General features: G+C 42.5%; 1 long non-coding RNA gene and 1 pseudogene across 2 annotated transcripts; one reads left to right on the top strand and one right to left on the bottom strand.

The window, feature by feature from the left end:
• Positions 1–29,218: 29,218 nt before the first annotated feature.
• LOC309653596 lies at positions 29,219–35,940 on the bottom strand. The gene is made up of 3 exons (XR_014259263.1): positions 35,752–35,940; positions 33,041–33,111; positions 29,219–31,120 (listed from the first exon to the last, which is right to left on the bottom strand). It is a non-coding gene; the product is annotated as an uncharacterized lncRNA (long non-coding RNA).
• Positions 35,941–43,844: 7,904 nt separating this feature from the next.
• On the top strand, positions 43,845–66,412 carry LOC309653598 (myosin-8-like; annotated as a pseudogene). Its single transcript has 28 exons — positions 43,845–44,042; positions 44,120–44,269; positions 45,396–45,566; positions 46,469–46,787; positions 46,887–46,954; positions 48,590–48,676; positions 48,762–48,879; positions 49,239–49,362; positions 49,454–49,590; positions 51,071–51,326; positions 53,339–53,586; positions 53,679–53,855; positions 53,931–54,076; positions 54,161–54,251; positions 54,337–54,725; positions 55,161–55,287; positions 55,622–55,740; positions 55,868–56,064; positions 57,201–57,384; positions 57,469–57,629; positions 57,698–57,854; positions 58,791–59,099; positions 60,063–60,266; positions 61,242–61,367; positions 61,451–61,621; positions 61,806–61,910; positions 63,572–63,706; positions 66,398–66,412. The product of its transcript is annotated as a myosin-8-like (transcript).
• Positions 66,413–72,089: the final 5,677 nt, after the last annotated feature.

Genomic DNA, 72,089 nt, shown 5'->3' with positions numbered 1-72,089 from the left:
CCTGACATGGACCCTAACCCTAAACTCTGATCCTGACCCTAAGCCCTGACCTAACCCTAGCCTAACCCGTACCCTAAACCTGTACCTTACCCTAACCCATGCTCTACCCGCATCCTACCTGTACCCCAATTCTCACCCATACCCTAACACCCACTCTAACACAGAACCCTAACACCCTGAGACCAAAACCATAAACCTTAACCAATAAGCCAAACCATAACCATAAGCAAACCATAAACTATATTCATTAACCATACCCATAAATAACTCATTAAGCATAAAACTTAAACCATCACAGCAACCATAAACCATACACAGCCCCAACCCTCACACCAGCCCCAGCCCTAATGCTAACCCTCCAAACCACTTACACCAAGCCAAGTCTAATCAGATTATACAAATACATCTTGAAAAAGAAAACTGGGGAATTCTCTGGTGGCCCAGTGGTTAGGACTCTGTGCTTTCACTGCCAAGGGCTCGGCTTCGATCCCTGACTGGGGAACTAAGATCCCACAAGCCATGGGACGTGGCCAAAATAAATAAATAATTAGAATGAAATAAAACCACTATTTTAAAAAAGATTTTAAAAATAGAGGAAAAAAACAAGAAAACTACCCCAGTACAACTTACAAATATGAATGTAAAAATCTATCACACAATAATAGCAACATGAAACCAACAGAACTTTAAATGGATAATGCCATAAGCAAGTATCTCTACACCAGGAATTTCAGGTTGCTCAACATATTAAAAGTAAGCAATGTATTCAACCACAATAATGGTGTGAAGTAAAAACACATAACCATATCAATTCATGCAAAAAATCTACAATGAAAATCCAGTGTTATTTCATGAAAAACACTCAAGAAAGCAGGAATAAAAGGAAATTGGTTCAATATGGAAAAGAGTAGTACAAAAAGCCACAGCAAACATCGTGCTCAATGTTAAAGACTGAAAGATTTACTCCTGAAATCAGGAACAAGGCCAGGAAGCTGGCCTTCATCACCGTTACTCAATAGTGTACTGGAAGTTCTACCCAGAATCTTGAGGAAAGAAATAAAAGGCATCCATGGGTGAATGGAAAAATTAAAACCGTGTCTCTTCACAGAACATAGGTCACATCATCTCATATATAAAACTACCTATAATCAGCAAAGAAATTATTTGAGCTAATCAACTAATTAATAAGCAAAGTTATAGAACAAAATATCAATTCATGAAAATCTATCTTATATGCATACGCTGGCAAAAAATAATCTGAAAAAGAATTTATGAGAACAATTCCATTTGTAATAATGTCAACATCAATATTTAGGAGTATATTTAATCAAGGTACAAGACTTGTTTTTATGTATGTAAAGTTGTATGTTTGAAATTACTGGAAAGTCAATTACTTTTCAAAACATCATGTATGTCAATAGCATGCCAGAAAAGCAGAGAAAACATCAAACTTCCAGATAGAAGCCAAGCCTTACCCAGATCCAGTTCACCCAAAGTCCACATGTCATTTAGAGGCACCGTGGGAAGGTTATATTAGGAGCCGCTGTCCTCCGTGTTGTGGACGACCTGGATATGGTAGAAAGAGTGGGATTTTTGAATTCCAATTTTCCACTTCATGCCACAAAAACACTATTAGAACTAATAAATAAATTCAGTAAAGTTGCAAAATCAATACACAGAAATCAGTTGCATTTCTAAACACTAATAACGAACCATCAGAAAGAGAAAGAAAGCAACCCTATTTACAACTGCATCAAAAAGAACAAAATACCTGGGAATAAAGTCAACCAAGGAGGTGAAAGACCTGCACACTGAAAACTTTAAGACATTGATGAAGACATTGAAAAACACACCAATAAATGGAAAGATATCCTGTTCTCATGGAATGGAACAATTAATGTTGTTAAAATATCCATGCTACCCAAAGCAGTGGACACAGTGAATGCAATCCCTCCCAAAATTCCATGGTATTTTCCCCCCAAATAGAGCAAATCCTCCTAATATCTGTGGGGAACCACAAAGGACCCCAAATAGCCAACGAAACCCTGAAAAAAGAGAACGGGCTGGAGGCATCTCCCTCCCTGACGTCACACTCTGCTGAGAAGCTACAGTCACCAAAACAGTGTGGAACTGGCTCAAAACGGGCACAGGGACCAGAGGAACAGGACAGAGAGACCAGAATTCAACCCCCACGGACGGGGTCGGTGAATTTATGACACAGGGACCAAGGACACACCAAGGAGCACGACACTCCCCACCATAAATGGTGCTGGGAAAACTGGACGCCCCATAACTCATGCTGGCTACCCTGCACACAAACCTGAACAAAAACCCAGCTTTCCACGCCAAGCCCTCCCTCGCTCACACGAAGACGGACCCCCTCAACGGTCAGTCGCCCACAGGAAGCTTCTCCCCACTTTTCCTCACCGTCTCTTCACCTTTTCCTCAGGCATCACCTGGGTCCTCAGGAAACCTAGTTCCCTAGTCAGCGTGGACGCAGCCCCACTTTGTCCTGAAGCCGAAACCCCAGCGAGTCCTAAGGAGACGGAGACCGAGCTCCTCTCAGCAGAGACACTGAGCCGGGCGTCCTACCGGAAGGCCTCCGCCCCCGCCCCCGCGCCTGAGGAGGCTCAACTGCTCTCAGCTGACCTCACAATGGAGTTCGCAGGGAACGAGCATGCGCTGTGGGTCAGAGAGGCGAACTCGGCGCCACCCTGTGGTCAGTGCAGGAAGTGCAGGCCGCGCCTCCCTCACAGGTCACTGGAGGCAGCGTGCCCTACTGACAGGACTGCTGAATCCATTAAACTGGACATTCAAACTAAAATGGAGTCTCTATCCCAAAAGCTTTCTAAAAGTAGTTAAGGAACAATTAATTGGAAACCATTTGGAATGAAGTGAATGTAGATGCAAACTTTACAACTTATACCAAATTCACTCAAAGTTATTCAGAGGCAAATTTGATTGTAGTTTCTAATTTATGTTTGGCTGCGTTGGGTCTTCGTTGCTGCATGTGGGCTTTCTCTAGTTGCGTCGAGCGGGGCTACTCTTCGTTGCGGTGCACGGGCTTCTCATGGCGGTGGCTTCTCTTGTGGGCGAGCATGGGCTCTAGGCGCGCAGGCTTCAGTAGTTGTGCCGCGCAGGCTTGGTTGCTCTGCGGCATGTGGGATCTTCCCGGACCAGGGCTCGAGCCCGTGTCCCCTGCATTGGCAGGCGGACTCTTAACCACTGCGTCACCAGGGAAGTCCCCACAGACAAATTTTAAATACAAACCTATTCAAGGGGCTTCCCTGGTGGCGCAGTGGTTGAGAATCTGCCTGCTAATGCAGGGGACACGGGTTCGAGCCCTGACCTGGGAAGATCCCACATGCCGCGGAGCAACTAGGCCCGTGAGCCACAACTATTGAGCCTGCACGTCTGGAGCCTGTGCTCCGCAACAAGAGAGGCCGCGGTAGTGAGAGGCCCGCGCACCGCGATGAAGAGTGGCCCCCGCTTGCCACAACTAGAGAAAGCCTTCACACAGAAAAGAAGACCCAACACAGCCAAAAATAAATTAATTAATTAATCAATTAAACAAAAAAAGCTGTCTCTCAAATTTAACTTCCAGAATATATTCAGGAAAAACGCATACGGCCTTTTTGGCCAACCAAAGAAGCGGGCAATGCAAATCATCACTACAAAGAGGTATCACTTCGAATCAGAAAAAAGGACCATCCTCACAAAGGGTAAAAACCAGATATGCAGGACAAGGAGAGGAGAAAAGGGAGCCTTGTTACGCTGAAGGGGGGAATGTAAATTGCCAACGGCCACTCTGGAGAAGTGTGCTGTGTTTCCTAAAACATCTAAAAAACAGAGCTACAAAGCATAGGGCGCTTCCACTCATGGGCCTATATGTTGGAAAAACCAAAAATCCACAGGACGCAGGTACCCCGTTTACTGCTGCTATGTTTACAACAGCCTCGACTTGGGTACAACTTAATAGTCCTTGGAAGGAAAAAATGGTGAAAGAAAATTTGGTACTTAAGCACAACGGAATATTACTCAGCCCTGAAATCAATGAAATGAGGCCAGTTGCAGCAACTCAGGGGGACTTGTGTTTGGTCATTGAGAGTGAAATAAGTTAGACAGCAAGAGAAACTTATCATAAGATATCACTTATAAAGGGAATCTAAAAATCGCCAACCATGAACTCAATTACAAACCGAATACCATCACACATTTACAAAACACACTGATGGCTGCTTAAGGGGAAAAGTGTGGTGCGGTGATGCATAAACCAGGAGGTTGAAATTGGCACAGATACCGTTCCATACGCCAATAATGTAATCGCCAAGACATACTCATTGTTCAAGGAACTGGACTCAGCACACACTATTCACAGAAAAAACATCTATCTGACTACTAGAAACTAGAAAAGAATTTATTGATGTCTCTCTGTAAGTGACTCAGGTGGATGTACAGCACCAAGAAACACAACATTGCAAATCAGCTACACCCCACTATAAAAATTAATTATAAAAAAAGAAAGACAGTGAGAGAGAGAGGAATTCTTACAAAATTCAATCAGGGGCTGTGATGCAACTGGACTGACCACATCTACACTCACAGCTGAATGGGACGTAAGGCTGGACACCCTAACCCTAAACCCTAACCATAACCCTAACCCTAACCCAACCCTAACCCTACCTTAACCCTAACCCTAACCCAACAGTAACCCTAACCCTAAACCTAAACCCTAACCCTAACCCCAGCTGTCTCGCTATCACAGGTATGTGACAGGCACTAGGTGTCTCCGCATTCCAGGTATGTGACAGGCGCCAGTTCTCTCGGAATCACAGGTGTTTGACAGTCCCAATTTGTCTCCCCATCACAGGTGTGTGAAAACCCCCAAGTCTCTCCCCATCACAAGTAAGTGACAGCCCCCAGCTTTCTCCCATTAACAGGTATGTGACAGCCCACACCTGTCTCCGCATCATAGATGCCTGACAGCCCCCAACTCTCTCCCCATCACAGGTATGTGACAGCCCCCAGCTCTCTCCCAATCACAGATGAGTGACAGCCCCAGCTCTCTCCCCATCGCAGGTGTGTGACAGCCCCCAGCACTCTCCCCATCACAGGTGTGTGACAGCCACCAGCTCTCTCCCCATCACAGGTGAGTGACAGCCCCCAGCACTCTCCCCATCACAGGTATGTGACAGCCCCCAGCTGTCTCTGCATCACAAGTGCTTAACAGCCCCCAACTCTCTCCCCATCACAGGTGAGTGACAGCCCCAAGCTCTCTCCACATCACTTTTGTGTGACAGCCCCCAGCACTCTCCCCATCACAGTTGTGTGACAGCCCCCAGCTCTCCCCCCATCACAGGTGAGTGACAGCCCCCAGCTCTCTCCCCATCTCAGGTACGTGACAGCCCCCAGCTGTCTCGCTATCACAGGTATGTGACAGCCACTAGCTGTCTGCGCATCCCAGGTATGTGACAGCCCACAGCTCTCTCCCCATCACAGGTGTTTGAAAGTCCCCATCTCTCTCCCAAATACAGGTGTGTGACAGCCCCAAGCTCTCCCCCCATCACAGGTGTGTGACAGCCCCCAGCTCTCTCCCCATCACAAGTAAGTGACAGCCCCCAGCTCTCTACCCATCACAGGTGTGTGAAGCCCCCAGCTCTCTCCCCATCACAGGTGAGTGACAGCCCCCAACTCTCTCCCCATCTCAGGTATGTGACAGCCCCCAGCTCTATCCTCATCACAGGTGTGTGAGAGCCCCTAGCTGTCTCAGCATTAGAGGTATGTGACAGTCCCCATCTCTCTCCCCTTCACAGTTGTGTGACAGCCCCCACCTCTCTCCCCATCACAGGTATGTGACAGCCCACACCTGTCTCTGCATCACAAGTGCCTGATAGCCCCCAACTCTATCCCCATCACAGGTATATGACAGCCCCCAACTCTGTCCCCATCACAGGTATGTGACAGCCCCCAGCTGTCTCCGGATCACAGGTGCCTTAAAGCCCCCAAGTCTCTCCCCATCACAAGTAAGTGACAGCCCCCAGCTGTCTCCCCATCACAGGTATGTGACAGCCCACACCTGTCTCCGCATCATAGGTATGTGACAGGCCCCAGCTCTCTCCCCATCACAGGTGTTTGAAAGTCCCCATCTCTCTCCCAATCACAGGTGGGTGACAGCCCCCAGCTCTCCCCCCATCACAGGTGAGTAACCGCCCTCTGCTCTCTCCCCATCACAGGTATGTGACATCCCCCTGCAGTCTCCACATCACAGGTATTTGACAGCCACTAGCTGTCTCCGCATCACAGGTATGTGACAGTCCCCATCTCTCTCCCCATCACAGGTGAGTGACAGCCCCCAACTCTCTCCCCATCACAAGTATGTGACAGCCCCCAGCTGTCTCCACATCACAGGTATGTGACAGCCACTAGATATCTCCGCATCACACGTATCTGTGAGTCCCCAGCTCTCTCCCCATCACAGATGTTTGAGAGTCCCCATCTCTCTCCCAATCACAGATGTGTGACAGCCACCAGCTCTCTCCCCATCACAGGTGAGTGACAGCCCCCAGCACTCTCCCCATCACAGGTATGTGACAGCCCCCATCTGTCTCCACATCACAGGTATGTGTGAGCCCCAGCTCTCTCCCCATCACAGGTGTTTGACAGCCACCAGCTCACTACCCATCACAGGTGTGTGAAGCCCCCAGCTCTCTCCCCATCACAGGTGAGTGACAGCCCCCAGCTGTCTCCACATCACAGGTATGTGACAGCCACCAGCTCTCTCCGCATTATAGGTATGTGATAGCCCCCAGCGCTCTCCCCATCACAGGTGTTTGAAAGTCCCCATCTCTCTCCCAATCACAGGTGTGTGACAGCCCCCAGCTCTCCCCTCATCACAGGTGAGTGACAGCCCTCAGCTTTCTCCCCATCACAGGTGTGTGACAGCCCCCAGCTGTCTCGCTATCACAGGTATGTGAAAGCCACTAGCTATCTGCGCATCCCAAGTATGTGACAGCCGCCAGCTCTCTCCCCATCACAGGTGTTTGACAGTCCCCATCTCTATCCCCATCACAAGTGTGTGAAAGCCCCCAGCTCTCTCCCCATCACAGGTGAGTGACAGCCCCCAGCTGACTCCCCATCACAGGTATGTGACAGCCCACCCCTGTCTCCGCATCACAAGTGCTTGACAGCCCCCAACTCTCTCCCCATCACAGGTGAGTGACAGCCCCAAGCTCTCTCCACATCACTTTTGTGTGACAGCCCCCAGCTCTCTCCGCATCACAGGTGAGTGACAGCCCCCAACTCTCTCCCCATCACAGGTACGTGACAGCCCCCAGCTGTCTCCGCATCACAGGTGTCTGACAGCCCCCAACTCTCTCCCCATCACAGGTACGTGACAGCCCCCAGCTGTCTCGCTATCACAGGTATGTGACAGCCACTAGCTGTCTGCGCATCCCAGGTATGTGACAGCCCCCAGCTCTCCCCCCATCACAGGTGAGTGACAGCCCTCAGCTCTCCCCCCATCACAGGTGTGTGACAGCCCCCAGCTCTCTCCCCATCACAGGTGTGTGACAGCCCCCAGCACTCTCCACATGACAGGTATGTGACAGCACCCACCTCTCTCCCCATCACAGGTGTTTGACAGTCCCCATCTCTCTCCCCATCACAGGTGAGTGACAGCCCCCAGCTGTCTCCCCATCACAGTTGCGTGTCAGCCCCCATCACTCTCCCCATCTCATGTATGTGACAGCCCCCATCTCTCTTCCCATCACAGGTGAGTAACTGATAAATTGTTGATGAAAATAATCAATAAACAATCTACAATAGGAACAGAGAAGCATCTTATTTGAGCCAAACTGTGGACTATAGCCTGGAAGACAACCCCGCAGATAGCTCTGAGGAACTGTCCCATGGAAGCATGGTTTTCACTACAGTTTTATATATTGTCAGAGCAAAGAACATTAAACAACTCAGGGATACATTCCTTTAAGGCTTCAGGGGAGAAAACAAAAACAAAAACAAAACAAACAAACAAAACACAGATCAGCCCATACACAGCAAGTCAGCATGGCCTTGGCACCTGGGAAGTGAGGCTTATTATTGAAGGAGCTTCAGCACTGGCGTCCCAGGAAGGGAGGCATTTCATCTTTATTTTTAACATGCACATTCTTTACTTCTGGTCAATGCACTCTTTTCTTTAACAATTAAAGCAGAAGCACAATGTATGTTTGATAGGCCACACGCAGGTTGTTCTAGTTTGCGTAACATTCAAGTTAACTCATGTATAAGCCAGACGACTTCCCCATATCTCAATATGTGAAAATATCTTTTATCGAAATCCTGGGTCTGGGTGGGGGGTTCAGCTTTCTCTGCTTTCTTTCTACCCGGAAGCTCCTCTGCTGGCTTCGATGGTGACTAGCAATTACCACCCTCTCCCCTGTGAGAGTTTGCACACCTGGACCGTCAGCTCTTTCAGACACTATGGGTGCGCCACCTAGCCCGTGGAGGGTCCTTGTGACTGCCTCAATGCGGAGCAGTCTAGCTCCCAAATACTTCTCGTCATTGCTTTCCCCCCGTCACAAGTCAGTTTCTCTGGAAGGGAATGTTAAGATCGATTTTGGCAAGCAGGGTGCAAGTTAGGTGTCAACCTCTGTGACAGGGCACAGAGGGAGCAGGTATGGGCAGATGACATAGTTTCAGGTGTCCAGCCCTGAGGAAGCCTTGGCTCAACCCATTCGGGCTCTGAAGCATATGTGGCCATCACAGGTGTTGTAAGTGCCCCTCTGCACTTGACCATTGGGTGTGGCAGCCCTGAGAGGGACCCGTGCATGGGTGAGGCTGCCTGAGGGGATCTTGGCTGGAAGATACCTGTTGATGGCACTCCAGCAGTTGAGTAGTGAGTGTTTTCTGGGCCAGAGGTGTGGGTGGCACATCCGTGTGCACCCTGAGTGGTGCCCCATATTTTAGAGATGAGTAAGTGGGGAACATGTTAGAGATATTTGGCTTGTCATCTTCACCTTGCTGCACCACCTAACATGCTACACTACCTGATTCTGGTGGTAAACAGTCATGATGATTAAGTTTCTTTAACTGCATTTTGAATTATTCCTGTAAAATAGATTGTTTCCTAATATTTACTACATATTCTGGAGCAAAGTCTCACTATTATCAGTAAAATTAGTTTAGGTTCATTGTGAGTTGTTACCTTGAGGGCTATTGAAATAATGAGGATTCTGTTTTCTCACATTGTATAATCTAAGTAGATACACGCTGTTGATGCAGGCACACAGAGGGGCAGATCTGGGGTAATATATTAAACAAACGTAGCATTAAACACACGAGGTAAAGGCATCTTGGGGCCTTGCGCCAAATACCACTAAGGAATGGAGGACTTTGAGTCCGATCTGCACAGAAGGATCCAAAAATAGCCTGAAGCTACTACACAATGAAAGCCTATTCTTTAGTTTGTCATAATTCCATCACTGGGCAAGTCTTGGTGAGTCATTTGTTGTTGTTGTTTTTGTAGCTGTTGTTTTGGTTTTCCTTGCAATCTACTGGTGCCACTTGAGAAAAAATTTTCAGCTGGGGCAATTTTTCCCCAATCCCCCATCCCCAGAGGACAAGTGGCTACATCCGGGGACACTTTGGGTTGTCACGCTTGAGGAGATGCTAGTGGGTAGAGGCCAGGGGTGCTGCTCAACATCCCAGAACACACAGGACAGCTCCCACAGCAAAAAGTCATCCAGCTCAGAATGTCTGTAATCCCCAGGTTGAGAAATCTTGCCCTAGAGCAAGAGCAACGGGCTTAAACATCACACAATGTGCATTCTGCACTTTTTGAGCAGAGTATTGGACTAAAACCTTTATACAAAAAGTGAATAAGCTTGTTGAGGTTAGTGGCACTGTGACAACTCTTGTTGAAAGTCACCCCCACGTGATACTGTACCTCTCATGAGCTTTCAGTGTAGTTGAGCTTTAACAGCCTGACACAAGACTGGAACAACTTTGGTCCTTCCCACTCGGTCTATGCAAACCTCTAGGAGGAGAAGCTAAAAGGGTCATATTATCAGGGGGAAAAGAACACGCAGATGAAACAAGCTGTGAGAGCTTTAGCGCCCATCACAGGCAGTGAGGTCTCTGGAGCTCAGCTGCAGTCACAAGCTGTGTGAATCAGCTTAGGAGTAGAAGCTTGTGTAGCTTAGCCTCCTTGTCCCCAATAAATGTTCATGCACTGCCTGCTACATGCTAGACACAGAAATGTCACAGCCCAGTCTCAAGCAGAGCCACTGTAAGCCTGGACACTCAGGACGTGGTATAGGTGCTGTGATAGACACCAGAAGAAGCCTCAGTTGAGGAGAGCACAGAGCACAGACTAGTGACTGCAGAGGCTCTAATTTGTAAACCTTGCAGCTACAAGGGTCCTGCTCACGTGTGAAGCCAAAGAAGTGCCTGATGAATGGCTGATATCATGACACTGAGTTTACCAAGAAAAGCTGCCCGTCTAGGGGGCTCAGAGACCAGCCCCATGGAGAACGTGGTAGAGCTGCCGCCACAGCTGCCTGCATAAGGTCTCAACTTCCTGGTCCTACCACCCACACTGGGCCAGCTTCCTCACCTCACCTCTCACTGTCATCTTTTTGACTGAACGAAAACACATCTATATTTGACTTTTCTCTGGCATTTCTCATTTGTCTGGATGGTTAAACAATAACATTGTAAAAGTAGTCGGACAATTTTGACCATGTTAGGTATTTTGCAGGTGTTTCTACCTTTAGTCCCTGTTTACTCTGCCATCTGGAAAACAATGAGAGCTAATAAATTTCCCAGTGACCAATCTTTACAAATCTGAGTAGAAGTTAGAAACCTCTAAAGCTGTAATAAATTGAGTGTATGAGAATAGGCTCAATGAAGTTCTGAATATATTTAGTCATGCCAATCTTATCAGGGGAGATTTTTTCTTATTGCATTTTTGGGTTATGTCTTAAACCAACGCACAGCCTGTGCTTAGGTGGCAAGCCTTAGCAACCTCCAGTCGGTGCTAGCATGCACACCCGGGGAAAGTCAGAGGGGTCTTTAGTTGTCCTGCACATCCGAGCACCTGGCGGGGGGAGACTAACAGCAGGGAAAGTCTCCAGTGACAGCAGGTACCCAGTTATCCCAGCTCTGAAAGGAGGAAGATGGGGCAAGGACAGCACGCTGGCTGCAATGAAGGGCCCCAGCCTGGCTGATAGCAGGCCTGAGAGGCTCAAGGAGGGGAAAGAAAACAGAGACAGGAGGGAGGAGAACAGTGGCGGAGGGGTAAATTCACCTCCATGTGGCAAAACACAAGTGTCACAGCAGAGACTGGGGAGGAGAGTGGGTCCGGTGGAAGGAGCCGGAGAAGAAATGCCTGGAGGACACTTCCTCCCCACCCCCACTCCAGACGGGGTGCACGGGGCAGGAAAAGGTGTTTGCATCCACTCCCCTCACTAAGAGTGTGCGCTTCAAGCTGGTCTTGAGAACACACCTCATTCTTCACTGTGACTGCAGGTTGGGTCTTCTCTGCCTGCCTCCCCCTCACATTTCACTTTGCCCTGAAGTCTTCATTTTTTCAGGCACACAGTGTGGCTCAGTGGGCAGAGTTGAGCACCCAGGCGGTAAATCCTGACTCGCAGGTGTAATATATATTCATATTAATAGTTTATTTATATTTATTAATTTAATTTATTATAATAAAAGAATACTACATAAATATATGTACATACAATGTAAATAAAATGTTAAATATTATTTTGATATAATAATATTGATTAATATATCAATAATATATGTTCATATTAATCATACATAGGCTGATTTAGTTAGTGACATCCTTGGCAAGAAGAAAAGCGAAGATTATACAAATCAGAAGAACTGAGAACTTAGAAGATCTTTGAGGGAACTCCATGCCCACGATGTAAATGGAGAGAAGTACGTGAAGGGATCCTGGCCAGGGCTGCTCACAGAGCTTTTCTAGGCCTCCTGTTTACTGGGTCAAGAGTGAATCAGGGCGCCCCAGATGTCTGGATAAAAGCAGGAGCCTAGGGGCCAGGGCCCAGCTCCCCTGGACAATGCCTGCCCTTCTTTCACCACATTACAGTGGACCAGCCCGCCCGCGCATCACCTCCTCACTTACACTCCTGTGAACAAACGTTACCACTTCTCCTACACAATGAAGTGTGCATGTTACAGAAGCATTGGCACCTACCAAATAGTGACAAACATCTTAAAACTATGGAGAGAGGGAGAAGGAGAGATAGGTGGACAAATAGTTAAGCATGCCACAGTTTTAGACTATCATGTAAAAATTATGAAAATAGAAAGTAATGTTAACACTGTTCAACTCTCAGCTTTTATTTTTACCAATGGTTTCATTAAACAATTTATCAGTCATCTAAGTACAGTAGATTCTAAATCATAAAATAGGATTTTAATTTTGAAGTACTTTAGTTTTCTACATTTCCAAAATGTACCTTCAAATCATCCAATGTCTTCTTAACCAAAGCACACATTTGTTGCATATTCAAAGACCCTGTCAGAATGTTCCCAGGAGGTTAGGGAGGAGTTTCCTGGAACATCGTCTGCCCTTCCCCTGTTGCCAGAAGAGTGTTTATAAATGGATGTTAGTTTTGAGAGAGCTTGGTGAACTGGTTCAGCTCCTACACATGCAGAAACTGTTTGTTGACCAACATTCTCCAGTAGGTTCATCCTCCGCTTGAATGTGCCCTAAATCCCGAGCCACCAAGCAGGCCAAGAGCCTCGCTGTCTCATTACACCCTCTGCTTCCACCCACCAGGGTCATGGGCCCACAGGATGCAGAATGGACTGGACTCTCTAGGCCACTCGTCCACTCCTACCCTTCCCCACTCACAGGCCCAGAGAAACCAAGCTCCTTGCCCTGATATAAGGAGGAAGGAGATGCAGCAACAGTGCCAGAAGAGGTACATGGGAGGGGCCCCTGCACTCCCAGCGGACCGTGGACTCATCGTGTAGCGTTGGGTGGAACATGGTGGCTGGAAGAGACTCGGGACCTGACACCTATGGGACCTCGCCTGCTGAACACACTCAGAAACCGTCTGTGAGCTGTGCGAGCTGAGGAACAGGGGACGACTTGGATGGACTGGAGGTAGAGGGGAGGGTTTTCCCTGTTGCAAAGCACAGGCTGTGGACTTTCTGGGCTGGAAATATTGACAGCTCCGCATCTAATGGAGGGTGTTGGTTGGAGCTGTCCTGGTAGTTGACTTTCTTAGGGAGGTGAGAGGAGATTCTGGGAGGATGCAAAACATCTCCGAGAGCCTTGGACCACACACCCAGCCTTCTGACCCCAGCGGTAGAAGGTAGCAGTTTCTTATATTTCAAGCTGTCCCAGGTCAGGACAGCCGATTTCCCAGGGCCTGAACAGTGAGGAATACAGGTGGGTGTTGCTAAAGATGAGCAGTGTCCCTGAGCAGAGGACAGACAAGGGATTCCCGAGCAGCCAGAGCACAGGCTATTGAGTCAGCAAGACAGTCATGAAGGGAGTGAGGCAGACATCATGCTGGAACTCACAGCAATCTTTGCCCTTGCCTAAGCCCCTACAGGGGAGTGAAGTGTTGGAAGAGGGAAGGGAAGATGGAGGACTGTGTGGGGCAGGCACACAGGTGAGCGTGCATGGAACACGTAGCACATCTTAGTTGCTTAGAGGGTTTTTATGGAGAAAATAAGGACAGGTGCATGAGGCAACCCTGAAATATGTATGGTCTAGAGAGTCATTTAGTTTTTTCTTGTCAAGCTTTACCTCTTCCAGGTGGAAAGAGAAAAAGAGAAAGAAAGGAAGGAAGGGAGAAAAGAATGACAAGAGATGTCCCCAAATGTTCACTGGTTCTCCTCCATAGGGGCCTGGCGGGGACCTCAGCATAATACGCCCTCAGGAGACCAGCACTGTACCTAATTGGGCCCCTGGGTGACTACAGGTCCCAGGGCACTGCTTCCTTGTCCCAAGCACAACAACTTGCCTGGGGGCAGCTGCCCTCTTCACTAGAGTCTCTCCGTGTCCGGAGTTCTCTTTGCTACAATGAGGGACACTAATAGTGGGGTCATGGTCAGTTTGGATGACGTTGGGAGTTCCAAGGAAGGGCAGCATGGCTGGGCTTGTGTCCTCTGGGCCTACTGACAGCTCCAGGTGAGTCGGGTAAGTTGGGGTCAGGCAGGGAAGTGGTACTTAATGTTAGTCAACTGTAGACTTTAAATGGTTAAAATTGAAAATATATTTTTTAGAAAAACAAATCCAGATGGCATGTGAATGTACGTAAAATCTTATCACTTAAAAAGAAAAATTCTTAGGCCAAACGAAGGAGTACATTACTGATACATTCTAAAACATGAGCCTCAAAAGCATGATATTCAGTAAAAGAAGCCAGACATAAAGGGCACATATTTTATGATTCCAGTCACATGAAATATTGAGAGTAGGCATATCTGTAGAGACAGAAAGCAGATTTGTGGTAGCCACAGCCTGAGCATAGGTGGAATAGAATGGACTAATGGGGATGGGGTTTCTTTTTGAGGTGATGAAATGTTCTGGTATTAGTGCCGATGGTTGCACAACTTTGTGAATAGATTATAAATCACTAAATTCTACACTTTTCAAAGGGTGAATTTTATGGTACGTGAATTGTGTCTCAACTTAAAAAATAGTGATTAATAAATGTGATTTTTAAAATAACATGGGGATCATTATCATGAGTTGTATTTGCTTCCTGCCCTACTAAGCTCTGGGATATGAAAAAAGAAACACACAGCACCCCCTCCCCCAAATGAGAACAATCACTATTTACTCAGAACTTGTCTATAGAGCATGGGAATCAGCCAACACCCCTCACATCAGGCTGAGACTCAGGCACACATAAGAGTGGGGACACTTTCTGGTGGCAAAAAAAGGAAGGCATGTCCTGCCCAGAGCTTGTGATGGGGGAGGCTGGAGACAAGCTGATAGGAAGAGGGGCGTCCTAAGTGATTACTTAGGGGAATATATTTGGCTTTCCCCGCATTTGGTTCTACATGGAAAAGACTGAAAATGACGAAGCTGTGAGTCACTGACCAAGTCCTGACCCTTGGGGCCTATTGTTGCAGAGGTTGAAGTCTGTTTTTCCAGATTGGTTGTTGCAGGGTGTGGGGCAGGGCCTTGTGGCTGGAGGGAGAGGTTCCCAGACTTCCAGGTGGATTTAGAAAATTCTGCATCCCAAAACGCTCCTTCACCATCTTCAATCAATCAGATCCTCTGTGGATAGATAAACTTGAATCAATGTTTTTAAAATTAACTGCAAACAGAATTAGAAATGACTAATGTACAATATAATGACATATTAAAAGGCAAATATCAATAGAAGAATCTAACGGAATTTTATAAATTCCTTCCAAGCAATGAATATGCTCAATTAAAATCATATGCTCATGAACTGCAGTATTTGGTAGTATATATATGTGTGAAAAGAATTTTCAAATATGAAATATGTAAACCATGCAAAATCTCCTTATAAGTCAGGATTAACAACTTAAATTTTGATGATAGGAATCTCTAATAAGCTAAATGGCATCCCCCTTGCAAAAGAATTCCAGTTTTCTCATTAGCAGACTTGTATCACAAAAAATTGTACTAAATATATTTTAAATTTCATAAATCAGCATTTTGTGAAAAAATTGCAAATGATAGTAGTTATTACAGTAATGTCGATTTACTGTAAACATCAGGATTTCTCATTTCACTAATGTTCACATTGTAGTGAATCTCACAACAAAAAAAAATTTAATTCATTAAATTTTCTTCTTACCCTAATACCGAAATCCGGCCATCTGGTCGACCTTGCGCTGCAGACTCCAAGTCACGTGTAACTGGTGTGAACCTCAACAGGAAGGATCCAGATCGCACACCGGCGAAGGCGCACCGCCACGCCCCTGACACCCGTCCTCGACCCATGCCACCATCGGTCCCATTTCTCGCCCTGGGGGATCCTCCCGTCCGCCCGTGAATCTGTACGCCTTTCCCTGTCTGCAGAGCTTCTTCAGAGAAGCTACCGACAACCACGCCCACCCAGGACCGCGGCCAGGCTCGTGTCTGCTCACGACCATCACCGGAGGCCCGGGGCGGTCCCTGTTTCCCAAAGAGAAACGACTACGACCTATGACCACCGAAGCCTAGGAGGGACTGCCGGCCCTCCACGAGCACCCTTCCCGCTTGCCCACGACAGTCCGCGGCGAGGAGACCTGCACAAACGCAAACGCCACGCTGACGAGGTGACCAAGGAGTGGGGACGGGAGCTCCCCGCGTAGAAGCCGGTTCAATCTGCCGGGTGGATCACGTCTCTTGACAAGCATCCCGTGCCCCTGCCTCGGGGCAAGATTCGCCCCCGTGACCGCCTCGCGTGGAACACGGAGAAACTGAAGTGGCCCACGGTGAGCAGCCCCACCGCCTCGACTGCACCGGGATGGACCCGGGTCCCCAAGCCGGCGAGGACGCACCGACGGATCGTGACACACGGACGACGACGTCGTGCACGGACATCCTCTCCTGGTCACGCATAGCAGGACGGGAAGTCTCAGCGGGCCAAGGGGCACCAGGGAGTGCTGGTCGACCGGCGCAGACCTCCCCACAACCATCCGAGGGAGCTCAGCGCCGGCCCCACAACACACTGCTCTCCACATTCAGTCTCCGGTGAGAGCAGGACGCGCTCACCACTCTGCATCACCGGGATGGTCGCCGCCAACGTCAGCGGCCTCCCGGAACTCTGCCCCGCGCCTGGCGGGCGAGTCACATCCCTCGCGAAGGTCACCGAAGCTCAGGAGGGAAGGGACAATATAAAAGCGGCCGCCTGGTGGCTCCCGACAACGGGCTCGAACGTCAGCGGGATGGATTCTGATCGCTGGGCGGCGAGGGATCAGCTCCGACCGCCCAAACGCTCGAGTTCGTCTCGGGGCGTCCGCCTCGTAGCTACCTGCCGGTTCGGCTCGGCATGGCACGACGGGACCCCAGCAGCCGACAAGGCTGGGAAGATTTGGGCAGGAGGCTGCCGCGAAGGAGACGCGCTCCTCACGCTAATGTGGAGAATTCTGCAGTCGGAACCCTGACTCTGCAGACCTGGGTTCCCTTAGTGCCCAGCCTCTTACCTCCTTATCAGGAGACCTTAGCAATTCACTTGCTTGCTCCAATTATCTCTGCCCACCCTACACGTGTGCCGCTCTTCTCTCCATGAGCCTAGAGCTGCTTTCCCAAGGAAAAGACATCCCCATGCCATTGCAGGTAGGAGCCAAGGAGACAGCTGAACATTTGCATCTGGACCTAATAGAGAAATTTTATGTATCCAACGCAGGAGGATACAAGACTGAGAGGGTCTTATAACTTTAGCACCACATGGCCATGGCTTTCATGAAATACTGATGCACACTCGGCAAGTCCAGGGGTGCCAGGAGAAGAAAGACACACACACAGCACATACACACACATCCCCCGGGTCTAATAAGAACACTTACCAGGGCTGGCAATGGTGGGATCAGAAAGCCCATTATTGCCACTTCTGGGGTTCCCTGGGCTAGAACCCCAGCTCATTCAGGCAGATCCTGGTTGTTTTATTCATGTCACTCTGGCGAAGTGAGGTCTTGGAGCTCCCCAGACTGTCATTTGCTGTCCAGTGCTCTACATTTTGTTCTCTGTACTGTGCCCCTTCTCCTCCACACACAGTCCAAATTAAGAAAATAAGAATCTGCAGACATTGCATTCAACTTTCTAATTTGAATGAAGGTTAAGAACACAAAGGAAAAGGGTTATGTGAACAACTTTGTTAAGGAGCTTACGTTTATCTTTTTGAAGCTATCAAAATGTTTATGAGTACTCTGTAGAAAGTTAATCTTTTTAAAATTAGGAAAAATAAATGATTCTTTATTGCTATCTCTCACCAAACCCCCACTCACACCAGCACCTATGACACAGGACTCACCTGATGAAACGCCTGCTCCCCACTGGCCTAGAGATTTCTGCTCTGAGTCATTCTCTAGCCCCTGTGTTCACCACATTCCTAAGTCCACTGCAGCCAGTAACATGATGAAGGAGGTCGCTGTGCCCAAGGGATGACCTTTAAAAAAAGAGAAGGAAAAAACCTCTCCCGTCTTCTGTGAGGTCACAGCTTAATGGAGGCTGGAACAAGTAAAAGTAAATGTTGGGAAAGAGAGTATTTCTTCATTGGTCCCTGACCTGCCATATCCCTAACAGGGTGGTGAACATAACTGGCGTTAATATTTCCTGGGTGCACTTAGAAAATCCGGACCCAAAGTAGAAACCTGACCATTTGGCAAAAGATGGATCAATTCAGGAATCAAAGTAAGTTTGTTTTCTCACCTGTTGTTTCATTATCAGGAACTCTGCCACCACCTGCCCTCCTCTGCACCCTTATGCAGGGACAATCCGAAAATCAAGCAGATAAATCTGAGGAAAAAGAAAGCAGCCTTCAGAACCCAGCCTTTCAAAGTATTGTTAGATACACCAGGCATGAATCCCCAACCACTCAGCTGGGAGTGACCCCTCCCACCTAACCCACAGTCATGTGCAGACAGAAGGAACACTTTTTCCTCCCATGGTCAAAAACAAGGCTGCATTGACTACTCGGCATGTAAGGAGGATATAATATCCCCATTTTTCAGAAAACAATGCAAATTATGGGGTGTTATACTTTGACTTGACTTACTGTTCAAAGTTATTATTTTATTAATATTCAGTTCCTAGGATTAACACTAATTCCCAGGTAACCCTTACCATGGTCTCCTGGAGAGTCTTGTCTCCACAGCAAGGACACCTCTCGCAAAATTCTCATTTAATAATACTTGGTGAAAGGCACCAACATTTGTTCTCCAACACCCATTCCAGGCCTTTAGCACCCCACCTTCCCTGTTGCACCCCCTGCCCCACCAGATACCCTTGCCCTCAGTCACCTTGGTTCCTCCCCATGTGGGAATCAGCGACATCAGAGCCTCAACCCTAGCTCTGCCCTCCGTGGCTTTGGACATGTGGCCAGGAGGTTTTCTATCCATGTAACGGAGGATGGAGCAATCTGAGGACCCATGTCATTTGACATTACATGTCAAACTCTAACCTGGGCTTCAGTGAAAAGGTGAGTGATTAAACATAGCTCATGGATATAGTGTTTGAAACATAAAGAAGACCTAAAACTTAATCAGAAAGCTAGGACCAGTGAGGGTTTACCAGATAGAAAATCTGTGTGAATTCAGCAAAGTAACACGACCTGTGAATGTGAGTAACATGGGCAGATTTTCAATGAAGACCATCACTGAAGGAGACGCCTAGAATTCACATGTAGAGAAATGACTGAATAAATATTATGTGAGTAATTTTTAACAGCCTCCTTTTCCTTGTCAATAGCAGGGATTTCATGCTGGAGAAGAGCCCACTGAATGCAATGAATATGAGGACATTTCACATACAACAACCGTAAATCCACATGTGTTATACTTTCAGCCCAAACGGGAGAGACTTCAGCCATTATTCATCACTGAATTGGCATAAGCTAATTATACTAGAGAGAAACCATACAGATCTCAGAATGTGGAAGGTTTTTAGTCACCCTCCAACCTTAGACAACATGAGAGAGTGCACCCTGGAGTCACTCTTGCAAATGTCCTGAACGTGGGAAATAATTCATCTGAAGCCTCGCATTTATACACCAACAGCTCACACTGGAGAAGACGAACCTTATAAAGGTAATACAGCAGAGAGCTGACTTTTATTCACTCCAATAAACTCACGCGGGCGAGAAGCCCTATGTTTGGAATGACTGTGGAAGAGCTTTCAGTGACCATCCAACACTTCGATGTCATGAGCACATTCACACAGGAGAGAAACCACAATGAATATCATTTATGTGAGAAAGCATTTAGTCAAAGCCATAACCTTAGTCATCGGGGAGAATTCACACTGATGAGAAACCCTACAAATGCGATGAATGTGGAAGAGCCTTTAAACGCAGCTCTCACGTTTACACGCACTAGAAAACTGACAGGAGAGACACCCTATGTCTGGAATCCATGTGGTGCAGCCTTTACCCAGAGCTCCCACTTTTATAAACACCAGAGAATTTATACAGAGTAGAAACCCTGTGTCTGTAATCAATGATATGGAGCTTTCAGCCAGAAATGATCCCTTTTAAACCACCAGGAAAGTCATGTGGAGAGAAACCCTGACCCTGGAATCGTGGTGGAAGAGCCTTCAGGTGAAGCTCCAGCCTCAGAAAGCACAGAGAACTCAGAGTGGGCTTCATCCCTGACACAGTAGAGAAGACAGCCCAAGGTTTACTACGAGGAGAGCCCTCTAGGGGTACACCATCTAATCACTGCTGTAGAAGAAATCCGATGAAATGAATGCTAGAGTCACATTCGTCATTGGACATGAGAGGGTTCACACTGAAAAAATAGTCTCAGTGTAATGAAGGAAGGACATTCTTCACTGATTCCTTATTCCTGAGTGAACAAGAAAGTGCTCACACTGAGGAGATGCCAATTCTAAAGACAATGTGGAAAATCTTTCACTTGCTAGTCACATCAGAAAACTCATACTGGGGAAACAGTCTATAAAGAATGTGTTAGCATGCAATTGAGACAATAATTAAGTCCTTCAGCAATTGTCTTTTTATTAAATATACAATATAAAGATGTAGATGGTGAAGGGTTTTGAGAAGTGCTGAAAGCAATATTCAGTATCAAGTAAGAAGAAACGAAGCAAACCTGCTTCAGTAGATCAGTATTTGCAAATATGTAAGCACTACTGAGTGGGTATGTGTCATTCAAAATCATGAAATATTGGGATGAGTAAGAATGGGCCCATTTTCTGTTAATACTCTGTCACTGTTGATCAGTTAGACACTTTCTGTCTTTATAAAATTATAATCATAATTACAAAGACTGGGATCAATCAGGAAACAACGTTGAACGTTAACTGAAAATGTAAAACATAGTATGATGTGTGTTAACTCTTACATTAGTGTCCAAATATGTGTATACACGTTCAGGATGAATGGCTTCAAGGATAAATACACACATACTTTGTGATTAACCTCTGCTGTTTCAATTAATTCTATTACTTAACTTTCATTTACTATTTCCCACATGACTTTAAAAAAGAATTATATATTAATTATATTTAAACAAAGGTGAATAATTGTGGGTACACGGACAGGAAGAACTCAAGAATTCAGAGTCAGACGGTGGTTTAATCCCTACTTAGCATTTTGTAGCCAAGGGTTTCTTTGTTTGTTTTGTCCAAGAAGAACAGATAGATATCTTCAGGACTGAGAAGGTGAATGATCTTTGCAGACATAAAAAGAGTTGTACTTTAAGAATGTATTCGAACAATAAGGGGTGCATATACTAAATCATTTAAACACAAAGGAGATCCCTCAGAGAGCCATTGGTAAGTCTACGTTTAAAGCTTTACTCTTTCATCTAGAAAAATGGTACTAAAAAAAGTTCCGAGGCTTCCCTGGTGGCGCAGTGGTTGAGAATCCGCCTGCCAATGCAGGGGACACGGGTTCGAGCCCTAGTCTGGGAAGATGCCACATGCCGCAGAGCAGCTAGGCCCGTAAGCCACAATTACTGAGCCTGCACGTTTGGAGCCTGTGCTCCGCAACAAGAGAGGCCGCGAAAATGAGAGGCCCGCGCACCGCGATGAAGAGTGGCCCCCACTTGCCGCAACTAGAGAAAGCCTTCGCACAGAAACGAAGACCCAACACAGTCGTAAATAAATAAAGAAAGAATCCTGGTCACAAAAGGTGATGATTAAAAAAAAAAAAAAAAAAATTCCGGGAGAAAGATCAGCATAGAGACAATGTCTATTTTGTCAATTAAACCTTCAAGAAGGCTAGCTAGGGAGAGCATACAGGCTGCATGATGAGTTCTGGCCCTTTTTCAGTTCAATTTCTCTTTCTTTGTTGGCCAAAACATTCGTTATAGCCCTGAGGTCCATTGAAGTCTAATGGGTTGAGAAATGGTATTCTAGGGCCTATAAAGCCCATCATGGGGACTTTCCTAGCATTCCAGAGGTTAAGACTTCACCTTCCAATGCAGGGAGTGTGGGTTCGATCCCTGGTCGGGGAGCTAAGATCTCACATGGCTCGCAGCTCAAAAACCAAAATATAAAACAGTAACAATATTGTAACAAATTCAATAAAATACTTTAAAAATGGTCCACTTCAAAAAAAAAAAAATCTTTAAAAACAAAATTTTTTTAAAGCCCAAGATGATAGCTGCAACATTACTGTGTGTACGTGCATCTGAGTGCACACACACACACCCATGCAAGGGAGGGACACTGTAGCAACTATCTGATCATAAAGGGAAAATGCGACTCAGGAATTATTGGCATAAAGGATTCATGCAGGAGAGAAATAAGCTAAATCACCTTGTTCATTCATTTATCAACTTTTCCGTTATTAAATATTTAATGAGAACTTCCAACATTTCAGAACTTGGATTGTTATGATGATTAAACTATAAATAACACAACGCATTTCTCTTCCTAGAACTCTGTATTCTAATGCAGGCAATAAGAATAAATTGCAAAATAAAATTTCTGACATTTAAAAAAAAGACATGTTCATACATTGTATAGTTACAAAATATCACTACCAGTCTACAATAAAAAGTTGGCACTTCATAAAATAAAATTGACATTTAAAACAGTCTCAATTCTGGAACTTTGAAAGGTTATATATTTTTAGAAAGACAGGTTAGTAAAAATATTTTACAAAATTCTCAATTTTGGAAAAGCTAGTCTGCATGAATTGGGGAGAGCAAAGCTAGATTTCCTGTCTTAAGATCCAGGTTTGCTGTTCTCTATATTCCAAAATACGTACTTTTAAAATTGTTAGAATTCAAAACTATACGTTTGAAAATCAGTAACGATTCTTACAATGATAAAAATTCTGCTGCACGTGCCTCTTAAAATTCCTTCCATCATCCATTTTATTCAAAATTCAACCGGTTACCATTTTAAAGGATAACAGACAAGAGGATTGCTATCTTGCTCTTTATATTGGACTCTTAATTTCTTTCTATTTTTTTTTTGATAATCTAAAACAATCCAGAATAACACATTATTATCATAAAATCCAGAATTTCCCAGTGTGTTCTGTAGTGTATATAGTGTCAATGCGATTATATACACTATTGGTAAATTTGAACTTAAGTGTTTTCCTAAATACAAAATAAAAATCTAAAAATGCATTTACCTATGTGTTTCATTATGCAATAATGCCCTTTTAAGAAAGAAATGGCTTACCACATGCAAGAATACCTGGAAGATGCATATGTTTTTATATTTAATAACAGAAAATAAGGTAATAAGTGATTTTTTTGTTGTTACATCTTTTTATATTCTTATGTAAATTACATATTCATTGCTTCATCAGTGTGATTGTTTTCTAGTTTATTTTACTCTAGTGTGAATTATAGTGCATTAACTCTTGATAGTTTTCTACTAGAAAATGATTCTTGATGAAATTCTCCATGATCAATTAACTTTAGTAAACAACACTGCCATAGTCAAGAGATGTCACCAAAGCAAAATGTAAAGTAAATACTTTTATGGCTTACAATGTCCTATTTTGAGGCTCAGAAATATCTAGCAGTTTTTGCAGTTGATGCTAATTCAGATGGGTGCTAGGTTTTAGTTACACTAATTTGTGATTATTTCTTAGATGAAAATGAAAAAATCTGCAGGCGGATTCCCTTCCTCAGTGCAGGAATAATTGTGAATTAGTGTTTGTTATAACTGAGATTACTGAGAGTAATGTAACATATTTACTTCTACCTAAGTTTGTTTCCAGGGACAAAAGTCGCTAAAAGTTTAACTGTTTTAAAAGTATAAATCCCAGCATACGTGTTTCAAAAAAATTTTTTTCCCCCACTTTTCTAGAACAGGGGTTGGCAAACTTGTGTAAAGGACCAGAGAGTAAATATTTTAAATTCGCCATATGATGTCTGTCGTTTCTACTTAGCTCAGTCATTGTAGCCAAAAAGCAGCTACAGTAAAATGTAAATAAAGGAGTATAACTGTGATTCAATAAAACATTATTTATAGACAAGGAAATTTGAATGCTATATAATTTTCGTGTGTTGCAAATAGTCTTTTTATGAATTATTTTCAACCATTTAAAAATATAAAAACCATACTTAGCTTGCAGTTCCTACCAGCACAAGCTGGGTGTGGAATTTGGTAGATGGGATGTAGGAGGCAATGGCCTGTTCTCTCGAGTTACAGTGCAAACATCCCTCCTTAGAGAACAGCATTCCAAAACGAATTGATTGTACTAGCCCTGCGCCAGAAAATATGAAAACTAAAATCAAAACAAAAAACAAATTACCAAAATCTGCCCAAGATGTGAGGGGATAAATTCCTCCCCCAGGGTGCCCGCCTGTGCTCATGTATGGTCCCCTCGTGCTGGCGTCCCCAGCCACCAGCAGTGAGTGACACTGTCCTGTCCCTGTGCTCCCTGTCCGGCCGCGTGCAGGGGCCCAAAGAGTTCTGAGCAATAGTTACTCGCTGGGCACAGTTCCTCATCCATCAATTCACCACTAACTTCTGTGGCTCCCAGAAGGACAGAAAGCCGCCTTTCCAGCCCCACCCCTGGCTTGGAGTCCAGCCACTAAGGGTCCAGCTTCTCTGAGGGCTAATGGCCAGCGGAGTCTGGCAGCTGTTGTGGGTTCTGTGCACCCAAAGGGGGTTGGGGCCGTGACCTGTTCTTCAGCCTCACGGCCAACACCAGCGGATGACTCCCTGCCTCCGCCTGCAGCTCGGCCGGCAGGTCCGGGAAGGAGCGACCGCGGGGTGGGCGGAGCACACGGCAGGGCTCCTGGGTGGGGCGGCGATCGCGGCTGGGCCCAACCCCCCATCCCCGCACGAGCTCCTGGCCCACTCGCTGACGTCGCAGGTGCTGGATGCGTGGCGGGAGCCCTGGAGGCGGCGAGGAGAGGAGCGGGGCGGCCTACAGGACCAGGAGACGGTCCCGCTCCTCCGGGCTCAGGGGAAGCGGCAGTCATGGGAGCACCACGGGCGGTACAGCAGCTCCTCGGCCCGGCAGAGGGCTTCCCGCCGGCCGGGCTCAGCCCAGCGGGGCCGGAACCGCACCCGCTTCCCTCCCTCGGCGCACACCCCGGCCCGGGGTCTCAGCCGCCGCCGCGGGAACTTGGGGTCGGAGGACGGAGAGAAGGGGCGCGATCCCAGCATCTCCTCTGGCCCCTGGAGGCTACCTCTTCCGCCGCAGACAGGGGCCTGTCCCTGAGCTTGGCGGCGGGGCCCAGGGCCTCAGAGGCGCCAGTGCCCTGGCCCCTCCCCATGCAGAGGACCCGGTGCTCCTTTTGAAATGTATAGAAATTCCAAATTACTCTGTTGTGTAACAAGAAATAACATAGTGTTGTAGATCAGTTGTATTTCAACAGCCAACCAACAAGCAAACAAACTCATCCAATAACAGTCTGATTTGTGGTCGCCAGAGGCAGGGCGTGGGAAGAGGTGGGACTGGATAAAGGTGGCCCAAACTGCAAGCGTCCAGCCATAAGAGAGATGAAGTACTAGGGATGCAACATAGCACATGATAAAGATAATTAACACTGCTGTCTCCTATACATAAAAGTGGTTAAGAGAATAAATTCTAAGGGTTCCCATCACAAGAAAAACACCTTTTTCTATTTCTCTAATTTTGTGTCTATATGAGATGTTGAATGTTCGCTAAATTTAGTGTGATAATCATTTCATAACATATGTAAGTCAAATCATTATACACTGTAAAGTTACACTGTGCTCTATGTCAGTTATATCTCAGTAAAACTAGAAGAAGATAAATGAATAAATAAAATGTTGCCCCACTGAATCTCGAATAAAATGGATGCTAAATGTATTTTAATAGGCATGTGCAGCAGTTTTTGTATTCTAATAAAAAACATTATTGATTTTCAAAAGTGTATTTTGTAATTGAACAATTAATTTAAAAATACTCATTTCATAATATTTTGAACAATTATCTTGGCTGTTAGAAATGGAAATCTATCTTTATTCTTCCCAAATCTTGCTTGCAGAATAGCTTTTCAAAGGTTCAGAATTTTGTAAAACATTTTTTAATAACCCAGTCTTTTTGACAATTTTTGGCCTTCCTAAGTTCTATAATGACACTGTTATAAATCTCAATTTTATTTTATCAAGTGGCAACTTTTCTTTGTAAATTAGTAGCAAACATTTTGTACTTACACGATTTGTAAACCCTTATGTATAGTTGATTTTTAATATCAGAAATTTTATTTTGCAGTATATTTGAATTGACTGCGTTATTATGTAGAGTTCTATGAAGATAGGAACATTGTAATATTTACAACTTAGTCCTCATAACAAGCCAAGTTCTGAAATCCTGGAAGCTTTCAGTAAATATTTGTTAGTAATTGAAAATTTGATACATTAATGAATAAGGTAACTTAGATGCTCTTTCTCCTGATGACACATTTATGCCATTGATTCCAGACTCATATTTTCTCTTTAGGATCAGATGGATGCTATATGCTCTCTCCCTTGCTTGCATGTTTGTGTGTGTGCGTGTGCATGTACACAGACAGGAACACAGACACACAAAGGTTGCAGGCAACATCCCATGCTTTAGAGACCCCTACAATACCATGCTTTCACCCATTAGACGTCAGTGGACTTTAGGGTTATAATGAATGTTTTTAGGCCAACAAAGTAAAAGCAATTTATCTGAAGAGGAGAGCCAGACCGTATCATGCAGCCCCTACCCTCTCCAAATCTGAAAATGGAACGCTCCATGTCTGCAATGATTTATTTTATTTTATCTTACCTTATTTTATTTATTGGGGTATAGTTGTTTTACATTTTTGTGTTTATGGAATGATCTTCCAACTTCTCGGTCCTGACATATCTATCTGTTCTTGGTGGGGAAAAAAACATTTTGGCTAAAAAATACTGATGAAGGAATAAACCCCGGCCTGATTGAGCTCTTGGGATTTTCATGGCAGGGTCCACAAATTCTCCAGGACTAGGACTCTTGTGAAAAATTAAATTTATTTATAATTCAATTTTAAGTTATGAGGGGCACATTAAGTGAAAACATAAAAGGAATAAAATAATTGAAGCCCCAGATTTTACAGTGTTTCGAGAGAGAGGGCTTCTCACCTTGTGAGTTCATCAGTGTGAATAAAAGTTAAGGCTCTGCTGAAGTGTGTCCCACATTTATCACATTAAGGTTTCTCTCCAGTGTGAGTTTCCGGTGTATTTAAATGTGAGGCTCCAGCTAAACTATCTTCCACATTTATAACCTATATAGGGGTTCACTTCAGGGTGAGTTTTCTCATGTCATCTAAGGTTACAGCATTGCCTGAACGCCTTCCCACATTGATGAGACCTGCATGGTTTCACTCCAGTATAAATTAGCTTATGTGAATTCCATGATGAATAAAGGCTGAAGGCTCTTCCGAATTGATTGCAAGCATAGGGTTTCTGTCCTGTGAGAAGCCACTCATGTGGCGTGAAAGTTCAGTTCTATGTGAATCGCCTCATATTTGTTACATTCAGTGGGCTCTTCTCCAGTGTGAAGTCTCTGCTACTGATAAGGAAAGGAAAGACTGTTAAAAGTTTGCTCACATAAAATTCATTTCTTTAGTTCTCTACACATGAATTCTAGGATGCTCCCTCAGTGATGGTCTCCACTAACTACCCCCCATGTTACTGACATTCACAGAGTCTCACTTTGCTGAATTCACATAGATTTTTCTATTTCGTAGCCTCTCACTGCCATTGTTTTCTGATTAACTTTTAGGTCTTCTTTGTTTTTCAAACACTATATACATGAGTTACATTTAAGCAACTGCCCTTTTGAAACTCAAGGTACAGTTTGCCTTTGGGACAATATGGTTCCAAATGCAAAGTATTCAAAAACCTCTGTGGGGCCAGCGTTTAAGTCCACTTTCAGTCAGGTGGTTGTGCTGAATTCCTCTTACCCTAAGATCATGTCTCTAATGTGGACAGCGGGGTTCATCCCCATAAACTTACTGTTGACCTTCAGCTAAATGGGTTCTTCTTGAAGCTACCGTCTGTGAACATGTTTAAAATATTGATCTTTAACACAGAGAAAAGGTATGAAATGGAGGAATATACCAGTAATTGGAAACATATTATAGGATATTGACAATTAGAATATATCTTTAAGGGTAAAACAAACGAAAAATAAAATGGGTGGGATGTTGGCGAGATCAAGATGAGGAAAAGCGCCGAAAGGGAGGGACTGAAACAGTGGGTGCTGTGTTGAAGTTTAGCACCAGTAACAACAGAGCCATCGTTTCCTCTAAGGCCAAGGAATATGCAGAAGGTTAGATTAATAAGATTGATACGTTCACAGAATTGTGGCACTATTGGAGGGATTGTTCTACATTGACTTCAACAAGATTCCAGAGACATTTCACTCAAAGAAACCTGCAATTGACATTACCCCAATTCTGGATGAAGTTCACAGTCACCTGACTTGAAAGTCACTGATTCCTAAAAACATGCTGGACATTCTGGTTCAGGCTGCCCCATGTCCCCAAATGTCCAGAGGTGATGGTTGAGGGCGACAGTACTGAGAAAAGGCAGCTGTGTGTATCGAAAGCTCAAACCCTGTTTGATGTCAAGTCCAATGTTCTTCTGGGCTGACTTGGCGTATGTTTTTCAGATGCATCACAGAACTGGGCACACTCTGAATACAGAGTGACTTTCATGATAAAGGAGCATCACATGCAGGGTGGTGTGAAATAACCTGCACAGTCCACAACAGAATGTTAATTGTGAGCTGACTGGCAATTCAAAAATGTGTACTTGGGAATTCATAAATATCCCTTCTCCCCAATGCTTTCAGTTAAATCTACAGACTTAGCACAAGGCAGGCAATATACATGTTCCTCCACTTATCAGCAGTGACTACAGGCAAAGTATTCCCCAATAAAAAACTCCCTGTTCTCATGTGGAAAATACTTTAATAACCTCTCAAGAGAGTTGAGTGATTAAATGAGTTGACATGACATGTCTGAACATAACAAAACCCAATAAATAAAAGCTACACGTGAATTAGTCATTAAAAAGTCAGACAGCCTTGATGCAATGTCCACCATTTTGTGTGCGTGAACAGAGTGTATATCAAACTTGGGGTCCGCAGTTGCTGCCTCCTTAACCTCGACACATACCATGCATTCATGACCAGATATGAGGACAGACGGGCTCAACTTCACAAGCCAGTGGTCTCGGGGCTGCCAAACGATAAGATGATCCCCGACTGACCTTTCCTGTGGGTTGAGGTCCCTCTTTCCCTCCTCGTTTCCTGGGACCTCACCACTTTGACTATCATTGTGTCTCCTGTAGCTTCCTCCTGTCTTCCCTGCTCACAGACTAATAGGAGACTCTCGATGGTTCAGGCCTCTCCAGAGCTTCAAATATGGCCTTAGTATCCTAAGTTTTCCTCTACCTACTATATCCTCCTCAATGCACCAATTAAGGGAAAAATGCTTTCTGTAAAGTGCTTCCAGTTTCTGAACAAAGTTACCTATACAGGGGGAAAATGGCTGGTTTGGAACAAGAATGAAGGGGAGTATTTTGTTTTGACTTTTTAGAGTTTTCAAAATTGTCAATTGTATTCTGAGAAAACAGATTAAAAATTGGATTAAAAAAAAAAAAAAAAAGCAAAATTGGCTCCACTCTGCCCTCTGGGCCAGTCCTGCTGAAGGGTTTCTTCTCTTTCTCCTGCCCCCTCAGCCCTGCACAGCCCTCTAGCCAGCACCTCTGACCCTGGACGTATTGAACTTACCCGTCCACACACCTCCTCCCCTACCAGGCCTTGAACTTCTGCTCTTGCTCATCCCTCCACTTGTGTCCATCACATGACAGAGCTCACTGCATCGCAGACTCGCTTATGGAGTGAGTCACAGCCTCGTCAAGACCATGGCTGAGGGGAGAGAAATATAACCTCTCATGTGCCCTCTTTACCATCACTGCCTTCATGGAGTCTGGAGCACGTCGGTGTAAATGTTGGAAAGGAGAAGGTTGCTGTATTAGCGCTTGCCCTACTCCACGATCCTCACAGAGATGCCAGATGACAGGACTAGTGCTCAGAGCCTTGACTCCCTCCTGGATACACTTAGAGCACTCACTTCAAGTGGTGGAAACAGAGTTACCGTTTCAGGAGAAAAAGCAAGTCCCCACTCACTTGGGGACAAATTGCCAAGAACTCAGCTGCTAGTATTCTCTCTCAGAGACACTGTTTACTCTAAGCAGGCAAATCGAAGGAAAGAGAAGAAAACCATGAGACTTGAATCCTACCTAGAGTTTTCAGACTTTCTGAGGTGATGAAATGTTCTGGTATTAGTGCCGATGGTTGCACAATTTTGTGAATAGACTATAAAGCACTAAATTCTACACTTTTCAAAGGGTGAATTTTATGGTACGTGAATTATGTCTCAACTTAAAAAATGGTGATTAATAAATGTGTTTTTTAAATAATATGGGAAACATTATCATGAGTTTTATTTGCTTCCTGTCATACTAAGCTCTGTATATATGAAAAAAGACACCCCCCCAAATGAGAACAGACACTATTTACTCAGAACTTGTCTATAGAGCACGGGAGTCAGCCAACACCCCTCACATCAGGCTGAGACTCAGGCACACATAAGAGTGGGGACACTTTCTGGTGGCAAAAAAAGGAAGGCATGTCCTGCCCAGAGCTTGTGATGGGGGAGGCTGGAGACAAGCTGATAGGAAGAGGGGCGTCCTAAGTGATTACTTAGGGGAATATATTTGGCTTTCCCCGCATTTGGTTCTACATGGAAAAGACTGAAAATGACGAAGCTGTGAGTCACTGGCCAAGTCCTGACCCTTGGGGCCTATTGTTGCAGAGGTTGAAGTCTGGTTTTCCAGATTGGTTGTTGCAGGGTGTGGGGCAGGGCCTTGTGGCTGGAGGGAGACGTTGCCAGACTTCCAGGAGGATTTAGAAAATTCTGCATCCCAAAACCGTCCTTCATCATCTTCAGTCAATCAGATCCTCTGTGGATAGATAAACTTGAATCAATGTTTTCAAAATTAACTGCAAACAGAATTGGAAATGACTAATGTACAATATAATGACATATTAAAAGGCAAATATCAATAGAAGAATCTAACACACACACACACACATACGATAAAAAGAACTATCAGCTAAAAGAGAATCCTCTCACCAAAGCCCAAATTTATACATCTGGAAATTAAAAAAAAAAAAAAAAAACTTTAGATAATTTGGGAGTTGGAATGGAAATAGAAGCTTTAAAATAACTATAATTGAAGGACAATCATACAAGGGTACTACATATCAACCCATGGGATTTAGCCAAAGTAGTAACCAAAGAAAAATTTATAACCATAAATAAACATGCAAGATCATAAGAAAGAATGAAAATAAATGAAGTTAGCTTTCAGTTCAAGATGCTAGATTAAAGACCGATATAATAAACCTAAGAAATAAAGGAATGAATAAGATTAAAAGCAGAAAATAATAAAAGAGAAAAAACCTTATTTGCTAAATCTAAATTAAAAAGACCAACACAAAAGACAAAACTTTGGCAAATACGGTTTAAAATAAAAAGAACAAAATTAAAATATGTTAAAAAAATTAAAAGGAATAGATGCCTACACAGGAGTTTTTTTAACTATAAAAAGATAGGCACAAAAAAATCTAAAAACCCACATGAAATGGGCAATTTTCTAGGAAAATATAAATTCTCCAAATGGGCAAAAAAAAAAAAAAAAAAAAAAAAGGTAGAAACTCTGAACAAACTAATCAATAGTCATGAAAAACCTTAAATTAAGAGTGAAAGATTTCTCCTCCAAAGAGGCTACAGGCAGAAAGAGTTTCCTGAAGGAACTGTTCCAAGCCTTCATAGAACAGATTATTCACATCCTAAACACACTGTTGAAGAAAATAGAAACAAATGGGAGGCACTCATTTTACAAAACTAGCATGATTCTATATCAAAACCAGAAAAGGATAGCACAAGAAAAGACAACTATGGCCTAGTCCCACATGAACTCAGATGCAGAAATCCCATTTAAAAAAAAAATGCGTAAACTTAAAGCAGCAGAATATTAAACATTAAATCAATAGGTTTTATTTCATGAATTGCAGAACAGTAAAAGTGAGGAAATCTAACACAGTTCATTATATTAACAAGTGAGAGGAGAAAAAAATATAATTTCAATAGATACAGAAAAAACACTGGTAAAATCCAATGCATTTTTTTAGATATAATTCACATACTATAAAATTCACCATTTGAATGAACAATTCAGTGGTTTTAGTAGATTCACAAAGTTATGCAACCATAACCACTATCTAATTCCAGAACATTTTCATCACCTCAAAAAGAAACCCCATTAGCGGTCATTCCCCAATCTCTCCTCTCCAGACCATTGTCTGGCAACCACTAATCTACTTTTTGTCTCTGTGGATTTGCCTGTTCTTGTTATTCAAATATGAACACATTGCATCCAGCTTCGTTTACTTAGCATTAGTGTTTTCAAGGTTCTTCCATGTTGTATCATGTATCAGTACTTCATTCCTTTTCATGGCTGAATAATATACCACTGTATGGATATACCACTTTTATTTATCCATTTGTCTGTTGATGGACATGTGGGTTGTTTCCACTTAGCTATTATGGATAATGCTGTTATGAACATTTATGTGCAAGTCTTTGTATAAGCGTATGCTTTCAATTCTCTTGGCATTATATCTACAAATGGAACAGTTTAATTCACATTTATGATTACAATGATTAGAAAACCAGATATAAAGTATACATCAAATATCATATTTGATGAGACATTAGATGCAATCCAATTAATTTTAGTCTAATCTATAAGGCTTTAATTTTTCATATAAATAGAACGCAAGAGGTTGCACAACAGCACATGTTTATCGAAACTCACAGAAATGAAGTTCTGCATCCTGTCTATGCCAGTGGTTACAAGAAAGAGTGCACATGCAAAAACTCATAGAACTATAAAACAAAAGAAGTGAATTTTATTGTAAATTAAAAATTTTTTTTAAATAGCAGCAGAAAAACTTTCATATAACTGTCAGCAAAAAAGAGTCAATTTTGCTGTATATAAATTATACCTCAATATCCCTAGCCATTAAAAAAAGAAAAGATTCTAATTTTAAAAGAATGATCATAATATAATTTGTCTAAAGAATAAGGGTGTAGGGACTTCCCTGGTGGCGCAGTGGTTGAGAGTCTACCTGCCAATGCAGGGGACGCGGGTTCGAGCCCTGGTCTGGGAGGATCCCACATGCCGCGGAGCAACTGGGCCCGTGAGCCACAATTACTGAGCTTGCGCGTCTGGAGCCTGTGCTCGGCAACGAGAGGCCGCGATGGTGAGAGGCCCGCGCACCGCGATGAAGAGTGGCCCCCACTCGCCGCAACTAGAGAAAGCCCTTGCACAGAAACGAAGACCCAACACAGCCATACATACATACATACAAAAAAAAAAAGAATGTAAGCAGACAAGAATAGCATTAAAAAAAAATTTTTTTTTTAAATAGCAGCAGAAAAACTTTCATATAACCGTCAGCTAAAAAGAGTCAATTTTGCTGTATATAAATTATACCTCAGTATCCCTAGCCATTAAAAAAAGAAAAGATTCTAATTTTAAAAGAATGATCATAATATAATTTGTCTAAAGAATAAGGGTGTAGGGACTTCCCTGGTGGCGCAGTGGTTAAGAGTACACCTGCTAATGCAGGGCACACAGGCTCGAGCCCTGGTCCGGGAAGATCCCACAAGCCACGGAGCAGCTAAGCCTGTGCACCACAGCTACAGAGCCTGCGCTCTACAGCCCGCAAGCCACAGCTACTGAGCCCACATGCCACAGCTAGTGAGGCTCGCGCACCTAGAGCCCGTGCTCCGCAACGAAGAGTAGCCCCCACTCGCCGCAACTAGAGAAAGCCTGCGCGCAGCAACGAAGACCCAACGCAGCCAAAATTAATTAATTAATTAATTAATTTAAGAAAGAAAGAATAAGGGAGTAAATTTCATTAGTGGTATGAAAATTACCTGTGATATAATTTTTAAAGTAGGCTGTAAGACATATATGTACTTATATGTCTATATCTTATCTCTGCATATTGGGATTATAGAGCTTTTTTCTCTTTGTTTATCTGTATTTTTTCCTACAATGAATACATATAATTTTGTAACAAATAATCATTTTTTTCAGTGTTGGGTGGATGGGCACTGACCCGACGGTAGAGACTCAGGATAGCATCTCCTCTCACCTTGGCCCTGCTGCCCGAGCCCAGACTCCAAGGGGGAGCCTTGGCAGCAGCCCAAGGGTGTGCAGGAGGTGGGGGTTCCTGTGGTACCAAAGAAGGAAAAGTGGTTATAGGGTCCTGAAAGCAATGTGTCGCTGAGTATGTGATCACTGGGTCACCACAGGCATGTGTGAGAGAGTTTGCCAAAATGAATATAGCTCTTAGGAGGCCCCACCAGGCACTGTCAAAGATTACCTTCCCAGCACACTAGAAAGCAATCTCTGCCAGCAAATTGGTCGCTGTCAAATTATTTATAGGAGATTGGTTCACATACTCAAAATGATATGAATACTTCTAATTATATCCATATATGACAAACGTCAGTACAAGTTATTCTGAAGGTTCATGCTGCCGAATGTCTTGCTCTAACAAAGAGGAGGTAGCTGCAGCATCAGCACATCAGCCCCTATATAAGCACGAAGGAGCCCTCCTGCTTCATCTCCACCAAGAACCCAGAGGTAAGTGATGGGGGCCTTGGGACCTGAAGGACTCCGGGGGCAGAAACAGCTTACCCCGTGGCCCATCTCTGAGCATGAGACTGTTCCTCCCAACTTTGACTTTTATTTTCATACAGCCAAGTTTCAGACCAGGGAAATACTTTAATTCTGTAACTACCTTACTGGAATTTCAGAGCTTCACTAATAAGAAACTTGTTGTTTTACAGTGTTAGACGCTTCTGAACCTGCATCTTCATTTGGAAGCCAGAGGTAAGAATCTGCTTTATTCATTCATTGATGACAGAGGGGATTCATTTAGGCTAACGAAGCTGGGGGCAGCTCTTCACTGTACACCATTTCCATATTTTTGCAGTTATGTAAATAGATTGTGCTTCTAAACGTCTGCTTATAAATGCTGGGAAATCATTTTTTCAGAATGTCTTATTCTCAGAGACCACCCTCACCTGAATTCCAGGATTAAAGGACCATTTAGGAAAGAATGAATTTTGACAGTGAGTTCTCAGCTGCACTTAGAACTGTCCAGGGGCAATGGACTATTCCATGCCAACCTCCCCCTCCTGACAAGCATTGAATACTTATACATTTTACCAATAATTTTTAAATACCCAGAAAAATTCTTAATCTAAAAATGTAAACAAAAACAAACATCTTGTTAAAACCATAGTATTTTAGCTACCTTTTCATGATTCACTGTAGTTTTTAGAAAGGTTTGTTATTGTTCGTTTAAAAAATCACAAGTATTACACCCACAGAGGGCTAAATATCATACCTAATTTAGAAGAGATCCTGGCCCTCCCCCCAAGTAATTCACTGCCTGAGAGCAAAGGGAAGACCCAACCGAAGTAACACACCAACACTGAGAGACATACCTATCGACGGAGGACAATGGCTCACATACATGCGATGAACTCTTAAATTTTTGTCTCTTTTCTTTTTCTGGACGGAAAGAAAAGAAGCCTGTGGAATTTATGTGGGATGAAGAAACTTCTTCGTGCTGAAGCTCTCATTTCTCTGTGGTTAGATCTGTTAACTGACAGTTGAAATCTCTCATGCCAAAAGAAGAATGTTAAAAGAGATTTTGGAATTAAGGCAATGCTAAGTCTCTTGGTAACAAGCCAAATGACAAAAAAAACCAAAAAACCTAGAATGATAAGAATTTATTATGGGTTTTTTTAATGACCCACCAAGAGATATAACACCAAATATTAACATTAAGTAGACATTAAAAATAATTATTTGGCTTGTGAGAGAAAAAATGGCCATCTAAAAGGCAAAGATGTTTTCAATAGCTTGGAAGATATCAATCTCCATTTGCACAAAACAAACCTTCCCTCCTAACTCTATGACTGTCCTAGCAAATGGCAGATGCAAACATTATGCAGAAGGAAAAGTGGGGATTAAAGAATGACAGTTGCTATAAAACAATCCATCAACAACAGTCTTAGCTATAGATATTGTTACAGTTTAGAGAATAAAACATGCAAGGATTCCGTTCTCACTCAGTTGTAGATGCCCTAGCCCTGAAGATCAAGATACACCATCTGGGAAGGAAATTTTCAAAGCCCTAAAAATGAAGCCTCAAACTGCAGTCTCATGCCAAACCAGCCCTGTGCTAGGGTTACTGTATGAGAACACTGGTGAGCAACAGCTTGGAAGAATAGTTACAGCCCAGGCAGGCGATGGAGCCTCAACATTTCTTTCATTTCAAATCCTAGCTCACATGCATAACTTCCGGTTTCTATTTCTCCTCTTCTTCATTTTTTCCCCAAGGCAAAATTCTCTCTAAATAAATCGCAGCCATGAGTGCGAGTTTGGACGGTGAGATGGCTGCTTTTGGCGAAGCTGCTCCCTACCTTCGAAAATCGGAAAAGGAGCGGATTGAAGCCCAAAACAGGCCCTTCAATGCTAAATCATCAGTCTTTGTGGCGGAGCCCAAGGAATCCTATGTGAAGAGCATCATACAAAGCAAAGAAGGAGGGAAAGTAACTGTAAAGACAGAACGTGGAGCAGTAAGTAAAAACGTAAGGAGAAAATACTCCCCGCTTTATTCCTCCACCTCTTCGCTTCAAGTTGAAGCCTTCGTTGCTCAGAATCTCTAAGCCTACTGCCAATACAGACACCCTTCTGGTCCATTAACAGACATCAGATTTGGAAGGTAGAAGAAATTCTCAGCAGTAACCTCATTTCTCCCTTTCCCAACTACCCAAAGGACTTTAAAGCCACTAGGCTTGGCCTCCAGCATTTCCCTTCAATTTCTCACTTCCCAGTCTAAATCCCCAAACTTCGGAGAAACAAAAACTAGCTTCTCCTATCAAAACAATTACTATCTACTTAGATAAACAATGTATTAATATCCCCATTACTGTCCCCCAAATTGAAGTTTCTTGTAATAAATGGCCAGGAAAATGAAAAATTAAACCCATTTAAGTAAAATGAAATAAACTGATAAATAAACCTGGGACAAGGAAATGTGGGAGGAAAAAAGTACTTTTTAAAGAGTAGTACGTATTCTAGCTCATCAGAGGAAACAGATTTTCTTACCATCAAACGCTAAGATGAATGTATTTTCATGCCTTTATTTAAAAGACACCGAATAATATAATGGAAAGTGTCCACAACTGTAGTCTTATAATTAAAGCAGATAAACATAAATCCTACCTCCAACCATTAATACAAACTTGTCTCTTACTTTACTTGCCAGACTCTGTCAGAGAAGACCAAGTCTTCCCCATGAACCCTCCCAAATACGACAAGGTTGAGGACATGGTCGTGATGACCCACCTGCACGAGCCAGCAGTGCTGTACAACCTCAAAGAGCGTTACGCAGCCTGGATGATCTGTGTGAGCGCCCTTCAACCTCTCTTTATTCCACCTATCTCTCCAAGTAAAAACAAATCCCACGCGTTGAATATTCTGATTTTCTCAGACCTGCTCGGGCCTCTTCTGTGTCACCGTCAACCCCTACAAGTGGCTGCCGGTGTACAACCCCGAGGTGGGGGCTGCCTACCGAGGCAAAAAGCGCCAGGAGGCCCCGCCCCGCATCTTCTCCGTCTCTGACAACACCTATCAGTTCATGATGACTGGTGAGTGAGTGATGCATCTATTTACAGAAATGTGGAAATAGAATCTTTAACGAACAAACAGACTTTGGGCTTTGATTACAATAATACATTGCAGCCACATGGGGCTTCATTGCTTTCAAGAAACTTTCAGAGCTGTAATATCACATATTCTTCCCTGCAGCCATTCTATAGATGAGTAAAGTGAAGCTCACTGAATTCATTGACCTACCCAAGCTAACCCAGCTGGTAGCCAGAAGCCTAGTTGAAATAATTAGTAGACCTCTGTAAACATATTTGTTGTTGCTTTCTCACATTTTTTACTTTCTGATTTGGACAGAAAAAAAGTTCAAGTAGATTTTTAAAAAATATCCACATCCACAGCAATCAAGGAAAATAGTTACCAGCCATAGCGGGAAAGCTTTGTGAATTCTTTATCTTTAAAAGACACAGCTAATATCACTAGCCTTTGGGGTAGAACAGGAGTAAAGAAAGAGCTATGACTTTCCTCTCAAAGATTTTGAAGCATTTTCCTACAAGAATAGAAGAAAATAGAAATCCCTCTTTCTTTGAAAATACTTTTTTTTAAGATTTTTTTTTTTTGACGTGGACCATTTTTTTTAAGTCTTTATTGAATTTGTCACAATATTGCTTCTGTTTTCTGTTTTGGTTTTTTGGCTGCGAGGCACATGGGATCTTAGCTCCCTGACCAGGGATCAAATCTGCAACCCCTGCGTTGGAAGGCAAAGTCTTAACTACTGGACCACCAGGGAAGTCCCGAAAATATTTTTTAAAAATTATATCAAAGTCTGTTATTCCTGTCTTATCAAAGCATAAACAAATGGCTTTGATGCGAACTGTAGGCCCAAATACAGCATGGAAACCTTTTATTGGCACACACCAAATGTGTTGCCTTTGGAAATATTCTAAATTCCTGAGTTTCCTGTTCTTCCATGAGATATTAGAAACTGGAGAAGATTTTGTTCCTTTTTGTTTTTTTTATTTGATTGTTTGTTTTTTTGCACTGTTTTTAAATTGTCTTTTAAAGGAGAAGAGGGAAGAGAAAGGGATAAAATAGGAATCTTCCATTATAAATTGGCCAGCAGTTCTACAAGGATATCATGCCAGGAAACTGTTGTTTAGTTGTCAGCAGAAGCTAGCTACCTTCCAGAAATTATCCAAATGTGGGCTCATTCCAGAGGTTTTAACACTTAGCAGTTGCATTTACACTGCTCTGTACACCACCACCCCTACAGAGGTCCCCACTCCCCCAAGTTTTGGGGCTGCTCCAAATTCAAGATTACTTATCTCCAAACATGATTTTTGTATAAAAACCACCCCAAACTGTGGCATTTGACGAGGTTAGAGACTAGAACATTGTTTTCTTATCTATGCTCCCACTAGATGTGATATGATCTTTCTTGTATTTTCTTCTATTGGAAAAAGAAATCAAGCTGAATATGTTCCAAAATCTGTCTCTACTTCTCTGAATAGAGCTTTGAAGTTCTCTAAAGTCTATATCCACATCTAAATGGCACCCAAATTAGCATCTATTTCTCTGAATAGATTTTTTTAGATTTGAGAATGCTCTAAAATCTGTATCAGTATAGAATTAAAGATTTAACAAATCAGAAAATTGGTATATATCCAACATATCAGTCATATAACTAGTGACAATTTTAATTTTTATTACTTAGAAACGTGTATAAAATAAAAAGGAAAATAAAAGTAAATGAACACCAACATTTACAGTTCCAGATCCCTTCTTTTTTTAGTATTACCAGCTGTCAAATTCATATGAAAAACCAGGAGGAGGCCAGGTAGCAGAAAAATATATAAACTGGAAGTCAAATAGACCTAAACATCTTGATAAGCTATGTAACTATTGGAAAAGTCACTTATTTCTCTCTGGGTTTGTTTCTTCATCTGTTAAATGAAACTTCAGAATTGTAGGATTCTTACTGAAGTAGTTACAGATGAAATTATATGATGCCTGGAATTTTCTTTAAAAGAACCAAGTGAGTTTAGGATGGGTGTACAGGTTATACAAAGTTGGCCAAATAATAACTGTTGAAACTGTATGATGGGTACATAGGAGCTCTTTATACATTATTGCCTCTACCTCTGTATACGTTTGAAACTTCCCATAGGTTTTAAAATTAATAATATTTTAAGAAGAAACAGATGATTCTTTGCCTCTCATTTTCATAAGTTTTACTCCAAGAGGCAAGTACTATCTGGGAGCTACACACAAAACCAAGATCACAGGCAACATCTTCAAAAGTTAAAAAGGATAAACTGATTAATCTTTACAGAGTCAATAATCTTTGTACTGAATGTGTACTATCTTTAAAAACTGATGGTCTTGATTTCTTTTTTACAGAACGTGAGAACCAGTCCATCCTGATCACGTATGTAATTTTTTTCTTCTTCTCTGGTTTGTGATGATCGTCTTAGATGTCGACAATGTGAGCTGTAGTTCTGATCTCTTCTCTGGTTTCTCTTTGACAGTGGAGAATCTGGGGCAGGAAAGACTGTGAACACGAAGCGTGTGATCCAGTACTTTGCAACAATTGCAGTTACTGGAGAGAAGAAGAAGGAGGAAACTGGCAAAATGCAAGTGGGTCTGACTGGCGTGTCAGAATCAAGACTGGCAGGGCGTGCAGGAAGCCCCAGATGTGAGGACTGTTCTTGCCTCTGCAGGGGACTCTGGAAGATCAAATCATCAGTGCCAACCCCCTGCTGGAGGCTTTTGGCAACGCCAAGACTGTGAGGAATGACAACTCCTCTCGCTTTGTGAGTCTCTGGGTCACAGAAGGGTGTTCTCAGGTCTTAAATGCCCAAAAAGGCATGTCTGAGTTATTAACTCAACCTCTTGTTACTCGTGTGCTAACAGTTTTGTATATAACATCATCTTTTTCACTTGCAAGGGTAAATTCATCAGGATCCACTTCGGTATCACAGGGAAACTGGCTTCTGCTGATATTGAAACATGTGAGTAACAGGACCATTGAAAATCAAACAGAGAAACAAGTGATGTCATTTGCAGGGATATTTTGCAACACTTGTTGAGCACTGAGCCTGCTGGCGGTGTTGCCCGTGAGCTAATGCCAAACTTATTCATAATCGCTGCGTGCTCTATTTACCTCAGTCTCAGACTGATGGCTCTATAACACATTCTGCAATTCCTGCCTCAGAAGCAACTATGACATTTTCTCCAGGAAAAACAGTAGGACTATCTATGGACTCCTATGAGTTATCTATAGGCTTACAATACATTTCTGTGATTTGCTCTTTTTTTTTTTTTTTTTTAAATTTATTTATTTATTTATTTATGGCTGTGTTGGGTCTTCGTTTCCGTGCGAGGGCTTTCTCTAGTTGCGGCAAGCGGGGGCCACTCTTCATCGCGGTGCGCGGGCCTCTCACTATCGCGGCCTCTCTTGTTGCGGAGCAAAGGCTCCAGATGCGCAGGCTCAGTAATTGTGGCTCAAGGGCCTAGTTCCTCCGCGGCATGTGGGATCTTCCCAGACCAGGGCTCGAACCCGTGTCTCCTGCACTGGCGGGCGGATTCTTAACCACTGCACCACCAGGGAAGCCCCCTGTGATTTGCTCTTGATCTGAACTTTTTTTTTTTTTTTTTTAATAAATTTATTTATTTATTTATTTATTTTTGGCTGTGTTGGGCCTTCGTTTCTGTGCAAGGGCTTTCTCTAGATGCGGCGAGCGGGGGCCACTCTTCATCGTGGTGCGCAGGCCTCTCACTGTCGCGGCCTCTCTTGTTGCGGAGCACAGGCTCCAGACGCGCAGGCTCAGTAGTTGTGGCTCACGGGCCCAGTTGCTCCACGGCATGTGGGATCTTCCCAGACCAGGGCTCGAACCCGTGTCCCCTGCATTGGCAGGCGGATTCTCAACCACTGCACCACCAGGGAAGCCCAATCTGAGCTTTGGTAGGTGTTTCCAAGGTAAGTCCCTCACCAAAGAATCTAAGGTGATCTGAGGAAGGAGGGGATACTAAGGATCAACTATAATACAGAGGTCGCAGGTCATCCATATGCAAAGTTGATTTTTACTAGAGCATGCATACTTCACTCTCTGCTCTTAGATGGTGAGAACCTTGGGTAATTGCCATACGTATTTGGAATTCTTACATGTAGTACCAACAGGATCCATCATCACGTTGAAATCTCAATGGAGCCGAACGTCATGTCCCCAATTTTAGCCAAAGACACTGCAGTTCATTTAATATCTCAGCAGCATTGATATTTTTTTCTAATTCAATGTCTATTTCCCTCTCTTTCCAGATCTTCTAGAAAAGTCTAGAGTTACTTTCCAGTTAAAGGCAGAAAGAAGCTACCATATTTTTTATCAGATCACTTCCAATAAGAAGGCAGATCTGATTGGTAAGGATGAACTTAAGTTCACAGACAAAAGTTAATATTTTTGTTAACAACTTCTAATGTAAAACATACACCCTGAATTCTATGTATCCAGAAATGCACCTGATCACCACCAACCCATATGACTATGCCTTCGTCAGTCAAGGGGAGATCACAGTCACTAGCATTGATGACCAAGAAGAGCTAATGGCCACTGATGTAAGACACACACTCACTTTTTAAAAATCCATTATGTATGGAAATGACAATAGCAACCACACTATAAGTGTGGTTACCTTAGAATATAGAGTAAATTCTCCAAAATATGTTAAGTCTCTTCTGCCCTAACTTTGTCCTGTCATTTCTCCTGGCAGAGTGCCATTGACATCCTGAGCTTTACTCCTGAGGAGAAAGTGTCCATCTACAAGCTCACAGGGGCTGTGATGCATTATGGAAACATGAAATTCAAGCAAAAGCAGCGTGAGGAGCAAGCGGAGCCAGATGGCACCGAAGGTACCAAATGAACCTCCATCTGGGTTTAAATTAGAGAATATGGCAAGAAAAAAAAAAGGTTATTCTAAACTCACATTTCCTTTGTAGCTGGACTTCTGAGGGGCAGGTACACATTTACACACACTGCATGATTTCCTCACCCTCTTTCCCTCCTCACATCTCCATATCTCCATCTTTCTATGCAGCCCAAATGAACCCTAATAGCCACTTGCAAGGATACATCTAAAAAGCACAACCTGGGGCCAGATCATTAGAGAGGGAATGAGACAGAACCATGAGCTTGCTTTGCCTTAGCAATGGCGAGAAGGTATATAGGATAACTTGGCATATTGGTCTATTTCAGCACCAGCTGGGTAAACCTAGTGGAGGGATACAGGGTCTCGCCCAAACACAGAGCTGGGGTTGGAGGACATCTGTGCACATGTGTGTGTGTGTTGTCTACATTTAACCTTCAGACAATCTAGGTAACAAGTAAGATAAAAAAGAAACTGAGAAAGAAAAATCATATACTCTATGTATGGAAAGAACATGGAACTTACAGGATCTGCCACGGAAGCTAAAGTTATCTGCTCCTTTAAGCCTTTCCTGACCACCCTGGCTCGACATTCTCTCTCCCTCATTTACATCATAGTCACTGACAAAATTTTTGAAGGGGACTCTGTAGGAATCATGCACTAAAATTTAATCCTCACATTTTCAGATAAAGAAATTAATTCGTTGAGGTTAAATTGGGAGGAGCTAAATTGAGATAAGGTGTATTTATCTTACCTTCCACCCCCACCTACTGTGTCTTAAGAGCAGGGACTCTGGCTTTTGTGTTACATAAATTATTTCCATAAACACTGGACATATTTTTATTGTTGTTAAATTTCTCAGGAGTTGCTTGCAACAAATCACCAAAGGCCAGTGTAACTGACTGACCATTTATTAGCAAGTACATGCTCTAATATACAGAGAGACTCACCTGATCTTCTATAGAATTATTTAAAGCTTTTTATTTATATAATAACGAAAATGCATGGAGGAAAATGGAAAGACTACCTTGAAGAAGTATCTGCTGTTAAACAACATTCCTTGAATTGTGTCTCTGCAGTTGCTGACAAAGCTGCCTATCTCCAGGGTCTGAACTCTGCTGATCTACTCAAAGCCCTTTGCTATCCCAGGGTCAAGGTCGGCAATGAATACGTCACCAAAGGCCAGACTGTGCAGCAGGTAAGCGCACAACCTCAATGAATCACACACATCCCAGGCCTTTCATAGTGCCAACAAACATTACTCTGTCTATGAAGGTGTACAATGCAGTGGGCGCTCTGGCCAAAGCCATCTACGAGAAGATGTTCCTGTGGATGGTCACCCGCATCAACCAGCAGCTGGACACCAAGCAGCCCAGGCAGTTTTTCATCGGGGTCTTGGACATTGCTGGCTTTGAGATCTTTGATGTGAGTTTATCTTCATATTAATAAAAAGTGGGAGAAAGGCAATTTGGGTTTTGATATACTGAGTATTATTATTCATTTACACTTGTAGTGTCTACATTGCTCTCTCCAGCATGGCACCTAGAACGAAACAGCTAGGAGGTAACTGGATAATAACAGAAGTAATAATAATAGCTAACATTTATCACGAAGCCTGTATTTCTGGCTTCTCTACTAAGCACTTCAAAATCTTACCTCATTTAATCTTCACAACAACCCATGAAGGAGTAACTAATATTACTTCTAATTACATGTGGAGAAACAGATGCAAGAAAATCAAAACACTTGCTAAAGATCCTCCAGCCATATAAGGCAAAGCCACGACAGGAACCTGGCTATGTAACGTTTGGTCCATACACAAGGTACCTCCCATGGAGGAGAAACGGCCTAGAGGTAGAAGCGTAGTGACAGTTCATAGTCTTCCCTCTTCCAGATTCATCTGACACACACCATTTCCCCTCTGGGGCATCAGCTTTATCATATATAAAATGAGGGTGTCAATTATTATAAAGACTCCATCAGATCTTCAATTTCTATACCACATCAGGTCCCCACTTTCACAGACCTGACAATGAGGATTTACCAAATGTTTGATATGAATAGAAGAGCAATTAGCCTATTAATTTCACTCTGCACATCAACTAAAGGTCTTAAGAAAAGCTTTCCTTAATAAGGTGACGCCAAAAGTGAAAATGTGACCTTTATCTTGAATGGGGGGGGGGCGGTAAAAGAAGTGAGGCTTTGTAATGAATTACTTTCACCCTTAAATCTGAACCATAACTCATAGGATCATGGTTATACTTTTAATGCACATTTTTGCCCATGCAATCTTCAGAGGTGGAAAGAGGTAGATTCTACCAGAACTCTTGCTGTGTGATTGACAGCTGTGCCTTTAAATAATGCTCAGAAATCCTGAAAAGGGTTCATGTCAAAAATGATTATTTTTTTCCCTGGGATTTCTGAAGAGACAACAATCAGTTTAAACTTTATTTCTTTATTGTAGTCCACATATTTTCAATAAAAGATTTTTCAGTAATGAATTCTACTGCTATAAAAATCCACTTAATGTTGGAAATTTGGTTTTGTGCAGTTCAACACCCTGGAGCAGCTGTGCATCAACTTCACCAACGAGAAACTGCAACAGTGTTTCAACCACCACATGTTCGTGCTGGAGCAGGAGGAGTACAAGAAGGAGGGCATCGAGTGGGAGTTCATCGACTTCGGGATGGACCTGGCCGCCTGCATTGAGCTCATCGAGAAGGTCTGTTTGACTTCTAAAGGAAACCCGAACTGAAAGTATAACTTTCCCAAGTGCCTTAAGCAACTCCAGAATGTATTACTGTAATCTTAAATAGACTGATATCAGAACAAGTTAGAAAATTACTTTAGAAATGACTTTCTCTGTTCAACTTTTACGTAAGAAGAATCAGAGAGTGTTTAGCTTCATTTTGTCGTAACAAGTTCTGTTCTAACACTGACTCAGATCCAAGTTTAAAGCAGCATCTCTATTGAGATGGTCTGCTTCACTAGAAGAACTACCTCATTTGTTCTAAATCTATCTCCACTATGATCCAAGATGTCAACAATAGAAATAACTATTTTCTAAATCAAAATTAATGCACAGGTCACACAGCTAGGGCTTATATCAAAGGTAACCTGTTTGGAAGTCAAGAGTCAAATTGCTATGCTTCTTCATAATCTATCTTTAAGGGATTAAATGCACAAAATGTCTTAAATAAGGTTTGCATTATTTATACCGTTAAGTTATTGCATATAAAGTAAACATCATTCTAAGTCAGTAAGTCCTTTTCATAGAAAAATGAAACTCTGACAATAGATTAATTCACCAAACAGGGGAAAATGTGGTAATCACATAATCACAGAACATTTTAATAAGTCGCCCCCACTTATGCAGTGCTGACATTTGGAGTTTATATCCAGCTATTCTTTAAATTGAAAATAATGCTATGGATTGAATGTGAGAAAGAATGGTGGAAAAGTCATTCTAGTGATAACAAAAGGACCTCTTTGAGCTATGACCCTGGTTTACTTTATAAATATATTTAATTAGGAGTGCTCATAATTCAATCAAACGACAGCCACTATGTCTATATCTTTTGAGACCAGATAGGTTGACACCAATGTCTACTTTTCTGAATTCAGCCACTGGGTATCTTCTCCATCCTGGAAGAGGAGTGCATGTTCCCCAAGGCCACAGACACCTCCTTCAAGAACAAGCTGTATGACCAGCACCTGGGCAAGTGTGCCAACTTCCAGAAGCCCAAAGTGGTCAAGGGCAGGGCCGAGGCCCACTTCTCGCTGGTTCACTACGCGGGCACCGTGGATTACAACATCGCCGGCTGGCTGGACAAGAACAAGGACCCCCTGAACGGCAGTGTGGTTGGGCTGTACCAGACGTCTGCAGTGAAGACTCTGGCCAGTCTCTTTTCCACATATGCTAGTGCTGAAGCTGGTACTTTCTGTGCCCCTGATCTAAATTAACCTCTCCCCACAGAACGTTCACATACCGTTCCAGCCTCTGGGACTCTACTTTCGTTGATGGGTTTTCTTTTTATCTTAGACAGCGGCGCAAAGAAAGGTGCTAAGAAGAAGGGCTCTTCTTTCCAGACTGTGTTAGCCCTTTTCAGGGTGAAGTACAAATTTCATTCGAAAAATCTGTTCAGTTTCTATGACTTATCATAATTAGGATAAGAATAAAGGATTTAGAATAAATTAGGAGGGAATGGAATGTTAACAGGAATTACTTCAAATATTCCTTCTTGTCAGGGTACAGCCAAAGCAATACTCCTCCTGTAGGGCTGAATGTTTTACCTCTTATTCCTTATTATGCTCATCTAATGTATTCAGGAATTCCAAAATGCCCTTCGAAGCTTTCTCGCTATATAATAAGGCCGATTTTTAAGGAAGCACAGCTGAACTTCAAAGGTCTCCCTGTGGAAAGCCGTATCTTTATTCCATTAATGTTGCCCTTTGAGAATGTTCCTGAGTTCCCCTTTGAGAATTGAGCCTGAGACACACCCTTTAGGACATCCTTCCACCAAATCACATCTTTGTCCTCTGAGGTGGATTTAATTTTTTGTAATAGCTGAAAATTATCTAAAGCCAAACCTAGTGATTTAGATTGATGATTAAGATAGAAAAATCTCTCTTGAGAATAACAGTAATAATAACATTACTACAAATAATGTGATTCTCTTAGATGGCTTAAAAACTGGCTCTTCTAAAGGGGAACATATGGAGCATCTGGTCTAATGGTTGCTTTGTCAGGATTTCTATGGCTAAGTCTCGTTCTTTTTAAAACTAAAATGCAGATACTATGTATGACCTAAACAAGAAAACAGCCCTGTTCTTTTTTTCTCACTACCAATTTGCATTATTTCACCAAATATGTCCTTGTTTCATCAACTTATCCTTGTACATAATTGCAAGATTAGAAACTCACATTACTCACTTTATTTCCTAATAGTTAACTGAGATATGAAAAATAAAGCAACTCTGCCTTCTCAACGAATATACCTAAGAAATACTGAGAAATAGCGACTTGCTAGTTTTCTGTGGTGGAGTAAAACACCACTGTCTGTCATAATCAGTTACTCCATTTCTGGAATAACTCCCCCCATATGCTTCAGACTGTGATCATTCTCAGGTACCCAAGATCCACTCACACAAGGTCATGTAGTCTTATGATTTTAGACTCTTCCAAAAACAAAAACCAAAAAACAAGAGGTTACAGGTCCCAGGGAATAATACACTCAAGGAAGGAATGGCAAACATTGGACAGTGGCTAACCTAGGTTACCACTGTAAACTACTACTGTGAAACATATTAGCGCAGAGAGAGATGAAAGAGGCCTTAGAGGTAATCTCAACTATTTTCAGATGAGGCCCAGAAAGAGAAAAGGGATTTTATAGAGTCAAGGAGCTCATTAGTGGCAAAGCGAGACTGTAGTCTTTTGTCTTCTGATTCCCGGTCAAGAATACTTGCTGTGTGTCAAGGCTACTGAATTTGCAGTTTGTTTACAGGATAGATCTTAGGTGTCATAAATGAATACCAGGGAGAGCTGCATTTCTTCCCAGCACTTTAGCCTTTCAGTTATTTGGCAGGCTAGAACTCTTGAGACCTTTAAAACACAGAGCAACTGAAGCCTCATAGACTTTTACCTAATATAGTTAAGAAAGTGCCTAGGTTCGTTCCATATAATTACCAAAAAAGGCAATCTGAAATAGAACTTTCTCATCAAGTCCCTTCTACCTGGTTTTCTAGGAATATTTAAATAAACTGATGACCAATCTGAGGAGCACACACCCTCACTTCGTACGGTGTATCATTCCCAACGAAACCAAACTCCTGGTAAGATCTAAGAGCATGAAATAATCAAACAGGCACAAGTTTGAAAATTCAGTGCCCAGTAGTAAGTACTCTGATTTATTTTTAGGCGCCATGGAGCATGATCTTGTCCTGCACCAGCTGAGGTGCAACGGTGTGCTGGAGGCCATCCGCATCGGCAGGAAGGGGTTCCCAAGCCGAATCTTATATGGGGATTTTAAACAAAGGCCAGTCTCCCTCTGTCATATTTCACTGAATGCTGTGACTAATTAATCATTTTCACTGTTGTCCTCTGTTCATTGTTTTTATGTATCCTGCTTCATCAATACTACGAAATTAAGTCAAATAATATAGTCTTGTGGTGCAAGAACAGAATACAGGCTAGAGAAGGTGGCATTTCTTAAAAATAGGACGGAAGCATGCATTAGCTTGTGGAAAAATCATATTGTTTCACTACCTGAACCTAAAAGGACAGCTGGATTTTCTACTTTTGCTTTTTCTCTTTTTACTGACTTTTTTTGGTGTCGTTTGGTTTTCATATATGATCACACCTTCCTAATCATTCTTCTTTTCTTCGACTGAACAGATACAGAGCTTTAAATGCAAGTGCTATTCCAGATGGACAGTTCATTGACAGCAAGCAGGCTTCTGAGAAACTTCTTGCCTCTATTGATATTGATCACACCCAGTACAAATTTGGACACACAAAGGTATGGCTATTACTTACACCTGATCCAAGTCCTCTGCCATGGCTGGATCTCCTGTAGTCTGGGGATGATTTGGAACTTTCCCTCTCTCCAGGTTTTCTTCAAAGCTGGCCTGCTGGGTCTTCTGGAAGAAATGAGAGATGAAAAGTTGGTCCAGATTATAACAAGAACTCAAGCCATCTGTAGGGGATTCCTAATGAGGGTAGAATATCAGAAGATGTTGCAAAGGAGGTAACCATGCAGAGGATAAGGACTGTAAGGTCTCTTAGAGACTTTACATCGGTCTTCCTTACTCAGTAACTCTTTCATTTTGTGGTTAACATGCACTTCTCACCCAGTTCGGAACTCACTCTTACAACACATCAGCCTCTGCTTCACCCCTCACACTGGGATTCCCTTCAAAACTTATCTCCTCCCTCAGTTTCTCCCTTTCACTCATCTCACATACAGCAGCAGGAATCATTTGCAGTAAGCACTATTTTCATCATGCCGTATCTGTTTGCGGTTCCCCACGGTCTCCCACATCAAATCTAAGTTGCCTGTGTGTCTGTCAAGGCCACTCTCTATTCCCTACCTCATCTATCATCTCCCACCGCACAGCCTTTTCCAGCCAGGCTAAACAATTTGCTTATCTCCTTCTCTCCTGTTTGTACAAGCCCTCCCCTCTCAGCCTAATTTATCTCTTTACCAATTCAAGACTTCCATTTCCCCTTCCTCTAATTAACCTCATCCAACCCATCCACCCAGCACTACTGCATTCCCTGTCCTTACACACACGTTTTGCATTCATTTTGCTCATCTGTACTTATTTACTTCTGTGGTGTAAGTGTTCCCAAGTCTTTTCCATGTGTCAACATTATGGTTTATGTCATGATATCTGCCTTCTCAGAGATATGGTTCTTATAAATTGGACCTACAGAAATAGAATCTCCATTTTAACAAGCTTGAAGAGGCACACACATTGTTATAAGGCAGGTAAACCTTGCCAGTCTATTGCTACAGTGTGCAGGAATATCTTTTATTACTATTTTAAAATGTTATTTAAAGAAAACAAATTTTGTAGCTAAATGCTCTTCAGACATTAACAATCTAACTGAGCAGGTAAGAAGTAGGCATTTGAAAGGACTTGAGAAAAGCCAGTCTATTATGTGAAGAAACTAACAAAAGTTGTTTATGGAGTAGATAATTCGGCAGCAATTAAAATAAGAGGAGAGGTTTCAAGGAAAACAGGATAAACCATAAGCTCAATTTAGGTGGGCAATTAGGAAAGCAAGCCATGCCCTTTCACAGGTCACGTCAGTGTGCCGAAGGCCAAGCAGCACAATTAACTTACACCTGCCACACCCACTCCCAAGTCACTAATATTGTGATTTCTCAAATGTTCTTAAAATGGTACGTGTTGCTCATATATACAAAGTATTCTTCCTCTAAAGTCAGCTTCTTTGCTAATGTGACAGGGACTTGAGAACACACAATCGTTCAGTATGAACAGTGCACATTAGCAAAGTGGTCATACTGAGGACCGCTCTGAGTGTGAGGGCGTGTGTGTGTGTGTGTGTGTGTGTCCTGCATATAAAATATACAGAATTTGACACATCATTTACATGTGGGGGGGTCATTAAAAGGGGAGTTTGTATGTAAAAAAAATAATACTAACAATAACATTGTCTCTAATGGATCAATCTACACTGATACTTTTCGGTCATTTCAGAGAAGTCCTTTTCTGCATCCAGTATAATGTACGTGCCTTCATGAACGTCAAGCACTGGCCCTGGATGAAACTCTTCTTCAAGATCAAGCCCCTGCTGAAGAGTGCGAAGACAGAGAAGGAGATGGCCACCATGAAGGAAGAGTTCCAGAAAACCAAAGATGAACTTGCCAAGTCAGAGGCAAAAAGAAAGGAACTGGAGGAAAAAATGGTGACTCTCTTGAAAGAGAAAAATGAGCTGCAGCTCCAGGTTCAATCTGTGAGTACTCTGTGTGCTGAATGCACCATGTCATGGAAGCTTTTCTGGAATTCACATGCACTCTGGATTTACAAATGGCCTTTTCTTGAAAAAGAAAATTTCTAGTTGCTTTTTTCAGTATTTCACTTAACTTTCAATATTCCTGTGAAGAAGTAAGGCACCAACTACTTCCAAATTGCAAATGGAAAATGGGAGATTGAAGAATTTATTTAACAATATCACAAATTTAATAGGCATGAAGGAAGCAGTTTAAAGGCAAGCCCCCAAATCTCAGTCATTTTACTCATCTGCCTTGCCTGCTTCATCCCAGTCTTAAGAGCCCTATTTCCTGAATACAAGTGTATGAGATTGTATTTAAACTCATAAAAGACAGTTATTCTTATTTCTCTCTGTATCTCTTTTCCTCAACCCCCAGGATTTAGCTCAATAAATTCATTTGCAGTTACTTAAACTGAACTACCACGGTGGAAGACAGAGCTAGTGACCGCTGTGATTCTTCCTTTGATACTGATCCTGAGTTCTCAAGGCCTCTGTTTATTGGTTAAAGAAGAAGTTGTAATCAGAGTGGGGGTAGGCTTGGCATCAGCACTCTGGCCAAATACAACCTCCCATTTTCTTGGTCCAACAAGCCCAACAATGTCATGAAGAAATCTGTAAAAAAAAAGGATAGTTTTCTTAAAATGTTTAAGCTATTTTCAACTTTTCCTTCTGACAAGTTCACTTATATGAAGGTTACATTTTCCCAATCACAGCCTCTTCATCTTAACCTCTTTTCATAGGTATTATCATTAGTCAGTGAGTAAATATATACTGAGTGTATGACTATTAAAAATAAAAGCGGGGCTTCCCTGGTGGCGCAGTGGTTGAGAATCCGCCCGCCAATGCAGGGGACACGGGTTCGAGCCCGGGGTCTGGGAAGATCCCACATGCCGCGGAGCAACTGGGCCCGTGAGCCACAATTACTGAGCCTGCGCGTCTGGAGCCTGTGCTCCGCAACAAGAGAGGCCGCGATAGTGAGAGGCCCGTGCACCACGATGAAGAGTGGCCCCCGCTTGCCGCAACTAGAGAAAGCCCTCGCACAGAAACGAAGACCCAACACAGCCATAAAAATAAATTAAAATTAAAAAAAATAAAAATAAATAAAATAAAAAAATAAAAGCAAAGGAACCCTGGAAGGCCTCATTATCAAAAGTTTTAGCATTTTAAAAACTTAAGATATAAACAAACACTGAGAAGTTAAAGAAATTCCCCAGCCCAGAGTAATAAGGTCGTGGCTGAACTGATTTTTATGAGTCCTTTAATCATTTATAAAAACCTCATTGAGTTATGTAGTTTCTCAAAATTACAAGTTCTTATATAGTCTAATATTCATTTTGAGACTAATAGGTAATTCTTAAAATGGAAATGGAAACCTTGGACAATTATACAGCACTGTTATGCTCTATCAGGGAGGTTTTGAGTACATGAAAAATGCTTCATGGAAATGTATTTATAGGCATAATCTTACGTAGTTTTCCTTTTTAAAATTCAATGTAGCAACTAGTTGTTTGAGGCAAGTAGGGAATCATCAAAACCAAAACTAACCAATTTGACTAAGTCAAAAATCTTTGAATATTATAGTTGAAATGCTCTTAGCAATCATTTATTCCAATCCTCTTAATTACATGAGATAATTGAGGGTAAGAGGAGTAAATCAATTTGCACAAGGTCATACATATGGAGGCAAATTTGGGACAAGAACCCAGGCTTCCTTTGGTCCTTCCACTCTTCTACACAATACTTTTTAAAATAGTCAATTGCTTCAATCCAGTCATTTTTCAGCCTAATTTGCTTCTAAATCTATAGTGCCATATCTAATTAGCTACATTTCTCCAGACAATGGAATGATGTTCAATTAATTTATATTCATACTGAAAAATTCATTAGCATTCAGTAAACACTACAACTTTGTGCAAAGAACAAGTTCAAAATAAGTAACAATTCTCTAAACAGCTCAGCAAATCTCTCCACAGGAAGCTGATGCCTTGGGCTGATGCAGAGGAGAGGTGTGAGCAACTGATTAAAAACAAAATCCAGCTGGTGGCAAAGATCAAGGAAGTGACTGAGAGAGCTGAGGATGAGGAAGAGATAGATCAATGCTGAGCTGACGGCCAAGAAGAGGAAATTGGAGGACGAATGTTCAGAACTGAAGAAAGACATAGATGACCTTGAGCTGACACTGGCCAAGGTTGAGAAGGAGAAACATGCCACAGAGAACAAGGTATGAAATATATTTGTATACAGCATATAGAGACTCTGCCATCTAACTAAGCTGCTTTAGAGCAGAGATAATCGCTTCCTTAACCTTTCTAGGTGAAAAACCTCACAGAAGAGATGGCAGGCCTGGACGAAGTCATAGCTAAGCTGACCAAGGAGAAGAAGGCCCTCCAGGAGGCCCATCAGCGGACCCTGGATGACCTGCAGGCAGAAGAGGACAAAGTGAACACCCTGAACAAAGCTAAAGCCAAGCTAGAGCAGCAAGTGGATGATGTGTGTTTTTAATACCCATTTGAAAGTTTTTTTTAATATACTTTCAATTTTTAACAAAGTTTATTTTCTCATTAGCTTGAAGGGTCTCTAGAACAAGAAAAGAAACTTCGAACGGGTCTAGAAAGAGCCAAGAGGAAAGTGGAGGGTGACCTAAAATTGGCCCAAGAATCCACAGTAGATATAGAAAATGACAAACAGCAACTTGATGAGAAACTTAAAAAGTAGGAACTCCAGAAAAAAGATTCTATGCAACATCATCTTTCAATTCGTATGGGTACTAATACGCCTTGTTCTTCTGTCTAAAGGAAATAATTTGAAATCAGCAATCTGCTAAGCAAAATTGAAGATGAGCAGGCAGTAGAAATTCAACTACAGAAGAAAATCAAAGAGTTGCAGGTGAGTCATCTCACCTCCATTTGTTTCTGCACCCAAAAAACTGAAATTGAGATGAGTTCATGTTAATGTGCTGTGTCACTGCCAGGCCCGCATCGAGGAGCTGGAGGAGGAGATCGAGGCGGAGCGGGCCTCCCGCGCCAAAGCAGAGAAGCAGCGCTCGGACCTCTCCCGGGAGCTGGAGGAGATCAGCGAGCGGCTGGAAGAGGCCGGTGGGGCCACTTCGGCCCAGACTGAGATGAACAAGAAGCGGGAGCCGAGCTCCAGAAAATGCGCAGGGACCTGGAGGAGGCCGCCCTGCAGCACGAGGCCACTGCGGCCACGCTGAGGAAGAAGCACGCGGACAGTGTGGCCGAGCTGGGGGAGCAGATTGACAACCTGCAGAGGGTCAAGCAGAAGCTGGAGAAGGAGAAGAGTGAGCTGAAGATGGAGACTGACGACCTTAGCAGTAATTCAGAGACCATTTCCAAAGCCAAGGTACCCAATACTGTCTTTAAATGAGCATAGTTAATAACCTGTAAGAACCCTCATTGTTCTCTGGCATTAAACACTGGTTTGTAGGCAGTTTATAGCACTGATCTAAAATTTTGTATTCTAATCTATTCCATTTTATTTCATTTTTTTAAAATACTGGATATAATTTGTTAAGATTATTTCCAAATCTACTTTAAGTATCAGTGTCAAGTATCACTGGGATAAATGAATGAGTTCCAACAATGAGCACTTTAGGGAGATTATGCACCCGTCATACTTGAATCCTAGCATGTTCCATAGAGTTGGTGCCATAAGTTTCTACTCACACTTGACATAAATTGATTCACTCTAAAAATATTTTAAGAATCCAGTAGTAACTTTTTTTTTTTTTTTTCATTGTATTCAATGTCTCATCTTTCACGGGTACATGTGCTGTAGGGAAACCTTGAAAAGATGTGCCGCGCTCTAGAAGATCAAGTGAGTGAACTTAAGACAAAGGAGGAAGAGCAGCAGCGGCTGATCAATGACCTGACGGCTCAGAGAGCACGCCTGCAGACGGAAGCGGGTAGAGATTTCCCTCAGTCCCGCAATTATGTACTAGACAAAAGCAATCCCAGGGGTTCTGAATTAACAGCAATACTCCCATATTAGAGGGGAGTAATCAACTATAGGAATTTGCTGAGCGGGTTAGAAGAAATAAAAAAAAGCAAGAAAGAATCAGCAGACTAGTTTATTTGTTACACTACAATAGCAATGCTGCTTTTTAATCTAGCCAATTCTGTAACAATATTTATAATTAGATAAAGTATATATTTGTCATATACATATAATTATATATACAAACTTTAGGCTTGTTTGTTTATGCCATGAACAAATTCCTTTACTTCGGTAATTCTTAGGTGAATATTCCCGACAATTGGATGAGAAAGATGCTTTGGTCTCTCAGCTTTCAAGGACCAAACAAGCATCTACGCAGCAGACTGAGGAGCTGAAATGTCAGCTAGAGGAAGAAACTAAAGTAAGTTTTACCAAAAGTATTCTCGACTGATCAAATCTAAACATATTCAGTTAGGTTCTCCTTTAAGTGTATAAATTAAATATCACTGAAGAAATGAATTTAAGTCACTGAACTCATACTTTCACAGGCCAAGAACGCCCTGGCCCACGCCCTGCAGTCCTCCCGCCACGACTGTGACCTGCTGCGGGGACAGTATGAGGAGGAGCAGGAAGCCAAGGCCGAGCTGCAGAGGGTGCTGTCCAAGGCCAACAGCGAGGTGGCCCAGTGGAGAACCAAATACGAGACGGACGCCATCCAGCGCACAGAGGAGCTGGAGGAGGCCAAGTGTGTACTGTGAACTCTAGAGGAGGGACATGACATGGTTTCCCAGCTGCCCAACTCAGCAACTCCCAGAAACAGCTGTGATGATGATGATAACATAACAAAAGCAGAAGCTACCCTAAGTGCATACTGTGTCAAATACTATCCTATTATTAACTCATTTAGTTTTCATAGCAACATTACATTGCATTATTATTCGTATCCCTGTTTTACAGATGAGGAAATTGAGACTGTGAGAGGTTAACCAACTAACACAAGAGCATATGATTAATAAATAGTACAGCTGGGATTAGAACCAGACATTCTGATTCCAGAGACCACCTTCTTAAGTATTGTAGTACAAAGACAGATCTCTTAAAACTCATGTTGGAGGCCATCTGAACTGTGCATAATGTTCAGGGTTAGTCTGAATAAAGTAAAGCCTTAGTCTGGGTACAGACCAAAGGAGACCTTCAGGTAGATCTTCTAGAGCATTACGGCTAAAGGTTTTTGTGTACCTTAGGCATGTATAGTTGGCACACAATTGGGAGTAAAGCAAGAATGTAGACAATTCAGAAGGAATAAAAAGAAAAACCCTGCCTTTGCTTAGACTACATGAATTATCCTGATTTATTTATCCATTCCTCTCTCAGGTGAGACTGACCAAATATATATTATTAGAAGAAACTGGCTATTTTTCTCTAGGAAGAAAAGTATATAAAATAAAATGTAAAGTCTGAGAAAGCAAAAGAATATGCCCAGTATATCTGTGACCAATAAAATATCTAGTTAGTCTCAAATCCTTTTTGGAATGAGATGAGATATAAATCAATCAATAGAACTGCTCTGGCTAATCATTCTCCATACCATACTCAATCAGAAGCCCTGAAAATCCTGAAATCATATGCTGTAAGATACATACAATGTCAGCTCCAACAATGGCCTCTAACAATTCAAAAACAAAAAGGACTTGAGTCCAGTTGTTCACCACTTTGGACCTTTTCACAGTTTAATCCATCTGGAAAGCAGTTCTGGCTACCACAGTTTTGAAAACCATGCTACTTGACATTGTAGAAAAAGGACTATGAAAGGGGGTTGAGGAGTTTAGCACTTGCCCCTGTTCCTGACCTCTCTCCTTAACTGCCTGGCTAACTTTTCAGGAAGAAGCTGGCCCAGCGTCTGCAGGAAGCCGAGGAACACGTAGAAGCCGTGAACGCCAAATGCGCTTCCCTTGAGAAGACCAAGCAGAGGCTCCAGAATGAGGCGGAGGACCTCATGCTTAATGTGGAGCGGTCTAATGCTGCCTGCGCGGCTCTCGATAAGAAGCAAAGGAACTTTGACAAGGTGGCCCAACCTGCTCAAACTCCACCGATGTTTTACTTAGTCTCCCTTTCTCCTTCCATTAGCTGACAGTTTACCGCTTTTCAGGTCCTATCAGAATGGAAACAGAAGTATGAGGAAACCCAGGCTGAACTTGAGGCCTCCCAGAGGGAGTCCTGTTCTCTCAGTACTGAGCTGTTCAAGGTCAAGAATGCCTACGAGGAATCCCTGGAACAACTTGAAATGCTAAAGAGAGAAAATAAGAACTTGTAGCATGAGTGCTCTTGAACTTCCCTACCCTATATGGCCCTGGAAAGACCTTTCCATGTTATATCAGTCTGACCACTTCTCCCTTCTGTTCACCCACAGAGGAGATTTCGGACCTCACTGGGCAGATTGCTGAGGGAGGGAAGCAAATCCATGAACTGGAGAAAATAAAGAAGCAAGTGGAACAAGAGAAATGTGAAATTCAGGCTGCCTTAGAGGAAGCAGAGGTATGTATATTGATGTTGTGGGGGGAAAATCAAAGATAAACATTGGTGGAAACACCACTGTTTTCATTGGGCAATGGTACTATGAGATGGATCCATTATTACAGAGCAGGTGAGAATCTGAACTCATATAACCTTTATGAAGGGCAATTTGGCAATAGTTATCAAAAGTCTTAAAAATGTAATAATATGACCTATCAGTTCTATTTCTAAGAATCTATCCCAAGAAAATTATCCTAAATGTAGGCAAAGCTTACACACAAGATGTCCAATCCAAAAACAAGGTAAAGCAAACTATAGAACATCCATATGATGCAATTTTCTACAGCCATTAAATGTAGTTAATATGGGGAAATATTTATGGTAGAGGATAATTTTTAAAGCAAGACACACATTTGCATATACAATAGAACTTTATCATGTATAAATATATATAAATAGGAAAAAAACTAGAAAAAAATGTACCACATTAAAATTGTGCCTCTAAGTGGAGGCAAAATAGGAAGGTTTTGTTTTTATAAATTACCCCACATTCCACAATGGACACATATTTTGTAATCAAAAATATGGATATGTTTTAAAACTGAGAATTTCTACAACAGGAATCACATGAACATTTTAATTTATAGAATGGGAGAGAATTCCTGTTTACTACACATAAGTTTAATGATATAATTTTTGTTACTACTCATATGAATAATATTTGTATAGCACTTTATACTTTACAAAGCACCCTTATTACAGAGTTGCCCAATAAAGTCTATGACTGAATAAATTAAAGGATGATTTACCTAGTAGGGTCCTAGAGCTGTTTTATTATACTTTGTAATATTAGACAAACTGATATTAATAAGAGTTTGGCTCACAAGGGAATACCCTCCAAATATTCATTTTCCATTATTAATTGATTATTAATTAATTGATCACTGTTTTGTTAAGGCACCTCTTGAACATGAAGAGGGAAAGATCCTGCGTATCCAGCTGGAGTTGAACCAAGTCAAGTCTGAAGTTGATAAGAAAATTGCTGAAAAAGATGAGGAAATTGACCAGCTGAAGAGGAACCACATTAGAGTCGTGGAGACCATGCAGAGCACACTGGGTGCTGAGATCAGGAGCAGGAATGATGCCCTGAGAGTCAAGAAGAAGATGGAAGGAGATCTGAATGAAATGGAAATCCTGCTGAACCACGCCAACCGCTTGGCAGCAGAGAGCTTGAGGAACTACAGGAACACCCAAGGGATCCTGAAGGTAGATGGGTCCACATTAACAGCCCAGACAAGTCAGGGAAGTGACCCGTCTCCCATTCATCACAACACCTTCTTGTTACACCATCCTTTTTTTTTTTCTTTTAACAAATTATACAGTTCATAGTATGGAGGTAGCTAAAAATAAATACACATAGAATATATATTTATTTATTTTTGGCTGCATTGGGTCTTTGTTGCTGCACGCAGGCTTTCTCTAGTTGCGTCGAGCAGGGTCTACTCTTCGTTGCGGTGTGTGGGCTTCTCATTGCGGTGGCTTCTCTTGTCACGGAGCATGGGCTCTAGAGCGCAGGCTCAGTAGTTGTGGCACACGGGTTTAGTTGCTCCGTGGCATGTGGGATCTTCCCGGACCAGGGCTCGAACCCATGTGTCCTGCATTGGTAGGCAGATTCTTAACCACCGCACCACCAGGGAAGTCCGAATATATTATTTTTAAAGAAACGTTCTATAAAAGAACAAACAGAAGCCCAGAGATAAGCTATGATATGAGAGAAATTAAAAGACTTTGGCACCAATAGGCCTGAGGTCAAGTCTTAGTTTTGTCACTTACTAGCTGCCTGATTTTAGGCAAGTTATTATAACCTCTCAGAACCTCTGTTTCTTCTACTAATTAAGAATGAAACTACCCACCTCATAGGGTTACTTGTGAGGATGAAGTGAGAAGACAGATGTCAAGTGCTGGGTACAGCATATGGAAAATGCTCCATAAATTATAGATACTGGTGACTCACACATGAAAAATAACAAGTTGATGGCATAAAACACAACAAGAATCAGTCTCCTGATAATCCTCTCTCACCTAAGCAGGTGACATCCCCATTTTCATGCTCCTTCAAATGACAGGCCTGTCATTTCCCGTTCCTGGCACCAACCCATTCTTCCAGTTCATCTCCTGGGATGTTCACATCCTCTTCAGAGTGTCTACGCCTTTTTATTAACTTAACAGGATACCCAGATCCACGTGGATGATGCTCTCCGGGGCCAAGAGGACCTGAAGGAGCAGCTGGCGATCGTGGAGCGCAGAGCCAACCTGCTGCAGGCCGAGATCGAGGAGCTGCCGGCCACCCTGGAGCAGACGGAGTGGAGCAGGAAGATGGCAGAGCAGGAGCTCCTGGACACCAGCGAGCGCGTCCAGCTCCTGCACACCCAGGTGGGACCCTCACATCAAACAAATGCTGGTGTACTGTAAAGTGACGAATCAGAATTATAATATGGAAGTACGCTATTTTTATAAATATGTGTATATTTAAAAGGATTGGGGAGATGCTTTAAAATATTAATTGCAATTACCTAGAAGTGATGCGATTATAGATGATTTTTTGCTGTGTGTTCTTTTTAAGATTTTCTACCAAAACGGGGCAGGGGTATTACTTTTTTTACTTAAAAAGATTTGACTAGATTATTTTGAAAACCATGGTGTGGAATAAACTTGAATAAAGATATCTGTTGACTCCAAAATCGGAAAATGTTCCGCGTAGCGTTTCCCATCAGGAGCGCTTCAGCGTTCAGCACTGCTATGTTCACAGTCCCTGTGCCTTGCAGGACACTCAGCATCGCTGACCAGCCCGGGCGTTAAATGCAGTAGCACGCCCTAGTTATTCTGACAACCACAAATATCCACCCCCATACATTTCCAAATACCCACTGAGGTGATATTGCTTACCTTAGAGAACCACTGGGTTGAAATTTTAAGAAAATGTTTCGTAAGAGTAATTCAGTATTCCCCAAGGGAGCAAACCATTCAAGCTAACAGAGAATAGATTCCTTCTAACTGAGAAACTCTCAGTGCCAGGCTCTCACAAAAAGAATCGACTCTTTTCTAATATTTCCAACCTTTTAAGGACAGAACACTAGCGATGTCTGGTTGACATATAATTGAAAGAGCAATTAACTAATATAGACATTCTTGAACCTCCATGTCCTTATGCATAAATCAGATGGACATTGGGGCAGTGGCGGGGCGGGGTAACCTACCTTGCAAATGATTAACATTTTGCACTGAACAAATATTTAAAGTTCAGTGAAATGTTGCCATTAGTCCCCTGCATAAGCCAACGAGTAAGACATTTGTAAAATCCCAAGTGTGCAAACTGCAGGTCTTGTAAATTTCCACTCCTTTTAACAGAACACCAGCCTGATCAACACCAAGAAAAAATTGGAAAATGATGTTTCACAACTCCAGAGTGAAGTGGAAGAAGTAATTCAAGAATCGCGCAATGCAGAAGAGAAGGCCGAGAAGGCCATCACTGACGTGAGCAAATGAGCATTTGTTTAACGACACTGTGTGTTACCTGCCATTACCAGGTTTATTATACTGGTTTATTTACTAATTAGGCGGCCATGATGGCCGAGGAGCTGAAGAAGGAGCAGGACACCAGCGCCCACCTGGAGCGGATGAAGAAGAACCTGGAGCAGACGGTGAAGGACCTGCAGCACCTCCTGGACGAGGCTGAGCAGCTGGCCCTGAAGGGCGGCAAGAAGCACATCCAGAAGCTGGAGGCCAGGGTGGGTCTCTCAATCTCTCTGAATCCGGGAAGTGAAAACGGCACTCCCCCATCCTTCTCTCTTCTTGTATATTGATTCCCATCCTTATCCTGTGGCTGGGGACAGCCACCCAATATTGTCAGTAGGTCCTGAGTTAATTAACATCCCCCAAAACTGACTATATAAGTATCTTTCTTGATTGTAGGTACGTGAGCTTGAAGGAGAGGTTGAAAGTGAGCAGAAACGTAATGCTGAGGCTGTTAAAGGTTTGCGGAAACACGAGAGAAGAGTAAAGGAACTCACCTACCAGGTAAGGGGAAGAGCTTTCTAGAATATCCAGACTTCCTGCACAAAGGGAAATTGAAAACCTGGTGACTATGTGGTACTCACAAATAGCTACATGTTAACTCGATATACATAAGGTGCAAATGACACAATCACCTATCACAGACCCTTTCCTAAGCTAGGAAAATCAGGAAGGCCTTTAGAAAATCGTGTAAGTGAGGAACGAATACAGGTTTCAAAGACAGATAAACTGGTATTAGTCCTAGTTTGGCCTCTTACTTTTTAAACTCGGATAGGTTACCTAACACTCTCAACCTTAATTCATCACCTGTAAAATAGAATAAAAACATCTATTCACCAGAGTAGGGAGGTAAGGATTAGAGACGTGTATAACTCTCCAATATAGTGCCTGCACACAGTGGACATTTAACAAGAGTGGCTACTGTTAATACTATGAAGGAAGCCTCAGAGTTGACCACATTTACCCCAGGCCCACCTGCCATCATATCAAAGTGATTTACTTCACCACCTGTAGTGGGTTGATTTTGTTGGATTCAATGCAGACCATTTTTTTCAAACTTCCAGACTGAGGAAGACCACAAGAATGTTCTCAGGCTGCAAGACCTGGTAGATAAATTACAGGCAAAGGTGAAATGATACAAGAGACAAGCTGAGGAGGCTGTAAGCATCTTTAAGCCCTTGAGGGAAGAAGGAAACTTCGTTGGGGGTAGAAAGTATATTAAGAGAATGTGTTAATGAGAAAGAAAGAGACCAAGTAAGAATATGTCATTCTTATTTTAAGAGAGATGATATAAATATGAATTTACCCCCAAATCCTAATTATAGAATAAGACCTCAAGATGAGATATTTTTATTATTAAGCAATTTGTAGGGGTTGGGGGAAAAAAAGAAAATTCCAAATAACCCACCTTACTTGATAGCTGCAAAGAATATCCAGCAGAAAATCTAACACCATGATAAATATTCCTCTCCCTCTAGAAATGCACAAAATCAATTGTTCCCAAAAGCCAAACAGAAATCTTTTACCCCAGCTGACTCCTTCCCTCACTACCACTGTCATCAGCAGGGACTTATCCCTGCACATTCGCTGTAGCAAATTAGGATGTGTTGGAAGATTCTCCAGCTTCACTTTTCCTGGTTGTTCCCCACTCTTCCAGACACAATGTAGTGGGTAAGAGGTAAGAAAAGGGAACACGAAAGGGAGAGGCACGAATGGTAGTAAGTGCAACCAACAAAGGGCATACTTTCTTCCTATCCCCATCCCCCCACCCGCAGCGTCTCTGTATACCTGAGTCAAAATATATGGCAAAAACACTTCAACTGGGATTTTCCCAAAGTTAGAATTTGACCTTACATTTACTGTCTAACCTCTGTGAGCGAGCACACATGGGTCTCTTCCTCCTTTCCACTCAGTCCATACATCATAAATAGACTTCACGTATACATGGGTTTGACATAATGAGCTCGTCTCTTCCATTTCAAAACTATTTCTTCTTTCATTCTTTAGAGTAAAAAATGTAACTGAAGTTACAAGTTCTGTCTGGATTTGAAATCAGATATGACAAACAAACCGTAAGAAGGAAATATCTGAGTTGAGGAAATCATCCTGTTTGTGACAAGTGCAATGACAACCACAAAGTCTAACTCTCACAACTTTATTCTTAGGAGGAACAATCCAATGCTAATCTTGCCAAATTTCGCAAGCTCCAGCACGAGCTGGAGGAGGCCGAGGAACGGGCTGACATTGCCGAGTCCCAGGTAATCAAGCTGCGGGTGAAGAGCCGGGAGATTCACACACAAGTCAGTGCAGAGCGAACACATCTGCCTGATGCTGCCAAGGGGCTGAAGAAATGCACAAAATGTGCTATTTTGGGTCACTTGCTTTGTGATGTTTTTCTCTTCATGTTGAATAAATAAAAACTACAGTGAACTGATCAACTGAACCAGACTCATTTACTTCCAAAATTACTTATTCTCAAACACAGTTCTCACCTAGCTATTATTATTCTAACATTATATATGGCTTTGTGGAACATTCAATATCTGTACCTCCCTCACCACCCCGCATCCCCTTTCCCATCTCCAGCTCCACCACACACACACACAATTATCTTTTACTGGACTTAATTTTATTAAGTCTCTCTAGATTGTTACAAATTACTAAGGAAACCACTCACTGAGGTTACCCCTTCAGACAGGACACACTCATGCACCCACTCCACAGGTGGTTACTGAGCATCTACTATGCGCCGGGCACTGCTCTCAGTACTATGGGAATAGCAGTGAACAAAGCATAGTTCCCTCCCTCTGGGAACTTATATTCTGCAAGGAAAGAAAGGCAGTCAACAAATAAGAAGCTGTGTCTACTATATTTAAAATAGATAATCAACAAGAACCTAGTGTATAGCACAGGGAACTCGGCTCAGTATTCTGTAATAACCTAAACGGGAAAAGAATTTGAAAAAGAATGGATACTTGTATGGGTATAAGTGAATCACTCTGCTGTACACCTGTAACTAACACATCATTGTTAATCAACTACACTCCAACATAAAATTTTTGTAAAAAGATCTACAAAAATATAAGAGGCTGCGTAATGTGTCAGGTAAGTGCTCATGAGAAATAAAAAAAGTAAGAGGGAGGCAGTTAGTACTATGTAGAGAGGAGTCAAGCAAGGCCTCTCTAAGAAAAACACATTTGAGCTGAGACCTGAAGGAAGCAAGAGGATTCCAGGCAGAGGGAACAAAAGAAAATGCAAAGGCCCTGAGGCAGGGGCAGTTTGGCATGTCCCAGGGACAGGAAGGAGGCCAGCAGGGCTAGAGGAGAATGAGCAAGATAGTTACGGCATAAGAGAGGAACCTGGGACCCCAGGGATCATGTAGGGCTTCAGGGCCACCTGAGGACTTTTTTCTTCACTCAGAGTGAGATGGGAAATCTTTGGAGTGTTTTGAGCAGAGGAGTGATATTAACACACATTTTAAAAGAATCACTCTGGGGACTTCCCTGGTGGCGCAGTGGTTGAGAATCTGCCTGCCAATGCAGGGGACACGGGTTGGAGCCCTGGTCCTGGAAGATCCCACATGCCGCGGAGCAACTAAGCCCATGCACCACAACTACTAAGCCTGTGCTCTAGAGCCCGCAAGCCACAACTACTGAGCCCGCATGCTGCAACTACTGAAGCCCTCACACCTAGAGCCCGTGCTCCGCAACAAGAGAAGCCACCGCAATGAGAAGCCTCTGCACCGCAAGGGAGAGTAGCCCCCTCTCGCCGCAACTAGAGAAAGCCCGTGCGCAGCAAAGAAGACCCAACACAGCCAAAATGAATAAATAAATAAGTCTTTAAAAAAAAAAAAAAAGAATCACTCTGCTGCATTGAGAATACACTGAAGGGGGCAGAGGTCGAAACTGTGAGACCAGTTAGGAGCCTACTGCAAAATAAAAGATAAAAAATGACAGTGGCTTAGACCAGAGAGATAGGCACTGGGAGATGACGAGAAGCAGATGGATTCTAGATGTACTGTGAAGGTAGCCCTAGCGCACATAGGGTTTTCTGACACATTGGATGGATGAGTGGGTGAGAGAGAGAGAGAGAGAGAGAGAAAGGACTTATGAAAAGAGGAAGAATAAAACAAGAAAGATTTAGTGCAGTATAAACATGAGGAGTTTGGTATCTAGAAAGAGAGGAAGCAGTAGAACAAAAATGCAATCATGACAAAAATTGTACTTTATGCACTCCTGTCCCTCTTCCACCTTCTACCATCCACACTCCCTTGTCTCCCAACCCCTATCAGCCTCACTCCTTTACAGTATAAACTGCACAGGCCTCAATCGCAAAAATGTCTAAAATTAATAACAGTTTAAAACAAAAAAAATCAAAATACTCTCCTAAATTAAATTTTGGATCAAAGAGGAAACCAAAAGTAGAATCACAAAAACTTCTAGAGGTAAACATAAGAGTAAATTTTTGTGACCTTGGTTTACACAAAGATTTCTTAGATGCCAACACCAAAAGCACAAGCCATGAGAGAAAAAATTGATAAACTGGATTTCATCAAAATTCAGTTTCTGCACTTTGAAAAACACTGTTAAACAGAATGAAAGGACAAGCCACCGACTGAGAAAAGGTATTTGCAAATTATACCCCTGATAAAGGACTTGTGTCCAGAACACATACAGAAATCTATATCTTCACTAAAAAGAAAACAAATCACCCAATTTTTAAAGAGCCAAAAGATTTAAGCAAACATTTCACCAAAGAAGATATACACAGAGCACATGAAAAATGCTCATCATGAATCATTAGGGGACTAATAATTAAAACATAATGAGATATCACAACACACCTATTACAATGACTAAAAGTCCAAGTGTTGGCCAAGAGGTGGAGGTACTGGACCTCTCACACCAGCTAGTGGTCATGTAAAACAGCATAACCATTTTGGAAAATAGTTTGGCAGCCTCTTAAGTTAAGAAATTACCCATTTGTTCCAGTCGTTCCACTTCTAGGTATTTACTCAAGAGAAATGAAAATGTATGTCCACACAAATATTCACAGCATATTTATCTGTAATAGCCCCAAACTGAAAACCACCCAAATGGCCATTAACAGGTGAATGGATAAACACATTGTGGTAAATCCATATAATGTAATACTACAAAATGATAAAAATAAACTATTGGGCTTCCCTGGTGGCGCAGTGGTTAAGAATCCGCCTGCCAATGTAGGGGACACGGGTTCGAGCCCTGGTCCAGGAAGATCCCACATGCCGTGGAGCAACTAAGTCCATGCACCACAACTACTGAGCCTGCGCTCCAGAGCCCGAGAGCCACAACTACTGAAGCCCACGCACCTAGAGCCCGTGCTCCACAACAAGAGAAGCCACCGCAATGAGAAGCCCGCACACTGCAACGAAGAGTAGCCTCCGCTCGCCGCAACCAGAGAAAAGCCCGCCCGCGGCAACGAAGACCAAACGCAGCCAGAAACAATAAATAAATAAAATAATAAAATAAATAAAAAATTTTTTTTAAAAATGATAAAAATAAACTATTAACACACACAAAAACATGGATGGATCTCAAAATAATAATGCTGATGGAAAGTAGCCAGACCAAAAAAGTGTAGACTCTATTATTCCATTTATATAAAATTCTAGGGAAAAAAAATGAATCTATAGTGACTGAAAGCTGACTAGTGGTTGCCTAGGGATAGAGAGGCAGGATTTATGGGAGGCACAGAAGGACAGTAGGATGTATTACAAAGGACCAGGAGGAAACTTTGCGGGTGATGGACATGTTCATTATCTTGATTCAGATGATGGTGTCACAGTGTCTACATATGTCGAGACTCTTTAAATATGTACAGTTCGTTATACATCAATTATATCCCCATAAAGCTGTTAAAATTTTTCATTGGGGGAAATACTACAATTATAGTGCTTTGGGAAAATAATAATTAGGATACTGTATGTCCAACTTTAAAGCCAGAGTTATAATTTTTGATAGGAATTACATTAAATCTATTTACCAGTTTGGGGAAAATTAGCTTACTTACTATGTTGATTCTTCCAATTCGTGAATAAAGTATGTTTTTCCATTTATTCAGATCCTCTTCAGTTTCTGTCTTCCTTGTTTTACAGTTTCCAGCATACAAGTCCTGTACATGTTTTGTTAGATTTACACCTAAATTCTTCTTTATTTTTCTTTTTGTTTTTAAGTAATTGTAAATTGTATTGTACTTCTTGTTTTTGTTTTTTGTTTTTTGGCTGCATTGGGCCTTTGTTGCTGCACGCAGGCTTTCTCTAGTTGCAGCGAGCGGGGGCTACTCTTCATCGCGATGCGCGCGCTTCTCACCGCGGTGGCTTCTCTTGTTGTGAAGCACGGGCTCTAGGCACACGGGCTTCAGTAGTTGTGGCTCTCGGGCTCTAGAGCATAGGCTCAGTTGTTGTGGTGCACGACCTGAGTTGCTCCATGGCATGTGGGATCTTCCCAGACCAGTGATCAAACCTGTGTGCCCTGCATTGGCAGGCAGATTTTTAACCACTGCGTCACCAGGGAAGTCCCTGTATTTCTAATTTTGGTGTCCACATGTTCACTGCTAGCATACAGCCTAAAGAAATACAACTGATTTTTGTATGTTTATGTCATACCCTGAAACCCTACTGAACTCACTTCCTAGTTCTGAGTTTGGGGGGAAATTCTTTGGGATTTTCTACATCAACAATCATGTACCTCAGAAAACAACCACTTAAGGTGAATCTAAATTAATTAAAATGAAGTCCAAAATTACACAGTAAATTGTGGGGAAAAAGTCTGATTGGGATTTTATCATAAAAATCAAGCCAGAACTACTGAAATAAATTTAGTTTCTCTTATACTTCACAAGATTTACGTTATAACTGCATCTCTGTTAATTCTTAGAACAAAGAATGAATCAATGTTGGAGTTGGGAGGAAAGGAACATCCTTCTCACAATCTTGTATGATGTGGCACCCTTTACGTTTAACTTTTGCAATGCAATCATAAAGAATGTCCTTTTTTGCAAAAACTGTATGATGTTCATTGATATTTTAGGGGTCTTCCTAATCCTTTGATCCTAAACTCACTCCCTTGAAGCACTTATTGGATCATCATTGTCCATGTTCAGAATTTTATAATTATTAACTAGTTCAGTGCTGCTGCATCACCCTGGCCAGTGGCTTTGCAAAATTCAAGCAGGTTTCTAATACCACTTTCATCAACTTCATTAAATTCTGAAAATTTTGCAGTATTTGCCATTTTATTTTGCAGTCATGTTGCACTGACTATTGCATGTTTACGACACCTGATAATCAGTATGCTCATGTACTAGGGAATAACAAAACTGACTCCATATCAGATCTGTTTCTTTTACTTTAACCTTTGTACTTTGTTTTTGCTACAACTTAATGTTGCCTATAGCCTGAAATATACAGGATAGCCAATTCTCAAGGCTCTGGCCTTTACAGGTGTAACACTTTTCCATTCATAGAGAGATAAAAAGTTGCAGAACAGAGAATAACGTTTGTCTTGTTGGAGGTTTACAGGAACACCGTGACCTGACCTAAGTGGACAGCTACAAGAACAAAGGATTCCAACACCAAGTTTGCAACAGCTAACAACACTCCCTCCCCTTTTAGTATAAAAAAAGCCTGAATTCTACCTCGGGGAAGATGGTTCTAGCCCATCTTACCTGAGGACCCTAGCCCACCATCTTCTCGGTCTGCTGGCTTTCCGAATAAAGTCACTATTCCTTGCCCCAACCACTCGTCTCTCGATTTGTTGACCTGTTGTGCGGCAAGCAATATGAGCTTGGGCTCCGTAACAATCATTAGAGAATACTTATTGTTTTCTTATGCCACATCACTACTGTGGAGACGCTAATAACAGGCATTGTACTACTGCAAACCTTAAAACCTTAAAACAGTCATACCCAGAAAGTCTATTCTATAAATATCGTCAAGATATGCATAAACATATGCACACATATGTTTACAGGAATATTTAAAAGAAAAAAAAATTAGCGCACCCTAAGTGCCCCAAAATAGAAAACTGAGTACAGTCATAGGATGGAACGATATGTAACTATTAAAAATCATGATGTAGAAGAAGAGTTAATATCATGGTAAAATTTCCCATAATCTGTTAAGTTGCAAAGGCAGAATACAAAACCATGCTTACAGGCTGATACCCTAATTGTGTATTTGTTTAAAGCACGTGTTTAAAAAAACAAAACAAAACTGTGTATGTGTTTACAAACATAAAAAAAAGTGTAAAAGGACTTAATCCAAATTCCGGTAGAGATTACTTCTATGCTAAAATCTTAGGAGTGATTGAAATTTTTCCTTCAGTATGTTTGATTATGTTTTTCAATCTTTCTACAATGTGTACCTCACTTTGGGAATTTTTTTAAAGGCTCGTATTTTTTAAATACAATAAATAAAAGGAACGTGCTTCTTAAGAGGACTTCATATCCAATTCTCATCAAAGACATGGGTATTACTGACAAGAGAAAGGTGCAGAGGAGAGGGTCATTTGATGGACGAGACCATTAGCACAACTACTAAAAGCTGTTGCCTTTCAGCCAAGTTTTCCGTAAGCATTACCATTCCAGGGCTAACACAGCAGCTGTCGGTGAGCAAACTTAAATTCTGCCTCCTGGCTGTGACAGAGGTTTGCGCACATGTTACGTTGACACCAGTGTCCCCAGGCACCTTCACTGCGGACTTAGTCGGTCCCATTTTCCTAAGTGGGAAGCTGAAGAATCAGCTGTGGGCAGATGCAAAGAACCTTACTTCCTTAAGGATGGAATTTACCAGCCTGATTCCTCCCTCCTGGCTCCAAGCGCCACCAAGATGCTGCTTCCGGAGCCCACGAGAGAAAAAGAAAGCCTCTTCGCTGATGAAGGAGAAAAACATTCCCCTTGGGGAACACACCCAAAACAGGGCTTTTCTTATATTATAGTAGCCTGACCTTCCCAAGAGGGCGGGCTATTTTCTCAGCTCCTCACAGAAACAACGGCTTATGGCTCTCTCTCGGGGAAACTGAGGTACAACACAGGCGGAGCCCTCAAATTATGAAAAATGTGTTAAGAGGATGGATGGGAAAGGTGGTATCTTTGGAGCAACAGAATCATATTTTTTTCCGGTATAATCTGAAAAATAATTCTATTGATATCCACAGTTTTTAGTACCCAAAAATGGATTTAGCCCTATATATTACATAAGTACATGTATATGCAATGTAATAAAACGCCTACAAACGTACTGAAAAACTTCAAATGGAATTTGGCGACTTGAGACTTTTCAGAAATTTCCTTGCGGCCCAGTCACGTCAAGAGCCGGGGGTTCGAATTCCCTCGCCACTTCCGGCTTCACACCCTCCCACCACACGCACAGTTAAGCTCTGGAATCGCGGAGCTGACGAGAAACGCCTGCCTCTCTCACAAACTCCAAACGTACACTCACCGGCCAGGGCCCCTCACCGTCTCCAGGCTGGTCCCAACCCTGGCGGAATCACTTCCAGCCTTTCCTTCCCCGGTGGCGCACTCCTCCCATGATGCCCCGGGGCGCAACCCTCCCATGATGCCCCGGGGCGCACCGGAAGCAACTCCTCACCTCTCTGGGAAATTGAAACCGCCTTTCTTCTCGGTAGTTACCAGCTGTTTCCTTGGAAGTCCACGGCTGCTGATTTTTTCACGTGTTTTCAATACTGTGATCCACCCACCCTCCCCGAACTAGATGGTGAGCTGTTTGAGAGAACCAACTTCTAATCCCCAATGCCTGGAACGGTGTCTTTATAAGCCATTTGCTAAATGAAGAGCAGCTAAACGTTCTGTTTGACAGAGTGAAGCAAAGCTGAGTAGAAAAACAGCAGATAACAGAGCCAACGCTCAGCAGAGAATATGGAAGAATAGCGTTACCTTTATAATAACAGCTGGCATTTAAAACCCTAAATCCTTACCTTAGTTTGCAAGGCTCTAAGCACCTGGCCCCTAGCCGCTTCTGCCACTTCATTCCTTGCTACTGTATCCCTGGCTCCTTTCATCCCTGCCCTACTGGCCTTTATTCTGTTCCTGTGCAGGCAAGTTCCCCTCCCAGAGCCTTTGCATTTGTTTCCTCTGCCTGGAATACTGTGCCCCGTTGATATTCTCCTGGCTTGCTCTTCCTCTAAGTGCTCAAATATCATCTCTTTAGAGAAACTTATCCTGATTGATCCATTTCAAACCCACACAGCCACTGTTTCCTTATCTTAATTTTCCTTTCCTTCAGAGAATTTATCACTCATTGACATTTGATATCTGTTTGTTTGTTGTCTGTCCCCACATACACACACACTAGAATAGAGTTTCCATGAGGGCAGAGACTTTGCCTGTTCTGTTCCCTAGTGCTTAAAATCTTCCCAGCATGTAGTAAGCCCTCAATGAATGTTTGATGAATAAACAATTGAATACGTGCATGCTCCCTGTTACCGGCTCTGTGCATTACAGCTTCAAAATTAGCAATTCCATATGTGAATTTCATCACCATCCTGGTTTTGTGAGAGATCTCAAGCTGGTTCCATCTAGCCCCATCTTGGTCAAGTTTGAGGATTTTGCCATCATACCCCCAACCACCTTTTGGGTAGGGTGATAAATTTATCTGGGTTTGCCCAGGACTGTCCTGATTTT

This window comes from Balaenoptera physalus (assembly GCF_965194825.1).
Source record: "Balaenoptera physalus genome assembly, contig: HAP1_SCAFFOLD_643, whole genome shotgun sequence".
Taxonomy (NCBI): Eukaryota; Metazoa; Chordata; class Mammalia; order Artiodactyla; family Balaenopteridae; genus Balaenoptera; species Balaenoptera physalus.
The sequence above is the reverse complement of the archived record's forward strand: the minus strand, read 5'-3'. Positions and strand labels throughout refer to the sequence as shown.